This window comes from Talpa occidentalis, unplaced genomic scaffold (assembly GCF_014898055.3).
Source record: "Talpa occidentalis isolate TD23 unplaced genomic scaffold, MPIMG_talOcc4v2.1 talOcc4.5, whole genome shotgun sequence".
Classification (NCBI taxonomy): domain Eukaryota; kingdom Metazoa; phylum Chordata; class Mammalia; order Eulipotyphla; family Talpidae; genus Talpa; species Talpa occidentalis.
The window spans coordinates 98,311,355-98,362,151 of record NW_023604861.1 but is presented as its reverse complement, the minus strand read 5'-3'; the positions used below and the strand labels follow the sequence as shown (position 1 = coordinate 98,362,151).

General features: G+C 43.4%; 2 protein-coding genes and 1 pseudogene across 3 annotated transcripts; all 3 read left to right on the top strand.

Moving 5' to 3' along the window:
- The first annotated feature begins 730 nt into the window (after positions 1 to 730).
- Positions 731 to 8,521, top strand: LOC129146980 (zinc finger protein 514-like). Of its 2 annotated transcripts, none has more exons than XM_054701872.1 (5): positions 731 to 1,014; positions 2,415 to 2,470; positions 3,048 to 3,174; positions 3,530 to 3,625; positions 6,200 to 8,521. In XM_054701872.1, the coding sequence occupies exons 1-5, from the start codon at positions 996 to 998 to the stop codon at positions 6,877 to 6,879; spliced, it is 978 nt and encodes a 325-aa protein (XP_054557847.1). In that variant the 5' UTR covers positions 731 to 995; the 3' UTR covers positions 6,880 to 8,521. The 2 variants fall into 2 exon arrangements, with proteins under 2 accessions (XP_054557847.1, XP_054557848.1); XM_054701873.1 differs by lacking the exon at positions 6,200 to 8,521 and adding an exon at positions 4,492 to 5,150.
- A 3,993-nt stretch (positions 8,522 to 12,514) lies between these two features.
- On the top strand, positions 12,515 to 36,620 carry MRPS5 (mitochondrial ribosomal protein S5). Its single transcript, XM_037527847.2, has 12 exons — positions 12,515 to 12,581; positions 15,952 to 16,032; positions 20,943 to 21,080; positions 22,336 to 22,461; positions 24,064 to 24,297; positions 25,692 to 25,726; positions 27,186 to 27,276; positions 27,880 to 27,926; positions 29,995 to 30,052; positions 30,345 to 30,407; positions 33,561 to 33,697; positions 35,822 to 36,620. The coding sequence occupies exons 1-12, from the start codon at positions 12,524 to 12,526 to the stop codon at positions 36,044 to 36,046; spliced, it is 1,293 nt and encodes a 430-aa protein (XP_037383744.1). The 5' UTR covers positions 12,515 to 12,523; the 3' UTR covers positions 36,047 to 36,620.
- Positions 18,625 to 19,213, top strand: LOC119259210 (ras-related protein Rab-14-like; annotated as a pseudogene).
- Positions 36,621 to 50,797: the final 14,177 nt, after the last annotated feature.

The following is a 50,797-nucleotide window of genomic DNA, read 5'->3' as shown; positions in this document are numbered from 1 at the left end:
AAATCTTTTAAAAAAAGAGAGAGAGAGAGAGAGAGAAAGAAAAAAGAATAGCAGTCAGTAGCTAGGAGTGAGCCGTCAGTCAGTATCTCTTGGGTGCCATCTAAGAAGCACATGCCTGGAGGCTCCTGGAAACCCTTATTTGACAGATTCAGGGGTTCGATCCTGGCTTCTCTTTTTAACAAATTTCCAGGGACTTCAATCGGAAAGCCCCAAACCATCGTATGGGACCCAGATTTTAAAAATCGCACCTCAAGATGGTAGTTAGTTTCAGTTCTCAGACCATCAGGGTATAGGGTGAAACTCTACTCAGCTGGATGTTACCGCGAAGCAGCAGCCAATCTCGCCAGGACCCAGGCGCTGCTCTTTCGGCGCCGGAAGACCCGCCCCTGACGACTCCGCCACTGACCGGGAGGCCAATCTGCGCAGGCTCGCGAAGTGCCTGGGTGGGGATAGGGGTGGGTGGGGGCTGAAGCGGGTTGGGAGTGGGTGTCGCTGACTCTCGATAGTTTGGCAACCCGGGATCGCAAGACTGCGCTGGGCACCGCCCCTGAAGTCCTTGCAGAGGTGGGAGTGTCCCGCCACTGCCCGCCTGCGAGAGGCTGTGATCACCTGGAACTGGGGACAGAATAGCAGGGTCCGTCCGTGCCCCCTTAAGGCTCTCCAGGCGGAGGAGCGCTGGGCATCTGGGTGGCGGGAGTGGCCGCGGCCCTGCCTCCTGGCGGTGCTCGCTGCGGGCGTGGAGAGCGCGCGCTCCAGTGGGACAGAAGCCCCGCGCAGGGCACCCGCGCTCCCCGCCCGCGCGGGGCTCATGCATGGTATGACAACCCTGCTTTGGCCTTTCTGTGCGGCTGGACATCGCGACCAGAGGGGAATGCCCCTGTCACCCAGCTTGCTCCCCGCTTCCTGAACCCTCAGGAGGCCAGAAGACCTCAGGGTCTGTGCTGAAGGACTGAGATTTGGACCTAGTGAAAGGACGTCGCCCTTTAGCCCCAGCTATGGACTCGACAGCATCAGGTTTGCTCTCAAGTTTGCAAAGGGCCAGAATCCCTCCTGGGGAGTTAGTTGGGACTCTAGGAGGAAGAGGACCCTAGAGAGAGGCCTGGGGATCCCACTGGAGAGGCAGAGTCTGCAACTACCTTCCCTGGCCCAGGGGCATGAAGTCCCAGCATCCTGAGACCAAAGTGGAGGTGGAAGGGATGGCCAGGAGGACAGGTCCCAAAGACATGCCTTGCAAGAGGCGAGGGCGCAGGGCAGGAGAGGATCTCTTGCTGCTGTGGCAGGGGAAGAGCAAACACCTGTGAGGAGCAGGGCTTAGTGGGGATCCTTGGAGCCTTGCCACCCATGTCCTTTACCACTTCATTATGTAATAAGACTCTTCCAGCCCTTCTAGCCTCCTACCTAACCCCACCCCCTTGTTGTTGGGGACAGTGCAATCCAGGTGACCCAGGAAGTTTTAAGCTACTCTTTTCTAAGTTAGAATGTGCAGCTCTTCACCAAGCGGACATTTTAATTTGACTTTTCATTCTTCACAAAAGCCCAAGGTCACAGACCTGGCCACTGGCAGAACTGAGTCAAATCTTTGGGGCGCTCACACCTTCTCCTTCCCCCTTAGGTGCTTGCTACTCAGTGTGGTCTGTAGGCCAGCAGCCCTGGCAGCACCTGGAAGCTCTGGGAATGCAGATTCTTGGGCCCTTCCCCACATGCCCTGAGCCACAGTCCATGTAACAGGACCCTCAGGCATCCATTGCACATTGGGTTGAGAAGTGTCGGCTCCACTGTACTCTGCCACCTCCCACTTGTTTGCTTTGTTGTTGGCCTTAACCATGTCTCTGGCCCTGGTGGGAGTAGTTTTGTTTTCAAATGTCAAATATTTACAAGTCCTATAATAGAGGGTCTCTCAGAATATGCCACAGAGACATAAGGGTGCTTGAGAACAGGGAGGCCAGCTTCTCAGGAAGAACTGGACTAGGCTGTGTTGCCAAGGACAAGGGAAGGTGAATATTTTTCCCCTTGAAAGTTTTCTGCCTCTCCTTGTGGTTTACTGGGCCTTGTTTTGTACTGTTAACCTGTCTTATCCCTGCAGGCTGGACTTTAAGTTCCTTGAAGGTCTCTTCTGTGTTTATGCTTTCAAAAGCCTAGGAGAGGACCTACATTTGGAAATGCAGGGTTTACTGCCTAAGGGCGTGGCCACCTTGTGGTTAGACTTCAACTGCTTGCAGTTGGGGACAGATGGGGTGGCAGTGCAGGGGTGTTTGTCTGTGATGTGTGCAGTTAGAGGCTGCCCCTGAGCTCCCTCTGTCCCCAAAGCATGGAGGTGATTCTCATGGTTGTGTAGGGATCTCCAGCTGGGGGGCCTGGGAGCTATAAACACCATAAGGATTAGCCTAGTTCCCCCTTCTCTGTTCTTCTTCCAGGGACATGCCCAGGAGAAAAGGGAACAGCTAGTTTGTTGCTGCAAACCAGGCTCCAGGTGAGTTGGAATTCCCTGAATTTTCCTCCAATGCCTGAGCTGTGGCTATCTTTGCCTCTTTCTCTGGAGACTCTTTGTTCCTGAGGGGACCTGACCCCAACTCCTGCTGTGCAGGCTGCACCCATCAAGGTGGATGCTGGCTTCCCTGTCCTTGCCGTCTCCTCGCTGCTCTGTGCACACTTCTCATGTGCTCTGGGTTGTTTCTGTACTGGGCACTAGGATGAGCAGCAAGTAATAGGAGAGAGACCTGGCCTTGGAGGAGTGTTACGCCCACAGTGGTGAGGACACTCTGTTGCTCAGGATGAACCCCATTCACCCTAAGCATGTGTGTAATGGCAGATGAGGTGGCAGATGAGGTGGCACAGACCGGCCTTTCCATTGAATTTGGGGAGAAATTTCTGGAACACCTTAAAATAATACTTTGACATGAAAAAACAAAACAAAACTGGGAATTGTGACAGCTAGGAATTCTTAGAGTCTCTTCTTGCACAACCCCAGGTTCTTAGATATCCAAAATTTTTCTCCTCAAGGCATGAGTGTGTACCCTGAGGCTGCATCACTGTCTTTTGCCTTTCAGGACATGATGACATTTAAGGATGTGGCTGTCCAATTCACCCCATGGGAATGGGGGCAGTTGGACCTTGCACAGAAGGACCTGTACAGGGAGGTCATGCTGGAAAACTTCAAGAATCTGGCCTCCTTGGGTAAGTACAACTGCTCTAAAGCCCAAAGCCTGTGCACTAGGCCATACTTGTTTTCTTGGGTCTCAAAACTGAGATGCTTCTCTGCCAGTTGGCTCAGTTTTGTCTTTAGGTTCTGGATTCAGATATTCATATTCTCTTGGAGGCATGGAAATAAGAGTCCTTCTGTTCCTCATTTCTAGGGAAAGTCCTGCTCAGAGCATTTGGAATGAGAAATGTTATGATTCTGTACCTGATATTACTCATTACATATTCTTTGGAGCTAACCTAACCTATATTTCTCCCACCTAAAGACCAAGGTCCAGCGGCTTAGCTTCTAACATACATGGTCATTATCCTTTTCTTTCTGTACCATCAGGGCTTCCAGTAACCAAACCATATGTGATCTGCCAACTAGAGGAAGGGGAAGAGCCCTGTGTGTTAGAGGGGGAAATCTCAAAAGGTGCCCACTCAGGTGAGTGATATGAGTGAGATCTCAGTAATATCACAGGTAATAACAACCAGCACTGGTGGGAAATTGCTGTGAACCCTTGGGCTCTCTTTGAAAGGTGAAGTTGCTTGCCAGGAGCTCTTGCCTACTATTTTTAATATTCATAGGCTTTATAATTATCTTAGGCATTAGAATAAGAGATGTTCGTTTTCTTCTCTAGCATTTACTCTTCCTTTGGTACCCTTCTCCCTGCAGGTCCACTATATATCACACAGTCAGTGTTATCTGGGGCTTAAGTCATGAATGGTCAGGTGCTCCTATATCATCAGGATTCAGGGAGTTAGCAGATGATCAAACAGAAGAACAGTTGGGAAGCTTAGAAATTAAAGGGTTACAGACAAGGACAGATATGATATTAGGAAGAGGTGAGGAAAACTGCAAAATGATGAAACTGAACCGCAACAGAGGTGTTTCCAGGAACAAACACTATTTTAGTGTAGCATCTCTTTGATACTGTTTATTCCAGGAGACTTGAGAGTACCTGGAAGGGTCCACAAGGATCTCTGATCCAGAATTGGAGCAGAATTCTGGACTCAAAGCTCTCCTGACTGCCATGTGTAGCTGAAGCATAGTGGAGGCAGTTTTCAGTCTGTGCTTATTTCTTTCTCTGAGGCAGGGTTCAGAGCCTCAGGCCAGAGCTGAGGATCAGAAAGCAGCACTCAAGTCCTGAGAGCATTGTCTGGGCCTGTTCATAGGAGCCTGGAATAGAAGATAGTGAGATACTGATATTGTCTGTACTCTCATTTTCTTGGTTATCTTTTCTTCCTGAATAAGAAGGGTCAGAATCTAGATCTAGTCTTGTGATCAATATCTACAATATTGTGTTTCAGAATTTCTTGGGGAATTTGTGAAGCATTCAGATTGCAGGAGCCACACAAGACCTCTTGACTCAGCATCTGCCCTCTGGGAACACTGGTTAGACATTGCCAGTCATTTCCCTTTTCAGAAGTATCTTTATTGTATTGTATAATTTTCTGTTGTTGAAACAAATTTCCCAAACTTATGGCTTAAAGCATTACAAGTTGATTCTAGGTCAGAAGTCTGGTATGGGTCCACATGATTAAAACCAAGATTTCATCAGAGCTACATTCCTTTCTGGAGTATCAAGGGGCAAATCTGTTTCCTGGTCATTTGAGTAGCTGGCAGATCCAGTTCCTTTTAGTGAACAGTGAGGTCCTCATGATCCTGCCAGCTGCAATGGGAGAGGTGGCCCCAGCTTTTAGAGATGGCAACATTCCTTGTCTCGTGATGTCCTTCTTCCACTTTCATGCATAAAATTGGTTGAGTTCTCACACATTATGTCTTTCTGACCCCGCCAAAAATATTCTTTGATTTGAAGGATTAGTGTGATTAGATGGGGCCCATCTGAATAATCCAGCATAATTTCCTCATCTAAAGTGTTGTGCTGTTAATCACATCTGCATAGACCCTTTTTCCATGCCAAGGTAGCATATTTATAGGTTCTGGGATTTGAACAGTGGTATTGTAGGGAAGAATTATTTTGCCTATCGGTTTATCTCTTGTTCTATATTATATATAGTAATATAATACATATTATATGTGTATGTATATAATACACAATAATGTGTGGTGTAGACTGATGTGCTGATACAAGATTTGTAGAGGCCATCTACCTACCCTCCTCTTGTTTTTTCAATCTTTGCTCTTATTTTGTGTTCTGGAATCCAAACATCATTCTTTCAAGTTTTCCCAATCACCTACTTGTTGCTTTTTAACCCCAAAATCTTTTCAGACATTTGCCATTCTTAATGAAACTGTATATTTCTTTTAGATATTATTTTTTTTAATATTTATTTATGCATACAAGAATTGGGGTACAGGCCAGAGGTGTGGAGGGTGAGAGAATTCACCAGAGACAGAGTGGGACACAGAACAGGCATATCTACTGAAATACACTGCTGAGGGGAGCAGTGGGCAAGGCAGGAAAGCTCTGCTGTGCCATGTGGATCAGCTCCCTTATCTGGGATCGAACTCATGGCCACAGTGGCTGACAATAGCTTGATAGTGCTGAGAATTTAACCCCTGCTCCACCAGGAAGACCCCTTCTCTCAGCTTTATCGGTTGCGTCTTAATCCCTTGCACCACCAGGGAGGCCCCTTAGATATTATTTTAAAGCTTAATTCTTTTACATCCATTATAGGACTTCATTATCTTTCATTATATAGAATAGGTAATGTTGAATGTTCACCTCAGCACCCCTACCATCACTGGGAAAGAAGGCTTTAAGTCATGGAGTCAATGCTAAGTAGAAAATTTCCAGAGAAATATTTTTTCCAGGTATCATCAATGGAAAAACACATTAGTGATGGTACAAGTCCCTTCAAACAACAACAATAACCTGTGGTTGTGTTGTTTACTAGTTAGAAATGGATCTGAAAAGATGGCAAAGACATCTGAAAAGAAATACCACTTACTCATGAGTCTACAAGCATGCTTAGGAGGATAATGAATGGAGGGAATTTGGAAGAAGTTTAGATTTAAGATCTGTCACTATTAACCAGCACAGTGTTCCCACAGGTGAAGGATCCTATAAATGTGATACAGAATTCAGACAGACTTCAGGGAGAAGTAATTGTCAAAAAATCCATCCAGGGAAGAAGTCATGTAAGTGTAATGAATGTGGGAAGTCCTTTCATTTCCAATCAGAACTTAGGCGCCATCAGAGATGTCATACTGGAGAAAAGCCCTATGAATGCAGGGAATGTGGAAGAGCCTTTGGTCATATTTCATCCCTTATTAAACATCAGAGAACTCATACTGGAGAAAAGCCCTATGAATGCAGTGAATGTGGGAGAACCTTCAGCCAGAGTTCATCTCTTGTTCTACATTATAGATTTCATACTGGAGAGAGACCCTACAAATGTAATGAATGTGGAAGAGCCTTTGGGCATACTTCATCCCTTATTAAACACCAGAGAATTCATACTGGAGAAAAGCCCTATGAATGCAGGGAATGTGGGAGAAACTTCAGCCAGAGTTCATCTCTCATTGTACATTATAGATTTCATACTGGAGAGAGACCCTACAAATGTAATAAATGTGGGCGAGCCTTCAGCCAGAGTTCATCTCTCACTCAACATTATAGATTTCATACAGGAGAAAAGCCCTACAAATGTAACGAATGTGGGAGAGGCTTTGCTCATACTGCATCCCTTCTTAAACATCAGAAAAGTCATGCTGGAAAAAATGCTTTGTGAACTTAGCAAATACAGGAAGGCTTTTTGCTGGAGAATATATATTGAGGAGAGATCCTATATTATAATGTATGTGGGAAGACTAGGTTAGAGGACACATCTTGCTCAACATCAGAAGGTATATACTAAGGAGAAGCGTTGTCAATGTCAAAAGAGAGAAGAGCTTACCTTACACCTTCTCCCTTACAGAACACTAGTAATTCATTTAGTGAGAAGCAAGTGAATGTAATGAATGGAAAAGTTTTATTTTGAGTGCACACATTATCCAATAGCTGAGAGTTTATAATAGGCATCAGAGAATTCATCCTTCAGGAAATTTTTGTGGATTTGGTAATGTGGGAGAACCCCCTGCCAAATCTCTTCCCTTTATTAATATCTGTGAAATTATTTCTACTAGTCAGAAATGGTGGCGATGAAATGCACGTGGGAAAGTCTTCATAGATGTCCATCCATTTCTACATCAGAGAATTTGTACTGGAGTGATTCTTGAAATTTAACAAAACTGGAACACCCATTAATATAGTTTAGACCTCAACATTCAATAAGGCTTCACCCCAGTGAGGAAAGTTGCTTTGCAGACCTGACATTATGAATCTAGAGCAGAAAGGAAACTGAGAAATCACCTGGCCAGGTGATTTTCACCAGATGTGCTTACATTTACAACTGAAGTATGTTCTTCCTCCCTATCCTGTTATTGAGGGAATGGGGTGATCTTGTATGGGTAAAGAGAAGGCGGCCAAGACTGGCAGAGCAACATCCATGATCTAGCCCAGCCATTTTTAGAGCTAAGGAAAGCTATCTTCAGTTAAATTCCATGTCCTGACCTGCAGCCTAATTGGGCTTCCTTCCTCCTGGCTCACAGCCATAGCTGGGGACTTGAGAGACTGAAGGCCTTCTCTGTATAAAACCCCATGAACTTCTTTCTCTGTAACATGTCTTACCTTTCCCTAAGACAGTTTGAGCAAAAAACAATTTTTATCAGATCTTTATGCTACTAGATTTGGATTTTTAAAAATAAAATGAAAAATTTTTGTACATTATAGTCACTAATATATGGGTATTAAACAAAAGCAAAACCTGAAAAACATTGTAAATGATATAGCCAGATGCCAGGGACACATATTGTTTAGTTCCAATATATGAAATGTACAGAAAAGGCAAATCTTAAGAGGCAAAGTAGGTTAGTAGCTGCCTAGAACTGGGAATAGCAAGTGTGGTAACAACTGGGAGTGACTTCAATGTTAGAAGAATCTTACTAGGGTGAAGGAAATATTCTAAAAGAGGATTGTGGCAAACTTACTAAAAATCATTGCATTGTGCACATAAATGGGTGAATTTTATGGTATGTAATACCTCTAATCAATTAAAAAATCCAATACAGTAAGTCCTCACTTAATGATTTCAGTATGTCCTTTTATTGAGCTTAAATTGAAATGATATGTAATGAAAGGAAATCCTCAAATAACTTAATTTCTATCTATGTCATATGGAATATTTTTTCTCATTAGTGTCATAAAGAAACATTAAACTCCATGTTTTTCAAGGAACTGCCATAAATAGGTATATAACCTACTGCTAAAATTATTTTCCTGTCTTCTCTATTATTTCAAAAGCCATTTGTGTGTCTTTGGTATCAGTTTTTATTTCCTGTAATTTTTATCTCTAAGCTTATTGTGTCTCGAGTTCATATGTTGGTTCTTTAGCTTATAAAGAGAAACAAGGACTATGAGTTGCAAGAACTGGAGGATTCTTGACTAAAGCGAATTAGCTTATACTAGAACATTGTTTCAAGTATTTAGAGTCTAGAGGAGGAAGCCAAGCCCAAAGTTCAGGGACCCAGTTTGCACTGGCTTCATGCAGACAGAAAGAAAAAGAAGTCAGCAAATGAAAAACAAAACAGTATGTTGACACAGGGGTTGGTATGACACTTTAGGCAGAAGTCATTCATTATCAGGGTCATCTATTCATTCCAAGGATGTTGATCCACCATATGTATTAAAGCTCAAATGCTTCTAGAGTATCTTGGAGAATCCTCAGTTTGAAGTCTTTTGGACTAGGCTGCCAGTAGTGTCAATTTTGATTTTCTTTTTTTAATTGTGAATTGTATACCCAAGAGTTGACTCCCTGGAATTAGACTGTTGAATTTGTTCATAAGTGTACCTGTAAGTTTCCATACAATGAGGATCAAGAACAATTTTTCTCTGATGCCTCTTGTAATAGACAAAATCTCATGGTTGAAGACATAAAGAGGCTGTTTAGAAAGATGTGGGAAGGAGGAAGACCTCCTTTGTAATAGGAATGGTTATAGTTTATTATTCCCTTGCAGTATTTTGTCTAGTCTTGGAAGTGAAGTCCCTAAATAAATGGGCCTTCCAAATACCATTTGTTAGGGGGATAATTGATTATACCCACGCGAGTGAACCTTTTGGTCATAAGTCTTCTGGGAGTACCTTCAGCCAGGGAGCTAAAAGGATTCTGACAGTTTTGCTAACTTTAAGTTATGGATACCATTGGTTCTTTCAGTCTTCTAGTTGTGGATGGTACGAGCATCATGGTTTTTGAGTATGGGGTGGTACCACATGGAATTCTGTTATAGTGGTTCTTGCAAAATGTATGCCTTGATCACTTTATATAAAAGTCAGTCTGTCTCAGGTTGGAAGCACAAAATCAAGCTGTTTTTAGTGACTGTGAGGACTGTAGCTTTTCAGCTTATATATATATATGCTTCAAACATACATATAACATCTAAAACATTAAAAGCTCATGAAGGGTAGAAATTGGATAAAATCCATCTAAAGGTGTCTGAGGACCCTTGTGGATTTGGTTCCTGACCATGTCTCACCTTAGAATTTTTGAAGAACTGTGTTGACACATGACCTAAAAATAACTTGATAAAACCTGCCTTTTTATACTTTATTTGCCAATATTAAGATATTAACCAATTTGTCTGCATTGTGATGGGTAGTTTCATAGAAAATTATTCCACTTGAAGTCATCTGGCGCCCCCAGGAGGTCATCATGGGGGCACCAGAGATCATCTGAGTAAAGGGTAGACATTTCACCTTTTTCAGAATGGGGGTGTTAAGTGCTGATAATTTATAATGGCCTCTTTGAATTCCTCGAGAGATTTATTACCTCTTGAGGGTTTAGTTAAGAACCTTATCTTGATTAAGGTTAATTATGTGGTATAATGATAGATGGAGAATTTTCTTTCACTTCCATGTTTTCCGTAGCATGAGCCTCAAACCTTATAGAAGTAGACATTAGAAGAACTGAATCCTTAAGTTCAAGTCAGTCTCACAGTGGGCCCAGTAGATCCCAGAATCCAGGCTGTGGTTATTTCCCCAGTATGGAATACATAACTGGGCTAAATATAATCAATAACTGACAGACTCTCCACACAACTCCATCACCTTAGGGTGAGTGCTGTTATAGTAAGAAAGGCCAAGAGGAAGCCATTAGAATCACTTCTACTTACCAAAATAATAAAACAAAAGCACTGTAATGACCCCAAGAGATTGCAGAGATGGGTTAAGGACTTGAAAGATGCTTCCTACTAAGTCTGTATAAAACATCCACTGGTCTCTGCTTAAGACAGATGCATCTTGGTGAATGACAGGTGGGGACCCCAATTGGCAGCAATTGTTTCAGATGTGGTTTAATTGCTGGGACAAATAAACACGTCTTCTGGGACCTGGTATGCAACTGTTGCTCTGGTTGCTGTTTTTTCTAATCCTGTTAGTAAAGACCATCTGAAGCAGTATGCTTTCAGATCCAAAGTCAGCAGTGTACCTTCAGGTCTTACCTCAGGGATATATACCAGCTCTCCAGCCCAGTGTCACAATCTTGGCTGAAGGGAAGTCGTATGCATTTCTCTTCCATAGGCCATCAGACTGGCATGGGCATCAGTTAGGCTGATTGGATCTCGTGAGCAGAATGTGGTAATTATTCTGGATACATTGGTAATATACTTATATCCCAGAAAGTAGAAAATAAATCCCTTAAAAATCCAAACCTTCCATGCTAGTGAAATTTATAAAGACCTGGTGTTTTGGACATGTCAAGATATATTTCCAAACAAAGAAAAGTTGTTGCATCTGGCCCCTTAAGAGGGATCACTAAGAAAGATGCACAATGCCTAATAGGCCTTTTCAGCCTTGGAGGCAACATACATCTTAGTCAAATGTGCCACGCTGACCTATTTACTGAATGACCAGATAGCTGATAGTTTTGGGTGGGTCTCAGAATAAAAGCAGACTCTCTCCCACCCAGGGTCCTGTGTAATGTGCACTGTCATTGGACCTTCTGATCAAGAAGTTTCTTAAAAAACTGTACATATAGTTACCATACAATTTAGCATCTCATTGGCATTTATCCCAGAGAAATGAAAACTTATGCTCACAAAAACTTGCACATAACACCCCAAAGTACTGAAAACAAGGACTTGAAAAGATAATGGTACCACCACGTTCAATGCAGCATTATCCAAAATTAGCCAAAAGGTAGAAGCAACCCCATTGTCCACAGATGAAGTAACAAAATGTGATGTGTACACACAATGGCATTTTATTTAGTCTTTAAAAAGGAAGGAAATTATGACATGCTCCACGTGGGCGAAACTTGAGGACATAATGCCAAGGGAAATATTGTATGATTTTACTTATATGAGAATATAATAGACTCCTATTAACAGATCCCAGGAGCTGGGGAGCTCCTGTTTAATAGGTATACAGTTTCAGTTTTGCCAGATGAAAAGAGTTGTGGAGCTTGATGGTGGTGATTGTAGCTCAACAATTTGAACATCCTCAGTGACAATCAACAGTCACTTTAAATACGGCTGAGATAGCCAATGTATGTATTTTACCGAGTTAAAATTTCAGGATAAAGTATGTGAATATTCACATCATTTTTATTTATAATAGCCCCACACTGGAAACTAAGTATTTTACAATGTGTGAATGGTTAAGCAAAAAGGAAAATACAAACAAACAAAAAACTTAAATGGACATCTGCGTGAAAAGAAACAATCTCAAAAGTTCGCATATTGTCTGATCTCGCTTTTTCCATGATGAAATTTTCAAAATAACAAAATTAGATGGAGAACACATTGTCAAGGGATAGAAGCTGGAGTTGGATTTGAACAACTTCTCTATACTGTTTTATTCGTCACTGATCTTCACTTGGACCCTTGCGGTGTTCGTCGTCCGAGCTCCGCGCTGGTGGTTGAGAGGGTCCCTGCTGGCGACGCGAAGCAGTCACCCGCCCAAGAGGGCGCCGCTTTGATTGTCTGGACCGTGCGGTCCCCTCCCGGCAGAAGGTAGAGGGCAGCCGGCAGCCCCGCCCACCCCAGGCGCCAGCCCGAGCCACGCCCATCCAGCGCCAGCCCAAGCCCCGCCCACCCCAGCCTCCAGCCCAAGCCCCGCCCTTGGGTCCTAGCGAGAGGACCCCCGTGTTGCTGTCCGCGGCCACGCCGGACTTCTCTTACTCTCTCCGGGGGTACGAGCCCTCTCCCACCCCGGCCTGCGCTGCGGCGCGGCTCCCTGGCCTCGGGAATTTAGCCGCGGGCCGAGGCGCGCCGTTCCACGAGGCGCTGTCGCGGCAGGCGGTGCGGCAGGCTGCCCCGAGGCCGGCGCTCGTGAGCCCCACCATGGCGGCGGCGGTGCGCGCCGCGGGCTGTCTGTCTGCGCTGTGCGGCGTGCCGGCGGGTGAGAGCCGGGAACCCCGGTGCAGGGGCTCTGACCGGGCGGATGCAGGGGTTCGCCCGGGACCTATAGACGCTTGGGTGGAAAGTAGCGAGAACTAGCGGCGCGTGGGCTCCGCGATCGCACTCGGGCCTGTACGGACCCGCTGTGTGACCTTGGGTACTTCCTTGCCCTCTCTGGGTGGGGGCGCACGGTGAAGTGAGGGGGCTGGTCGCCGGCCAGGGTCACTTCCAGTTCACCAAGCCGCTCGCGCGTGCTCGGCCGTGTGGGCCGGGGAACTAGCAAGCGAGCGTCACCTTCTTGCGGGCGCGATCCGTAGTTCATTCGGTGATGTCAGTGAGGGGGTTCGAGGCGGGTGGCGGCCCCCGAGGCAACCTGGGGGAGGATAGGATTAGTGTCAGTCATTGTGTTTTTCGGGCTGCTCAGTGCCTTTGGATCATGCTCAGCGAAATAAGCCAGAAAGAAAAAGAAAAATATCCGATAGTCTCACTCATAGCAGGAATTTAGAAAACCCAAATAAGGGACCAGGAAAAAGACTAATTATAATAAAGTAAAAATCAAAATCATCAAGCAACTATAAACCAGAGACACACTACGGCGGGGTGGGGGAGAAGGGAGTAGGATCAAAACAAGGGGGGTAGGAATTGTATGGGGACTATGGCCAAGATGAAAATGCATGCATTGTGCAAAAATGAAAAATGATGTACAAATATATAAAATTGAAATAATAAATAAATATTTAAAAAAGGGGGGGATGTATAGGACTTTAGTAACTTTGCAGTTATTTTCTTCCCACCTCTTGGTGTGTTGGAGCCTGAGGATGGGCAGTGTGCTGTCATCCTGTGTGAGGTGTTTGCCTCTAAGGGACGGTTACATGATTGACTTTGCCTTTTCTGTAAATTCTGTTCTGCTGTGAGTCCACAGTCCAGCATTCGTAATGCTGAAATCCGAAGACCTCTAAAGCCCGACAAATTCTTTATTTCTCATTTTGATAGGAAACTTGACCCGAAATCATTTAGGGGAAAATATGGCATAAACGTTTTTTCTACTTTTATCTGTTATTACCACCTTTTTCAAGGTTCCATTCAGATAACGCCTAGCTTTTGTTTTGTACCTTTCTTTCATGAGCTTTTATTGTATGCCAAGAAATATTTTACCCTGTTTTTGTTTTTTCCCTCACTTCATCTTCACAATGCTTTATTATTCCTGTTTTACAGATGAGGAAATTACAGCATGCAAATGTGCCAAACAAGTTCAAGGTTAGACTAGCTAGGAAGACATCAGGTATATAGCCTGACTCCAGAGCTTGTTTATTTTTCTTTTTCTGGCATGTAACTTTTATTTTTGTAACAGCTTTATTTGTTAACACACTGTACAATTCACCCTTTAAAAATATTCAAAAATTTTATAGTATATTTACAGACCTTTGCAGTTATCACTACAGTCAAGTTTAGAACATTTTCATCATGTAAACAAAGCATTGGCCCTTCAGCTATCAAACCCCCAGCTTCCCACTATCTCCAACCCTAGCCAATGACTCATCTACTTTCTACCTCTGTAGTTTGCATGTTAGGGAAATTTCATATAAACAGTCTTATATGGTTTTTTGGGACAGGCTTCTTTCATTCAGCATAAGGTATTCAGCATTCTTCCTTTGCATATATAGCATGTGTCATCAGTATCTCATTTTTAAGACTGAATATTCTGGTATGTGTATGTAATCACATTTTGTGTATCCATTTGTCAGTTGATGAAAATTTGATTTGTTTCTACCTTTTGGCTGTTATGCCTAATGTTGCTGTAGACATTTGTATACAGAGTTTTGTGTGTACATACTTTTTTTTTATCAATTATGTTATGCCTGGGAATGGAAATGCTGTTTAAAATGGTAATTCCATGTTTAACTTTTTTAATGAACTCTAGACTGTTTTCTGAAGTAGCTGTACCGTTTTACATTGGCCACCAGCAGTGCACGAAGATTCGTAATTTCTCCACCTTCTGGCTACCACATTTGTTATTATCTGTCCTTTTGATCTTAGTCATCTAGTGGATGTGAAGCAGTGTCACTTGTGATTTTGATTTGCATTTCCCTGATGGCTACTGAGCATCTCTTGTGTCCTTATTGGCTATTTGTATATGCTCTTTGGAAAAATATTTTCTATTTAATATTTTGCCCGTTGTGAAATTGTGTAGTCTATTTATTAATGAATTTTATGGGTTCTTTATTCAGTCTTGATATAAATACCTTCAGGTAGATGATTTGCAAACACTTTTTGCCATGTGTTTGTTGTCTTTTTACTTTCTTGATGTCTCAAAGGACAAAATTTTAATTTTGATGGTCTGCTTTATCTACTTTTTGTTTTTCTTGCTTATGTTTTTAGTGTCATATCTATGAAAACGTGGCCAAATTCATAGTTGTGATGATTGGCCTGAAGTTATTCAAAGAGTTTTGTGTTTTTTCTCTTACCTTAGGTGTTATCCATTTGGAATTAATTTTTACATATGGTGTGAAAAGGGGCTCAATTCCCATCTTTTGCATGTGAATCTTCAGTTGCCTCAGCACCATTTGTTGAAAGATTATTCTTTCTCTACTGCTGTGTCTTGTCATTCTTTTCAAAAATCCATTGCTGGCAAAAGCTGTCAGAGTCTGTTCCAAAACTCTGTAGCATATGGTACCTATGGTGCTTTCGGCCTGGTGCTTCAGGGCTTCAGGGGAGGGAGAGAGCAGAGTGCTGAAGGAGCACCCTGGGAATCAAGGAAGCTTCCCCAAGAGGTCATGTTGCAGATAAATCTGGAGAAAGCATCAGAGATACAAAAGGATGAAAGAGTAGAGTCAGTTTAAGACTGACTACAATGTGGCACGGGCAGAGAGAGGCAGGGTGGAGGGAGAGGAGAGAGGAGAGACGAGATGATGTGGTTGGTTGGGATCATAGCCGGAAGCTATGCTAAAGAGTTTTGTTTTGTTCTGCAGGCAATAAGGTGCCAAAGTATTGACAGATCAGAACTGACCTCAACAGTCCTGTTAATTTAGCAAGGCCTGTCTGACAGCAGATGTTGAGTGTGGGGGGACAGACTGGAAGCAGCGGGACCTCTCTAGAGACTGGTGTTATCGTGTGGCTAAGGGATGTGGGGCCTGAACAAAGGAGAGGCAGACAGGTAGACTGATTTTTAAAGGAAAATTTAGAATGTGGTAACTGGTTGGATGTAAGAATGAAGAGATATGATGTCACCTCCTTAGGCAGGTGGTCACGGAGTCCAGAAATTACACATTTACTTGGTTCTTTTATTTTTAGATCTTGATATTTTTGGGGTGTTAAAAATACTCCTTTTTTTGATAAAAACATATCTTTAAAAACTTGGTTTTTATTTACAGGACATTTATGGTCCAGGCAGCTTTACCTACACTCCTTTCCAGCAGCTTCTGTTTTGGGGTTGAAACCTGTTCTCAACAATGGTGAGATTCATTTATCTACCTACCTTTCTTTATAAGATCTAATATTTTTTAAAAATGTAAATTAACCAAGTACATTCCTTATAATGGGAATAAATAGCATCTGAAGAATATTCCTCAACTTTTTTATGATTATAATTGTTATATTTCAAGGCTTTAAAAAACAATAGGTCAAATGCTCTGTGATTTCCCTTGTGGTACACAAAGACAGAAAACAAAGGAATGCAGTAAATAAAGCAATAATAAACTTTTTACTGTAAGGCCAAGTTAGTAGCTATCAGAAGGGACAGGGGAAGTGAGAAAAGGGCAAATCAGATAAAAGGGATCAATTATATGGTGAAGGATGGACTCTTCGTGGTGAATGTGATGTCCTGTGTACAGATGTTGGTGTGTAATGATGCACACCTGAAACCTATATAATGTAAATCAATGTTACTTCAATATGAAATTTAAGAGGGCCTCCCCAGTGGCGCAGCGGTTGAGCGCTGGGTTGCGAAGCTGCCCGCAGCCTCTGCAGCGCCGGTTCGATCCCCGGCTGCTCCCCGGCCACCGTAGGAGGGTCCCGCATGGCTCGCAGACCTCTCCTGCCGCCCGCTGCTCCCCTCAGCAGTGTACTTCGGTCCTTCTGCCTGCTCTGCTCCCCGCTCTGGCTCTGGTGAATTCTCTCACCCTCCCGCACTTCTCACTGTACCCAGTGCATGTATAAACAAAAACAAACAAATAAATAAATAAAACATGCCTCTATTAAAAAAAATATATATATATATGAAATTTAAGATATAAACGAATAACCCTTTATTAATTAAAAAAAGTAACAGCTAAGAGTCACTGAGTAATTTGTGTGTCAGGCTGCAAACATGTCCTGCTTATTCCTCACACCAGCTTTTCTGAGTTGCTGTTCCCATTTTACAGATGATGACATGAGTCTGTGAGGAGCTAAGTGACTTACTCAAGGTCACACAGCCGGTCCACGGCAGGACTGGGTCCTGAGCTATATGGATACAGTGATGCCTCCTGGCAACACAGGGTCTTTGTAGAAGCCTCTGCTCCACTAGACATAGTGCAGGGCCCTTTCTTCAGTCACTCTCCAGAAAGGAAGGAAGCCATATTGTGCTGTGGTCAGTTAAGTCCCACCTTTTCCACATGGACTCTGGTTATGGCAAATTAAAACCTCATTGTGTCCTGGAGTGTCTGGAAATGGTGTGTGCTGCTGGGCATTTACTTCATTCTCACTCCCTTTATCTTGTTAACCCCGCCTGGCTATGCCTTTACACTTTGCTTGAGTAGTCCTGCTGAGGAGTCTGTCCCCTTTGTTTATTCATGTCTTGTTTGGGTCATTCATTTATTCATCCACTACTTCCTGTGCCCTTAACTGTGGGCCAGGCAGTGTCCCTGCCCTGAGCTGATGTGGAGAAGGCTTCTGTGAGGAAGGCCAAGAGGAGCACTCCTGGCTGAGGGGATGAGCCTACAGAAAGCCCTGTAGGGGAGGGCGCTGATGTTGGAGTGACTGCACAGTGCCTTGCTCCCCCACTTTCTACCTTGACAACCCTGGGCAAATGACACACAGACTCTCAGTTTCCTCATCTCTAAAGTGGGGGTGGTAGTCCCTGCTTTGAAGATTGTTGTATTATTTCTTAAAATACCATATTTCCAAGGAAGATTGAAAGGTTTGTGTCTTAAAGCTCGTTTCCTTGCTATCCCTTCCATCTTCCAGTGACACTTTCAGTGTGTTCAACTTTCTTCTGCTTATACTTTTAAGTAGACTGTGTATATTCTTTCCTCTGGTAACACTGAGCAGTTAAGCTCACGCTATTGGCTCTGCTTTTTCCCAGCATAGTTATAATACAGTTTGATCAAATGTACAGACAGTGTTTTCATTATTAAGGTTGTAGATTTATTCTTCACAGCAGAGCTAGGCAGTATTCTAACATTACCTCACCTTTCTCCTACACTTTCTTTTCCCTGGAATTAATTGCTTTGTTTTTTAAAACTTGCATCATTTTCTTAGTACCTATATGTATATTTTTCTAGAAGCTGCAACAAAGTAGTCAGAAACACAGCAATACTTTTTCTGAAATCTTCCAAACACATCAGTAACTATGTAAATTAGAAGGAAGAAATTCATGGTGAAACTGCGAAACATTGAAATGAAACATTTGAGAACAGACTCATTGACATGGTCTACACAGGGGACTTCCTACACTTGACCTTCTCCAGGGTGATTGCTTCTTGGCTTGGGGACTTCACAGTCTGAAGTTAATAAGTATTAAAAAAGGAACAAATTGATAATTGTTGTCAGGTGATAATTTGTAACTGGCGGTGAGAATGTAACAGCATTTGCTGCTACTGACTCATGTTGGAAAAATCAAAATCCAGCGCTGCCACCTTGGACCTTTCTGAAGAAGATCCCTAGAGAGCCGCAGGCGCCTGCACTTCCTCGGCCAGTGCTCTATGGGTCAGTCCACTCCCTGCTTAGGGCCTCAGCTGAAGCACCTTCCTCTGCTGCTGCACCCCCCTCCTGCTCCTCTTATGTATCTGACCCCCACAATGCTGCCAGATCACCAGCAACCCCCAGTATCACCAGGGTGAACTGCATCATACAACTACTCTTACATCTTTCAATGTGTTTATTATTGGGGACATGGGAGTAGGAAAAGTCTTGCTTCATCAGTGCACAGAAAAAATTTTTTGGCTGTTTGTCTTCACACAGTTGATGTTGAATTAGGCACGAGAGTAATTGAAGTCGGTGGCCAAAAAATCAAACTGCAGTTTGGGGCACAGCACGTCAGGCTGTCACAGGAAGCTACTACAGAGGAGCTGTGAGAGCACTTGGGTGTGTGGTATCACTAGAAGTACATAGAACCACGTTAGCAGCCAGTTGACACATGCAAGGAATCTCACTGTCCAGGAAATAAAGCTGATTTGGAGGCACAAAGAGATGTTACATATGAGGAAGCCAAACAGTTTGCCAGAGAAAATGACTTTGTTCCTTGAAGCAAGTGTAAAAACGGGAGAGACATAGAAGACACATCCCTTCAGACTGACAGAAAATCTATCAGAATATTTGGGATCGAAGCCTGGACCTGAAGGCTGCCAAGTCTGGTGTACCACACAAATCTTATGCTCTACAGGGAGGCCAGCCGGTTGTGGACCCCAACCCTAGAGGGAAGGCTGTGGCTGTTAGTGACCTTTCACCTCTGTCTGTTGTAGGCGGTACTTTTTACTGCCTCATTGTCTTCTGTACATCTGACTGGGTTTAATAAAAGAGAAAAAAACAACTCTTGGAACAACAGTTTAACACAGTACTAAGCTGCTAAACAACTAGATGTAATCAGGTTATCAAGGGCACATAGAATAATAAATCTCTCCTGCATGGTAAATCTAGACTTTCATCCCCCTTGACCAATACATGACTTGAACTGAGCACTGATGCTGGACTTCCCGCCCTCTTTTTGGCAAAACTTTGTCTTCTGTATGGTTTAATTGGATAGTTGAAGCCTTTTGCCCCATTTTTACCTAACTGAGTATGTCTGTTGTCCCCAATAGGTTTATTGCTGCGAAGTGACCTCTGATGGTAGAAAAGGGGATCTGTGACTGCTTTTGTTTTGATTTTGTTGGATAAATTCTCTGTTGTGTGGGCAGCATTTTTCTTGAGAAGTTTGTCTTAGGCTTGCACAGGGAAATATCCATTTTATCTTTTCTTTTGTGCTTGATAGCTTTATTTTTTTAAACTGTTTTACCCATTTCTTTTTAGCAGTAAGTAAATATATTCAAAATTTGAAGGAACAGAATTAACAGTACATTCTGTGTATATTATTTATTTTTTTAAAGATTTATTTTTACTTATTTATGCATACAAAAACTGGGGTGTAGACTAGAGTTGCGGGGGGTGAGAGGATCTACCAGAGACAGAGTGGGGAACAGAACAGGCAGATCTACTGAAATACACTGCTGAGGGGAGCACTGGGTGAGACAGGAGAGGTCTCCTGCACCATGTGGGTTAGCTCCCTGGTGGGGTATCGAACTGATGCTGCAGTGGCTGGAGATGGCTTGATAGCGCTGAGACTTTAACCCCTGCATCACCAGGGAGACCCTGTGTATGTTATTTTAATGAAGAAAATAAATTGATTCTGGCATTGGAGCAGTATAAAATACCAAAATAAATAAATAAATAAAAAGCAAACAGTGCAAGCAAACTAGAAGCAGCAATGTATTTAAAGAGATGATTTAAAGTCAATGTCTCCTTTTGGCAATTTGTCCTTTTTAGGCTAAATATGTTATAGCTATGAGTAGCATTTTGGTCATTTGATAAATGTTTAAGATTTGTAAATGTGATGGTAATGAGTTTTTTACTTAAAATATATCAGAGATTGTAAAACTAAGCGTTCAAAATTAAATTATGTTCAAGTCAACATTCTGCGGAAGATTGAGGTTACATGATAAACTAATGTGTTTTTTTAAATGGGATTTGGAATGCCCACTGAAGTCCTGAATTTATTAAAAATGAAAGCTAACACTTTGTATTTACGTTTTATTGAATAAGTCATTGAGTCAGTAGGTCCATTGCTCTACATCTTGCTCTGCTAACCAGGTTATGCCCAGGTCTTCTGGATGGTACATTGTCCAACTGTAGCAGCAGAGGGCGCCATTAACCCAGAATATCCTGAGCTTGAGGTGGTAATTGCAGCTTGGCATCCCTGTGTGGGTGAACTGCTGTAAACAGGATGAGCATTTCATTACCTGCCCAAAGTTTTGTTTTATGTTTTTAAGAAAGACTGTTCTCAAAATGATTTATACAAGTACCACCTTTTAGTGACCTCTTTCTATTAGCAATGACTGAATTTTTTGGTGCTAGCAGTGTTTTTCCATGGCCTTGAAACATCTGACTGTAGTTTTATTCCATCTGCCTGCAGGCCCGTTGTCATCACCGGGAATCGGAGACCACCGTTGTTTCACCAGCTTGGCCCGCGCACTTCAGACGCAGTGCTGGATTTCTTCTCCCAGTAACCTCATGGGCCAGCAGTGCAGAGCCTATAGTTTCTTCACCAAATGTACGTAGGATGACCACAAATTTCCCATTTCATGGAATAGGAAAATAAGCAGTGCTTTTATGTTTTCATTTTTCTTCTTTCCTTAAATGATCAATACTTTTATGACTATTTATGAAGGTCAGCTATAATAATGTGTACATTTTTAAAAACAGGATATTATATAGCTATACAGCATTTAAATGTATTATAAATCCAAAACATTTTTCTGTTTTTATGTTATCTACCCAGAGGATCAAGGTCAGGCCCTTGAGGAAGCAAGCAGGTAGAACTTTTAAACCCTAAGGGGCTCATAAGAGAAGAAGAATGAAGATACCTATGAATCTTCTAGAATGTGTTTAGTATTTCAGGCCTTTATATCTATCTTAGGTTTCTGACGAGTCCATTTGTTGGCTCTGATTCTTTATTAAATAAATTGTTAATGGGACAGAATCTCTGTGATTATGAAATTGCTTGGTACTGTGAAAGACTGGAAGTCCTTAGAAGGATGGTATTTAAATCTAATACATGATATAACTATAATAATGAATGAAAATTGGTAATTGTCAAAAGTAAGAAATCTGAATATTCCAAAGGGAATATTACAAGTACAAAAGGGAAAATCCTGATTGAAATGTGTAATGGAAAAAGATTTTAGTATCCTAGAAATTCACTAATGGAAAACGTCAGCAATGTCAGAGTCTACACATGAAGTGAAGACAAGCATGACTTAAATACGTGCATACACAGATGAGTACTGTCAGATCCCTGCTCACTCAGTCTTCCCTGTGGGTTGATTGGACTTTCATTAGAATTGAAGGTGTTTTGGGCATCTCGTTGTGAAGATGCTTAAGGCATTTACCGAAGATTAGAGCAAATGATTCAAATGACTTATGGGTTTAGACTGAAATGTTGATTCTTGTTTGGTTTAAACAACATGTATTTAGGAAGAAGAGTTATTGGTTAGCTCAGTGCTTACAGTGAGGCAAAAGGGGAAAGAGACCTGTAACAGTTAATAAAATGCCTAGCAAACAGCCTGCTGGTAAGTAACTGGAATTTAAATGATAACCATCTTTCAGAGAGGAAGGCCATGTTCTTTAAAAGTAGAAGAGTCATGTCTACACTTTTCCAAATGTGAGCATGTGATATGTACAAAGAATGATTTAATTTTACGTTCATTACCACAGTGATACAAATGAAGCTGGACTTTTTTATTCAGGAGACCATAATAAATAATTGCTTGAAAATTTAAAAAAATCCAAATCCTGTTTTATTACAGTGACAGCAGATGAGCTGTGGAAAGGTGCTTTAGCAGAGACCGGTGCTGGAGCAAGAAAAGGAAGGGGCAAAAGAACTAAGAAAAAGAGAAGAAAGGATTTGAACAGGGGTCAGATCATTGGAGAAGGTAAACTTATTTATAAAAAAAAGTCAATGTGATTTTTAAGGCTTTCCTCCCCGCCACCCCTCCAAAATTTGGGTAGAAAGTTTGCAAACTAGAAGAATCAGAACATTTTTCATGAATATTTGGATCTGCCACCACCAAGTGGCTTACCTATTGCCCCGGGGCTCTGGGGAAGGAAAATCCTTCAAATGCTCTGAGGGGCATCTGCTGTGACAGTCTCTGTTCTCAACAAACTCACGCTTCAGTAATAGATATAGTAAATAGAAAGTTAGTGAACTTTATCTGCAGAGGGCCAGGTAGTAAATATTTTCAGCTTTGGAAGCCACTTTGTTTCTGGTATAGCTACTCAACTCTGCTTCTGCTGCGCAAAACCAGTCATTGACAATACCTAATCAATGGGCAGAGCTGGGCTCCAGTAAAACCATATTCACCAAAAAATGAGTTGTGGGCTATAGATGACCGTCGAAATTTAGTTTGCCACCTCTGGGATGCATGCTTATTTATACTTGTGTTTTTTGAAGAGTGAAAATAGTGGAGTGTACTTAAATGGACTTTCTGTGTTGTGGTTGCTGACATATCCCTTTGTTGCTAAGAGCCATCTAGCATGTCTGCTTGAATGTTTTTTTCCATGAATTAGCTTCATTTTATTTTAATCTTTTTTTTTTAAAAGATTTATTTATTTATGCATACAAGAACTGGGGTACAGGCCAGAGGTGTGGAGGATGAGAGGATTCACCAGAGACAGAGTGGGGAACAGAACAGGCAGACTGACTGAAATATACTGCTGAGGGGAGCAGTGGGCAAATTAGGAGAGGTCTGCTGCACCATGTGGGTGGCTCCCTTGCTGGGGATTTAACTCGTGCTGCAGTGGCTGCAAATAGCTTCATAGGTTGTGTCTTAACCCCTTGCACCACCAGGAAGACCCTTATTTTAATCTTTTAACTCTCATATGTGTAGGCCTCAATAAAAAATTCAAAGACTGTCGAGAAACCTAAAGTCCCCTTTGATGCCCTTTCTGGTCCCCCCAATTCCTGTTGCCTCCCCCAACAATACCACTGATCTCATTTTGGTTCGTTTCCTCCTGACATTTAAAAATGCTTTTATGTACTTAAATACCCTAAAAGAAATGTGTTTTCTTTTTAAACTAAATTGTTTCTTATGCTACCTACTGTCTTATAAGATTTACTGTTTTTCACTTAGTAATATGTTTTGGAAATTATTCCACATCATCTCTTATAGAGCTACCTCATTCTTTTGATTCAGTACAGAATATTTCATGGATCGGATATGCCACAGTTCATGTAAACATTCCGATACTGTTGGACATTTAGATTGTTTCCAATTTCCTTGCCTTTACAAATAACACTTCAGTGGACGTCCTTGTCAAGCACACACGTTTTGAATCTGATGAGAGTGTGTCTACAGATAATACCATGAAGTGGAATTACTAGCTGTTAGTAGTGCCAAGTGATTGCCAAGTGACTTGGCAATGTTAAAGCTCGTACCAGCAGTGTCATCATATATTTACCCATCATCTGACATTTTAACACTCAAGAAATGAGTGCTTTTTACATGTTCTTATTTTGTATGTTTTTAAATCTTCAGGGCGTCATGGCTTCCTATGGCCTGGGTTGAATGTCCCTCTTATGAGAAATGGAGCCATGCAGACCATTTCCCGGAGAAGCAAGGAAGAGCAAGAGAAGGTGGAGGCTGATATAATTCAGCAGAGAGAAGAGTGGGACCGGAAAAGGAAGATGAAGGTTAAACGAGAACGAGGATGGAGTGGACACACATGGGGGGGCGTCAGTCTTGGCCCCCCTGACCCTGGTCCCGATGGAGGTAGCAGAGTCCTGGGTTTTACTGACCTTTCTAACAAAGAGGGTCCTTGTAGTTCTAGAATCCTTTAATAGATTGTAACTACTTGTCTGTTTAGATTGCTTGTTTTCAAGAAAGTATTTGAACATCTTTGAAATAATATCACATTATTATTCAGTTGTATTTTATGGAACAACCGAAGCCCATAACCAAGAAGTACTCTACAAACAGGATACAAAGCACTGGGTTCTGGCATTTTTAATATGTGGTTTCTCATGAGCACCTTAAATGTGGTGTGCATTACTGATCTGTGTATAAGCAATTTATAGACTGCATTTTCTCAAGCATAGTTCATGGGGCACCTGTGGAGCAACCTGGCCTGGGAGTACTGTTTCATTGACAAAAGATAAACCAGGTAGTTGTCATTAAGCCTCATAAAAGCACACATAAAGTAAAAATTGGTAACAGGTCATATTAGAAAGCAAAACCCCACCCCCTGAATATGTAAAGAAGTAAAAATCATCGGAACAATTTGTCCTTGTCAATGAGTAGATGAAAAAATATTGGAGAATTTGGCGGCTTTCTTACATGAGAATTAAAGAGGAGAGGTTGAAATGGATAGACTCAGGTGAACATGCTTAGAACTTTTAGATAATGCTTCACTTGGGAGGATGAGGATATGAAAGGGAGAAGAAATAAGTGGACCCAGGTTCAGAGTATAGATAAATGGATTAATGGGCAGAAGAAAGGGTGGGGTACAGATGGAGGTGAGTCCATATTGTTGGTAGAGGAAATGTGTGTGGGCATTGTGGAGCATGGCACCAGGAGAGCACAGTGTTTGAACTGGCTGCTGTGGTGAGTAGAGAAAGAGCTAACTGAAAGGACATAAAAGTCTACCAGGTAGCAGGGTGAACTTAATTGAGTTGGACACTGAATTTTCAATGACCCAGGTGTGTACTATGATTTAACTTTGTTCTAGCGATACCCAGAAGGCCCAGAGGAGCTAGACTGCTGTGATTGGTTCAGGCCTAGATAGTGTGGTAGGGAGAGAAAAGGGTGAGGGAGTTGAGGACATCACAAAGTCTACTGGACATGATGGGCTCTGGTGTCATGGTGTCACTCCTATGAAGACCCAGAGGAGTGACAGGGAAGGAGAAAATGGTGATCAAGAGTCTGGAGGTGCCAGGGAGCTCCAAGGAGCGCCGCCTTGGAGTTGTTGAGTGCAAGCTGGAGGGGCAGGAGGATGCAGTCAGGGAGATGGTGGGAATAGTCTCTGGTGATGGTGAAAGACCAGGTTTATCCCCAGAAGTTCTGAGATTCTTTCTCTTAAAAGTCCGTGATGGTACCTGTATTGAAAATTGCATTTATACACTAATAACATTGACACATTTATCTGTATCCCTCTTTGCTCCTTACAGAAACATATGAGGATTTTGATACCAGGATACTTGAGGTAAGTATGCTGAATGAAATAGTTGGTTCAATATTTAGAGAGGTTGGCATGGGTGGAGTAAAGACAGGTTAAGAGGAACTGTGACGAAAGCCTTTGATGCATGGCTTTTCCTGAGACAGCTGATTTGGGTAAGGAAATAATGGAACTTTAATTTTAGCTACTTGATCTTGACTCTCCTGACTGCTGCCCTTCTTGGGGGATACCAATTGAGGTGTCCTGACAAGGGATCTTGAGTGGTATGTTGATAACAGACTTTGGAGATTACATTTAAATTTCTTCCTTCCTAAAGCCAAAGTAGATTTAGCAAGCCACCCTTCAGTTATAAACAGCTGTATTTGGCACACAATTCAATTCCTTGCGGCAGGAATTGAAAGCTTGGGTTGCAGTGAATGTCCAGCTCCTGGGGGGAGAAGTGATCTAGTGGCTGCTGCTTGCAGGTTCTTGAAACCACAACTTCTATTAAGTAAATTTCAGTCACTCTCCTCCCAGGGCAACTCCCCTTGGAGCCAGTGGCATATCTGGTGTTAAATACCCGTGGAATAATCTCTGCTTGGGCTCCTTGTGGTTGAACATGTACATTATTTCTTCAATATCAATTGTGAGATAGAATTTGAAGTTTAAAATTAATGTTTATAAGTATTTTTTATCTTTGGCCTGGTTTGAATGTCCCTCATGAGAAATAGAGCCATGCAGACCATTTCCCAGAGAAGCAAGGAATAGCAAGAGAAGGTGGAGGCTGATATGATTCAGCAAAAGAAGGATTAACTTTTGGAAGTTAATTCCTCTGAAGAATTCTTATATATTGGGTATTTCCTGTAAGATTATTCATGGCAGTGGACTAGCACTTCCTTTTCCTTCCATCTCATTTTATGGGAAAAGGGCTGCCATGTAAGCAGTTTAGTTCAGTTTCATTGTTCCTGGTCATTTAACTATGCCCTCCCAAAATGTAGGTTTTCCTGTAGTTCCTAATAAGCATTTGCTATGCAACTATTTGGTATTTCCAAATATTTTCTTCTCAGTTGAGCATAATCCTTAGTATAGAGATCCAGGCTCCACTAATTATTTCTGTATCATTTCTAAGAGGCACAGTTTTCTGTATTTTAAAAATCTCTGAATTGGGCTATGTTTTGTGTAGTTACTTATGTTAAAGTTTAACCAACTCTTTTTTATCACATTACACTCACTAAACTAGGGTATACTGAGCTGCGTAGTTTCACATTCCTTTAAAGTGATCTCAATCAGACCTCTCAAGAACCCTGTGAAATAAGGGAGAGAAAGTCTTCCCATTCTACACCTAAAGAAACAGTCTAGAGAGCTGTTTCCTTTCAGAAAGTCTGCTGTTGATGAGGGCACTAATATGCCTTCCTGCCACGTGTGCCTATGTGTGAAGCGGCCACTCCAGTTCCTTGCTCCAGGATTTCCCCAAGGGGTGATAGTTATGAAACATTTTGTCTTTTAGGTAAGAAATGTTTTCAATATGACCGCAAAAGAGGGAAGAAAGAAATCAGTCCGTGTCCTGGTTGCCGTGGGCAATGGCAGAGGCGCTGCAGGTGAATATGCCTGCGGGGCAGTGGGAGCCAGGGCGGGGCTGTGGAGTCCAGGGCTTCCTGCTGCTAGCCACCCTTCTGCTGATTTAGCCTTTTTGTGGTTTGGGCTCACAAAACTTGTGACAAACCCAAGAAATCCCTTAGAAGGGAAAGAAAGAATAGTTCCCCCCTCTAACTGTCTTTTCCTGTGAGAAAAATGATTTTTTTTTTGTTATTTATGAGGAAACATTGGTTTCCGACATAGGTGCATGCCTGAGATGCATGTCACATACCACACCCTCCACCCAGACTCGCATAGTCCTCACCATCGTCCATGTGCCTCCTCCCTATATGTTTAGTTTTATCTAGAGAGTCATGGAAGGTTAATGTCTACTCTTGGATTTCAGAAATGCATTCAAATGTAGTACTTCCAAAGTACCTCAAACACATCAAGCAAATCCCCGTAGCCTTAAGCTTTGTCATTCTGTTTTGGATAGCAAGTTTCCTGTGGACAGAAGAAAAATGAGATGCTGTCGAATACTATAGAAGCTGAAACTTGAAATATGGTGAAAAATATTATATGTCAGTTTGTGCCCCTTTGTGTAATTTTGCTTTTTTCTTTTAAAGGTTTTGCCATTGGGAAAGCCACAGAACGGATGGACGCTTTTAGGAAAGTATGTACATTTTTCCTTTGTTGAGAGTAAAGGATCAATAGGTTATATGCTAGACACCATGGGAACCACAAAACATTTTATTTTTTATTTATTTATTTATTTTTTTTTAATCTTTTTTTTTTTTTAATTTTTTAAGTTTTATATTTATTTATTTATTTTATTTATACAAGCACTGGGTACAGTCAGAAGCGCGGGAGGGTGAGAGAATTCACCAGAGCCAGAGCAGGGAGCAGAGCAGGCAGACTGACGAAATACACTGCTGAGGGGAGCAGCGGGCGGCAGGAGAGGTCTGCGCACCATTTGGGACCCCCTTCCGGTGGCCGGGGAGCAGACGGGGATTGAACTGGCGCTGCAGAGGCTACAGGCAGCTTCGCAACCCAGCGCTCAACCGCTGCGCCACCGGGGAGGCCCTTTTTTTTTTTTAATAATAAATTTTATTTTTATATTCCCCATACAGTTGCACAATTGCAACCCCCTTATTTCGACCCCAATCCCTCCCTTCCCTCCCCTCCCGCCCTCTACCCCCCATAGAGTGTCTCTGGTTCCTAGTTTTTTGTTGATTTTGATTTTCACTTTCTTATAGTTATTCATTTTCCTGGTCCCTTATTTAAGTTTTCTAGATTCCTGCTATGAGTGAGACCATCCGGTATTTTTCTTTTTCTTTCTGGCTTATTTCGCTGAGCATGATCCCTTCCAGTGCCATCCATGTTGCTGCAAATTGCATGTGTTTATCTTTTTTGAATGCTGAGTAATATTCCATGGTATATATGTACCACATCTTCTTGATCCAGTCATCTATTTTTGGGCATTTGGGTTGTTTCTAAAGCTTAGCTATTGTAAACAGTGCTGCTATAAACATAGGGGTACAGGTGCTCTTTGGGATTGATGTTTCTGTGTCCTTTGGGTAAATACCTAGGAGTGGAATTGCTGGATCATATGGAAGCTCTATGTTTAGTAGGTCCAGAAATCTCCACACAGCTCTCCATAGTGGTTGGACCAGTTTGCATTCCCACCAACAGTGCAGGAGAGTTCCTTTTTCTCCACACCCTTGCCAACATTTGTTGTTGCTAGTTTTTTTAATATGTGCCATTCTCACTGGTGTAAGATGGTATCTCATGGTAGTTTTGATTTGCATTTCCCTGATTACAAGTGATGTTGAACATTTTTTCATATGCCTGTTGGCCATTTGCATTTCTTCTTCAGAGAAGTTTCTTTTTAGCTCTTCTGCCCATTTTTTGACTGGATTATTTTCTTTGTTGTTGTTGAGTCTCATCAGCTCTTTGCAGATTTTTGTGATCAGTCCTTTATCATTAGTGTTGTGTGCAAAAATGTTCTCCCAGTTGGTGGGCACAAAACATTTTAAATAATAAAATAGAGAACCGGGGGCCTCCCCGGTGGCGCAGTGGTTTTACAGTTGAGCGGTCGAGCGCTGGGCTACAAGGCTGCCCGCAGCCTCTGCAGCGCCGGTTTGATCCCTGGCCCCTGGCGAGGGTCCCACATAGCGTGCAGACCTCTCCTGCCGCCCACTGCACCCCTCAGCAGTGTACTTTGGTCCTTCTGCCTGTTCTGCTCCCCGCTCTGGCTCTGGTGAGTTCGCTCACCCTCCCGCGCTTCTGACTGTACCCAGTGCTTGTGTAAATAAATAAACAAATCTTTAAAAAAAAGAAAAAATTAAAAAAAAATAAAAATAAGAACCATCCCATAAGCCTTGCGGTCAAAGATTACTTATGTCACCAGAAGCAGCTTCATCAATACCTATATTTTTTGGCATCATTTTTGTCAGATTTCTGATTGCTTACCAGAGTTCTGAGCACACTCGGAAAGTTTGAAAACACTGGCAGAAAATTCAAAACTACTAAGGAATTAGTGTTAAGTATTTCAGGTGTGGTAATGTTATTTTGGTTATGATATTGCAAATTTAATCCTTAGCTTTTAGAAGACTACTGAAGTTTTTGTTAAAGTTTGAAGCTTTTCATAATAAAATAGCTTGTGAAAGGTATTTTTTGAAATCCTTGAGAAAACATAAATCCCAACAATAGAGTTAAGAAAAGTATTTTTCTTCTTACAGGCAAAGAACAAAGCAGTTCACTATTTGCATTACATAGAACGATACGAAGACCATACAAGTGAGTGGTGAGCTTTCTTTTAAAATTTGCAGGATTTTGTTTCAGTATGTTTGGCAGTGTGTCTCTGAGTATCTTTGTGATACTCTGCTTGTTACTACTTTCTTATCAATGAATGTGTAAAATGTCGAAACAAACTTTCTCTCCTGAGAAGGTTGTAAGGAGTGAAATCAGACTTTGCCACACATCCTTGGTGTATGTGGGCTTCTTGGGAGGTATTAGTTGCTTTGTGATATTTGCAAGGACCTTAAAGCACACACCTAATCCTTCTTATGTTTATATTTTTACCCTCCAGTATTCCATGACATTTCTTTAACGTTTAAAAGGACACATATCAAGATGAAGAAACAACCCAGAGGTAACTAAAAAACTCTGATAATTTGTTGAAGATAAAGTAGACAAATTATAATTATTCTATCTTGTCCTCTATTTTGGCTCAACTTTATTTGAACTTACTTTGAAAACACCAAAATGGAAAGGCCCAAGTTAAATTTAAGAAGACAGAGGCTCTCGGGGAAGTAAAAGCAAGGAAGTCTATCTACCCAGTTTCCTCTGAGTACAAGCATGCTCTAGAATTAACTTCAGGTTACTTGGTCACAGCACATTGTGAACAGAAAAAAACAGCCCAGTGAGTGAGTGAGTTTGGAAGGATATTAGTTCTTCCTAGACAATTCATTAACTCTCTCAGCTGGTTCTGCTCTGATAGCTTATTCAGCTCCAGTAACTTACTGTCATTGTCAAGTACTGACTGAATAACCTCTGGGAGCTGGTTGTTGACCTGCACTCTGGAATGCAGAGTGGAATACAGTGGCTTTATATAATTTGATATATCTTAGAAAGTTAGGCTCAGGAATAAAAGCAATATATTAAAAATTTTTATGGCAAAGTTTCCAGTACAATTCTGCTAGAGCTATGGCTTAGAAGTAAATCAAGAAAAAAGAATCAAATGTAGTAATCATAATAAATCATATACTTGATAAAAAATATTTTGTTATTAGAAGCAGCATTGATTTGAACACTTAAAACATCAAGGTTCAGACCTGCCCAGTCACTGTTGCTGTTGAGCTCTGAAATGGTACTACTCAGATGTGCTGTAGGTGTCAAATACATACCAGATTTCAAAGTCTTAGTATGGGAGGGAAATATATATATATTTATATATAACCCTAAAAATATTATTGTACTGATTATATTTTGAAATAACACGTTGGACATGCTCGTAAAATATGTCACTAGAATCAATCATATCTTCAAAACTTCATCTGTGAGAAAGTTTTAAGTTGTATCTAAGGCTTGCATATTTCTGAATAACCTTTGAAAAATTGCTACGATTTTAATTGCACAAGTTACCTTTTTGTAATCTTCCCTGTTTTCTAATGAAAGCTGCCTTTTTCAGATTTCTGATTGTTAAATGCATTCCTTACCTATGCATTGGGGTTAAATATTCTGATTTTGAAGTTAAAGCAGTACAATACATTACAGACATCATTTCCTGAAAGATGTGCCTGTGCAGCATTTTTTCCCATGAGGAGCTATGAAAGGTGTTATTCTAAAAAGAACATTGAGCAGGAAAACTGGATTAAGGGAAGTCAGAAAGATGCTGTGTGTGTTTTTGAACATTGCAGTCTTAGTGCACTACTGTGCAGTGTGCAGCTCCCAGAGGGGCTAAGAATGCAGCCTTCCCAGACTTGTTTAACCGTGGCCGCTTCTACCTTGGTCACAGGATAGTATTTAGTTTCTCACAGAGCACTGCAGTGCATTTCCCATAAAACACACACACACACCCCTTTAAATTTCATTACACATGTACTTTTTGGGCACAGTGCCTGCCTGAAAATCTTCACAATCAATGTATAGTCAAAAACCGTAAGACTGTGACCCCTACTACATGGATGTCTGTACATGTGCAAAGCACAGGCTACTCTCTGGAGTGTCTTGTGTGCTTCGGGTGCTGTGCAGAGTAACTGCCTTCTCTGGGAGTTCACCGCCAGCTCTGCTAAGTAGTTATCACAGGGAGGGGGTGTCAGAGTTTTCCAGTGAGCAGTGACAGGGTACAATCTGCCTCCCAGACCCTTCCAAAGATCTGCCTTGCACCCCCCTTGCAGGTGCCCCTCTCTCCACATGTGCATGTATCAGCAGACATCTGTGTGTGCATGTGTTGTTCACACGTGGACACACATTCTTTGGATGTATGACGGCAGCCAAAGAACAGCAAATGACCTGTTTAACTGTTCTCTAAAATGCCTGGTTCTTGAATGAGCTGGCATAGCCAGGTCATAGTGAATTAGTTGACTTCATCAAGTAGAAGGGACAGTTCTGGGTGACACTGCTATGTACTTATATCTAAAAACAGTTTTTACATGAATATATTACCATAAAAAATTAGAAACTAGAAAGCCAATAGTGTTTAGCTTCTGGGTAGATGTTCTGTCTTGGAGCAGGTTGGTGTGTGCTGAGTTTTATGTCTGGCTAATCAAAGTGTTAGGGTTTAAACTTGGGACTTTTGTCTCTCCCTCAGTGCTACCTGCATTTGCCAATTACTGATCTAAACTCTAGGCAGAATACAAACAGTATCCTAGCTTCCCATTCTACTTCAGGGGAAACGTCAGATAAGCAGGTTCTGCCAAGTGCCTGAAAGTAGCAATCAGGCTACTGGAAGGCAGCAGGGGACAGAAGAGGGATGCTGCCTCTGAAAGCATGGCCTAAGAAAGCCTCTGAGGAGGATGCATTGGAGGGAGACTTTGAAAGTGAGAAGGAGCCATGCAAGGAGGGTAGGCCAAGAAAACACCTGGAGCACAGTCCCTGAGGTGGAAAGTCAGCCCCGGGGATGGTGGTGTCTTTAGATGAGATTTTTGAGAGGTGTGGTCAAGGAGGGCTTTGTAGAATATGGAATTCTTCATTTTATTCCAGTGGGAAGTACAGGGCTTTTAATGGGCAGTGATGTATTTGGTGTTTTGAAAGCTCTTCCTGGAGAAGGGATGACTGGTTAGACCACAGTATGGCCCGTGGCTAAAGAGGAGACCATCCAATGTTGAGAGGTCAGCAAGGAGGTGAGAAGGATGGGCCAATTTTTAGGAGAAAATCCAGGATACAGTACATAACTGAAACCAAAAGAGGGTTTTTTCCCAGGAGGAGGAAGTAGACATCCCTGCTTAGGACCACTGAGCAGTCGGGGAGGTGAGAGTACATGTGTCCTCTGTCCTCGGTCAGCATGGATGTGGGCACTGAGTGCTTCCAGGCATCTGTTAATCTCATAACAATCCTGTATTTTTGCCCACGTGTTCAAGAAATTTATATGTCCATTATTTCTTTAACCATTAAACTTTCAATTTAAATAAGTGCCACCATGAAAGTCAAGTAAGTTGTCAAAGGCACCCTGGGAGTTGGCGAGACCAGAATGCAGCCAGGGTCTCCTGACCCTGAATCAGTTGTGTGAAGCCAGAGGGTGACCGACCATCTGCATTGCAGCTGAGTAGGTTGGTGTTTGACCAGTTTTTTTCCCCTTTTCTAGGCTACGGCCTCCGCTGTCACCGGGCCATCATCACCATCTGCCGGCTCATTGGCATCAAAGACTTGTACGCCAAGGTCTCGGGGTCCATCAATATGCTCAACCTCACCCGGGGCCTCTTCTATGGGCTCTCCAGCCAGGTAATCCTTCCCCAAGCCTTGAGACAGAAGTTCTAGTCTGTATGTCAGCTGTGTGCCTCAAGACCATGATGTCTTACGGGCCTTCTGGAGTTACTCTCCTGGAGTCACCTCAGGATTCAGGGATTCTTTGTTATTTATGGCTTCTGCAGGCGAGCTAATTCAATTGAAGAGTTAGTAAATGAAAAATCACTTTTAAAAATACTTCATTAGCTTTTGAAGTTTCCAAATTAAGTATTCCTAAAAGCCAGTAGTTACAACCTGTGTCTTAAAAGGATACATGCTTGTTCTAAAACTCCTCTAAAGTAAAAAGAGAAATTTCATTTCCTAATTTAGTACTTTCAACTGGGACTAGAGTCAAGTCCCTAAGGTGTCTCCACTCTGGAGAACTATCTTGTGCAGAAGCAGTTTTCACGTTATCTGCCCAGGTAGTTCAGACAGATACCTTGAGTTAGTAGGAACTATGGACATTAATATGCCAGGTTATTTCTCTGCACGATGGGGGCCCTGGCTGCTGCTCAGCTTGTCCTTTTCAGTCTCAATGGGATGGCTCCCTGGTGGGATGGGTTCCTGTCACTCCACTCTCCACCAGGGAAGAGGGCCTGTGAGTGCACATCCATCCTACCTCAGCCTGCCCCTGGCTGCTGATAGACATGAGCAGAGCTGGACAAGCAGAGGACAGCTGGTTTTGAGGCTCCATTTATAAGATTTGACCTCCATTGTTGAGGATTTTTATAGACTTCCCAGCATTTTGAGAATGCGGTTTTTTTGAAAAAATGTGTTGGTTGTTTTTGAAGAAAATGTTCCATGGAATGATTTTACATCTCTCTGTTTAAAGTAAGAAATTAAAGAAAAAGTTTTGGTTAAAAGATCTTTTTTGAACAGGAGTGTGTGTGTGTGTGTGTGTACTACCTAAAACATCTTTCAAAAGCACTTCTAAATCCATTTGCAATGTTAGAGTTTTAACTGATGTAACAAAAACATTGGTTTTAGACGTCATATTTATAATCAAGTAGACTTGCTCTTTTATGATATTTTCATTTTTAGGCTAGTATTTTGAATCTTCTGATGTAATTACCATGTATCAACTATTCTAAATGACATTAACAGTAAAAAAGTGGTGTTATTTAATGTACCACTCAAAAAGAAAATCAGGCCATCAAGTTAAGCAACATGCCATTGATTATAATACACACCAATTTAAATCAATTTGTTTTTATGAAACAACTCATCTTTATTCTAGTTTCCAATAGTATAGTACAAGGTGGTCATCAAGTCTGGAAACAAAGATTGTTTCATATCAGGTATTTTAATGTACTATCAATAAAGCATAGAGTAGATTTATTTGCCGAGGTACAGACGTTCATGACCAACTAATGGAGTGAACCCCTTGGCCCTCTCATCAAGTAGTTAGAGCTTGTGGCCAGCCTTGTTTTTCAGTGCCACCCTTCCAGCTCCAACTATTTTGAACTAAATCTCAATACCATTTTATTTTATTCATAAATATTTCAATATTTATCTAAAAGATAAGGATTAAACAATACCCCATAACACTATTATCATGCCTAAAAATTACCAGTAATTCAGAATCACCAGATATCCAGTCAGTGTGCATAGAAATGTCTCCACCTGTCAGATTGAAAAAGATTTTTTTATACAACTTATTTGAATGATATTGCAGAAAAGCTCAATAAATTATAAGTTTTACTATGTCTTTTAAGTCATTTGTAATCTCCAGGTTCTTCTTTTTTGCCCTTACAAATTTTTTTGTTCAAGTAAACAGGTTGTTTTCTTCCCCGGTCTGGTGCTGACCAAATACCTGGGGATCTTTAACATCTTCTCTTTCTGCATGATCTAGGTGCTTGGTGAGGCCCAAGTTGGGAGTGTTTAGAAGGCAAGACCAGAGGTCAAGGCCCTTATTCCAGGGCTGATAGGGTGATGGCACTGAGGTGTCACTATACTTTAGCCACAAAGTACATTACCTGGAAGCCACTGAAATGCTATTTGAGTCCCCTGAGTGATAGTGTGTTCACTGCCGACTTCTCTCTGGCTCATGGAAGTTCCTGCTCTAAGTTACAGCGGTACCTCATAGATCTAACCTGGTGTTCTCAATTTGGTCCTGCTCAGGAAACCCATCAGAAGCGGGCTGATAAGAAGAGTCTCCATGTTGTGGAATTCCGGAAGGAATGTGGCCCTCTGCCCATCGTGGTTGCCTCCCCACAGGGGGCCTTGAGAGAAGATCCAGAGCCGGAATATGATGTTCCAGACATCAAACTGGACTGGGAAGAAATGAAGGCTTCACAGGGAATGAAGCGCTCTGTGTGGGCAGGTCTAAAAAGACCTGCCACCTAGGCTGCCCTTTGGCCTTACGTAGCCGCATGTCTGATACCGTCCACCACCTCGAGGAGACTCCATCCTGCATTGGAATGCCACTTTTTTTTTTTTTTTTTTTAAGAAAAAGCCAACCGTCTTTATTTATAAATAAATAATTGTGACTTTAATTTCTTGAGCACATGGTATATACCTGTCACTGTGATCAGAACTTTTTTACATGCCCTAGTTTAAGACTATTTTAAGTATTTATTTAAACTAGCAAAAGTGAATGGATTAGGAAGACAGGGCTTATAGTCAGACCCAAGAAAAAGCAATATTTGAAATAATTGCTATAATTCTAGTTAATTTACATTAACTGATTCATTCAAAATGAATATTAGCTTCATTTTACAGAGCAGTTAAGTATTTAGTTATAGTCACACAGCTAGAAAGTAGAGAAAAATGGGCAAACTGTTGTTTCTGAGTCTGAAATTCTCTTTGTATAGTTGATTAGTGGTTGCCTGGGTATTGCATTATACATATACCACTTACCTCCAGTCTGCTGGTGTCTCTTTAAGTCCCTCTAACTTCTCTTATTTGTTTTAAAATTTCCTCCACTTACATTGAAAACCATATTAGACAATGTTGTAGTTTTTGCTTCAATCATCAAACAGTATAGAAAAATCAAAATGAAAAAAATACTTTGTATTTATACCTGTTTTTGTTCTTTGAAATGTTCTTTCTTCTTTCCTAACATGCCAAGTCTCTCTCATCACTTTGAGTAGGGAAAGACCCATTTCTCCTGTGTTTCCTCTTTATTCTCAACCTACTACCACAATCCAAACACTTCTGATACCAGATGTGTGGGAGTTTTCTCTCACCAAACAATTATCTGCAATGTTAGCTGGATGTCCTATAATTTAGCTCAATTCTGATGCTTTCTACATGAAGATGACACCACATCACACAGATTAAGGCTCAGTTCTACAAGACTGCCCCCCTGCACTGTAGATGCCAGTGCAAGGCCGAAAAGCCCAAGCTTCTAATTATGACTCGGTCTTTTTGGTAACAGCCCCCATTGGGCAGCCCACTAAGAGTCACCTCGGTAGAAAAAAAGATAATGTTATCACCGAGGAAATTTAGGAACAAGTCGAAGGCCAAATATTAGAACAAAATATGCTTATAGTTCTCATTCCTTAGGACATTAGAGGAGTTTTAGGAGTTCTGTGCCAGCAACCAAAGACAGATAGCAATATATATGTTTTCTATCTTACGTATTTCCTTTGCACTTAAAGAATGTGATTTTTTTAGGGTATGTCTATTGGTAACAAATTTGCATCATTCTCCTTTATCTGATGATTTATTTTCCTTTAATTCCTGGAGAATAATTTCCCCAGATAAAGAATTCAAGGTTGACAGTTCTTTCAGCCCTTGAAAAATGTGCCACTTCCTTCTGGCTTCTTGAATTGTTTTCTCCTTGCAGACAGATACTGTTTTTCTAGAGCTTTCTTTGTTTATGGCATGTCTTGGTATGAATTTCTATTTATTTGGTTTTGCTTAGCTTCTTGAGTCTGGATTTAACTGTTTTTTGCTAAACTAGGGAAATTTTCTCCTGTTATTTCATCTTGGCAATTCAGTGGTTGTTGATACATTCACCAAGTTGTGCAACCATTACTACAATTAAGACTTCATCACCTCAGTACAAAATTATGCCCATTAGTGTTCACTCCCCACTACCCTCTAATGCCAGCCTATGCTAACCACTGATCTACTCTCCATAGATTTACCTATTTCATATAGGTGGGATGATATAATATATGGCCTTGTGAGACTTCTTTCACTTAGCATAGTTTTCTCAAGGTTCACCTATATAGCATACATCAGCGCTTCATGTTATTCTCTAGTACTTCATTGTATGGCCAGACTATATTTTTATTTATCCATTCATCAATTGATAGACATCTGAATTAGGTCTGCTTTTTAACTTATGAATAATGCTGCTCTGAGCAGTTGTGTACAAGCCACTGTGCCGGCATATGTTTTCTGTCAGAGATATATGTAGGAGTGAAATTGCTAGGTCATATAGCAATTCTGCTTAAGTTTTGAAGAGCCAAAACCCACAGACACAGCAGTGATAAACAAGCATAAAAAGATACTTACCAACCATTAGAGAAATGCAAATTACACTCCCATTAGAGTGTTCAAATTTTTTTTTAAGGATTTATTTATTTATACAAGAACCAGGGTACAGGCCAGATGCGTGGGAGAGTGAGCGGATTCACCAGAGACAGAGTGGGGAACAGAACAGGCAGACTGACGAAATACATTGCTGAGGGGAGCAGCGGGTGAGACGAGAGGTCTGCTGTGCCATGTGGAACCCTCGCTGGCTGGCCGGGATTGAACCGGTGCTGCAGAGGCTGTGGACAGCTTCACAGCACAGCGCTCAACTTCCTGTGCCACCAGGGGAGGCCCTAGAATGTTCAAATTTTTAAATCAGCATTTGTGGGTGAAAATATGAGACAAGTGAAACTCTGATACTTTTCTAGTGGCAATGTGAATGATCCACCCCCTTTGGAAAAGAATTTGGAAGTTCCTTACAATGTTAAAAGATAACTTGCCTTAGGAAGGCCATTCCCTTCCTATGTATGTATTCAAGAGAAGCAAAAGGATCTGCCTTTACCAACACTTACATATAAATGTCCATAGCAGTTTAATTTGTAATAGGCAAAAACTGGAAATAATGCAAAGGCATATCAACAGGTGAACATATGTACCAAAAGTGGTGTGTGTATGTGAAGACTGCTGCTCAGCAGTGAAAAGGAATGGACTATGATGCAGACAAAGATGAATCTCAAAATAATTATGTTGTGTGAAAGGAGCCAGACAAAAATGAGCACATACTGTATGATCCATTGTACAAATTCTACAAAAAATGCAAACTAATCTACTGTAATAGAAAGCAGATCAGTGGTTACTTGCAACAGGACAGGGTGGTAGGGTTGACAGGAAGAACAAATGGACATAAAGGACCTTTGGGGGCATATAGATCTGTTCATTATTTTGGTTGTGATGATTTCAGAGTATACATATGTCAAAAGGTAGCAAAGTGAACACGTTAAACATGTGCTGTTAATTATTAAAACTTAAAATGTTCTAGTTGCAACCACCAGGGGCAGATACCATTCCCCAAATAGTCCCTGTTCTGTCTATTGAATGAAATAGTGCCTGCTACAGTGTAGAAACCGATGATCCTAGTGGACACCCTCTCTTCTTAATGAAATATTTTGCAGTTAGAAATGCTTGCCTGCTACATAGGTAAATCATTCCACTTTGTATGCTAGGTGTAGCATCCCCATGGGCAACATCATTTGCACTACAAAGACTGCCTGGAATCACATTTGCTTCTTTTCCTGTCATGAGGGTTTTTCAAACTTCCAGCCACAGATCACCACATTCAAACCAAGCCCAAGGTGTAAGTCAGGGCTATGGGACAGCTTCAGGAAATACGTGGATCTGATAACTAGGTCGAAAGTCCATCATCTTGCTAGGCTATCAGTCAAATTGCTTAACCACTCTGTCCACTGCTACTCCCCCACCCCATGCCACCAGCTTTCTAACATGAGGAGCAAGCTCTTCAGGACATGAGTGTTGCATATAAACTCCACACTGCCCACCATTGCTGCACAGCGCCCATCTCAGAGAGAGGGGCTTACGCAGAGGAACCCTTCCTGGGCTGCGGGGGACAAATAGCAGCTCAAGGCAGTGGCACCTTCTGAGTCAGCTCGACTGCTTCTCTCCCCAGTTCAGTGTCATGCTACTAAGCGGCTCATCGCAGAGAAAAGACCATGCTTGCCAGCACATGGGAAGTGGAGCCAGAGCAGAAGGCGCCTCACTGAGCTTGCCTGGCAGCAATGAACCCTTCTCATGCTGTGCCACGCAGATGCACCCCTGCCTTTTTCTTGGTGCAAAATCAGTGATTCTAGACCCTCAGAGACTTGCTCATTTTCTTGATCTTGAGCTCCTTATTTTCACTAAGAACATTTTTTTTTTGCTTAAATTTATGTCCCATGACTTTAACTTTTTTTTTAATAATGAGCAAGGTAGTGGTGGACACTTACGGAGTACTCAGCTGGTGCTAGACAGAATTATAATCTAACTTGCTTTAAGGTGATGCAGCTAATAGGAGGTACAGAGTCTGGGCACAGAGGCAGGCTGGACTACAGCCCAGCTGGCCTCAGTAGAGCTGGAGAAGTTCATCAGGGAATCTTTTTGGCAGTGAAAGAGAGAGGCCCAATTCAGAGAGTTGAGGGGAGGTCAATGGCTTTTGCAGACCTTTGGAAAGAAAGCTCCTGGAAACCCTGAGAAGTGAAGGGGTTTTTGCGTAAGGCCTTAAGGGATGAGTAGGAGTGTGTGTGTGGATGCAAGGTGGCCCCTGGGCAAAGGGACTCCTGGGCACTCTCACAGGCAACTTCAGGAACTTGGCTAGCTCAGAACCCTAACAGGAAGCTCTGTGGGGGTGAAGCAGGACCCCAACCATTTTGGGTCACATTGCAACTAGCAGCTCCTAGCAGCTTGGTATAAGTAGGTGGGTTGGGACTCCCCTCAGCCCCAGCATGCCCACTCCCTGGGGCCCAGCAGAATGGGCTGCTACAGTCCAGGAGCCCTGCGGAGCCTAAGGTCTAGGTGCCCAGGCTGCTGCAGGTGGGCGGAGTCCCCAGAATGTCCTTCCTTGGCTCCCTAAGCTGTGGGAAAACATTTCTGTGGTGATCTCTGAGTTCCAGGAAGGCATGGGGGTGGGAGCAGGGCCAGCACTTGTGTTTGGGTTACCCTTGGCACCAGCTCCAGCCTCAGGCACTCTGCCTCCCGGCACACGGTCAGCCGGAGGTCACCTCCTCTTGGCTGCGCAATGGGACTCAGTGTGCAGGAAGGACTGCTCTTTTTTGCCAGGCAGTTCCCACCCTCTGGAAAGTCGGAGCTGCTGGCAATTTAAGAAGTTAACTACGCCCTCCCTCTGGTGCCTTGTGTGGTGTTCTTTGAAGTGGGGACTGGGTCAGGAAGTCCTGCTCCCTATTTCCTCTGCTAACACCAGCTTTTGCCCCAAGGAGGTCAGGCAAATGGAAAGCAGAGTAGCCCAAGTGTTGGGGGCACCCACCCTGCCAGGGTGAGTGGCACAGAATAGTTGATTGGCATCAAGGGGATAACTTGGTGGGAAGAGGCACAGAATTCTGATGACTGTGGTTGTTAAACAGCATCTTAAATAGAAAAAGCCCATGAACTTCAATGAAGCACAAAGTGGGGGGCTGGGATTGACTAGCATTGGAAGGCTCTAGAAGGTTCTTTCTTTGATGCATGGCCAAAGAGAGAACTTATAGATTATGGAGCAGAAAGAAAAAAAAAATCTTTTAGATTGTTCAAATTATGAGAAGCTGGATTCAATCTCTGCCATGTATTCAATGAACAAATAATAAAACAACAGCTGTGTGACCTGGCTTACTCTGGCTTCCTGGAGTCTCAGTTTACCACTTCCATGGGAGTGGACCAAAGGGTCACTAGCTGGGGCTGAGATCACTACCTCAGGCTCACAGGACACAGATCTTGGTATTCACTGCGCACAGTTTGGGGTTTCCTTGCTCCGGAGAATGACACATTTATCGGACACCCTCTTGTGTCTGCCCGAGCCAGCAGCTGTAAGCCCTTAATTTAAGGTTCATCTGTGGATGGTAATTCCTTAGAGAGAAAGCCGCCCTTGCCTCTTGGGGGTCACTAGTCAGCCACACAGCAGGGTTGTATTATTTTTGTATTATTTTGTATTATTTTGTCTCATCCCTGGAGATCAGTTCAATTCATGTGTAGTAAACATAAAAGAGGATTTTTCTCTTTAAGAATGTTGCAGATACAACAGACAGATCAGTGTCAGATTTTCGTCTTACAAAGGTAGCTGAGGCTGCAGAGGTAGTTCTGTCCCCAGACCCATGGGGAGTCAGCATACAAAGACACTGTGCAGGGGGAAGACAGCTTTCAAGGTGCTGCGTTAAGGTGCTGACACAGACAGGCTTTTACAACATTTGGGGGTGGAGGTACTCGGAGCACAAATGGCAAAACTTCTGACAATGGGCAGGAGAGCACAGTTCTGAGTTCAGTTATGCAAGTTTAAGCAAAACAGGATGTTGGTAGGCATAGGCAAGAACAAAATGGCCCCTGAAGTTTCTTTGCGACAGTGGGAGTGATTATTTCTCAGAATCTCTGCATTTACTCAGTACCAGATAGAATTTCCCAGTGAATGGGGCCTGGGAACAGGCTGTGAGGAAAGGGGCTTCAGAAGAGCTCAGGAAAATAGTGTTTTACTTCACGTGCATGCCTCCGAGGGCCTAGATGACGGCATTGTCAGGCCTGTTAGTGCCCTTGGGGTTCACAGGAACAAAGTCTGATCTCCTCTGAGTAGGTAGCCACAAAGGACACTCACCAGGTTGCCCCAATCTATAGTTTGCTTGCCCCTAGGGAAGGGCCATGAGGTTGGGATTAAGGACTCTTTCACAGTGTCTTCATGGGCTGTATAGAAGTCTTTGAGGACATTAACACATAGACCCACTCATCGCTGGGTTGACTGAGAAGTCCCCTAAAAATCTAAATTTCTGTCTGAGTGAAGGGGCAAGAATCCATTTGGATGGCGGCTGTGGCACCTTCCTCCCACCAGCACCCCAGCTGTCCCATGCTCTAACAGCTCACTCCATCCCCAGTCTCCTCTGTCATGCAGCCCTCACTGTCACCGACTGGGATGACTCAAGTCCTGGAGAGCACCCCAGCCAGCTGGTCGCTGAGGGGATGGGGGTGCCGGATGCTGCTGACCCGTGGCCAGGGCAGCAGCCACCCAGCTGCTCATTAACTCAGAGACCTCTCCCTAGCACTTCCAGGTCTTTCCTGGATCAAGATCCCTGTTCAAAATCTGAAAAGTAAATATCGCAGATTGGCACCCTACCCACGAAATACATAATAATAGGTGATTTTTTAGTAACTGTTGATAGAGAAAAATAAAACCAGTATAGAAAGCTGCTGAGTTCAATAGTGCATTTAAAAAAAAAACATTTTTTAAGATTTATTTATATATGCATATAAGAACTGGGGTACAGGCCAGAGGTGCAGGGGGTGAGAGGATTCACCAGAGTCAGAGTGGGGAGCAGAGCAGGCAGACTGACTGAAATACACTGCTCAGGGGAGCAACGGGTGAGACAGGAGAGGTCTGCTCTCCCATGTGCTCCCTGGCCGGCCGGGGATCGAACTCATGCTGCAGTGGCTGCAAATAGCTTCATAGTCCTGTACTTAACCCCTTGCACCACCAGAGAGGCCCCTCAACAGTGCTTTTAAAGATGCTGTATGGCAGGTATCACAAACACATCTATACAGATATTTGAAAAATAACAATAAAGAACATAGAGGTGCTTGGATCATGGGAGGACACTCAGATCCAGTCCCAGAGCCCTTGGGACCACACGTTTATGAAATCAAGGTTCTCCAGATTCCAGGGAGAGCTGGCCTCGACACTGTGCACAGAGACACACAGCCTCCTCCTTCGCCGTGGCATGAGAGAGTCAGGCATACGGTCTGTGGGATCTCCCAGAGCCTCCATGATCCTCCCCCCTGCCCAGATCTCAATGATTATAAGACTGAGGCCAGACTTTCCAGTATCTCCTGAGTCAGAGTTTCCCAAGCCTGAATGTTCACAAGAACACTCTAAATAGCTTCTTAAAAATGCAGATTCCTGTATCCACCCCAGGGCAACCGAATCCAGATTTCCAGGGCTTGGGCTCAGAGCTGTATTTTTTTAAAACTTACTCAGGCGAAGCAGTACATGAAAAGTACACTGTATCAACCACACATCAGCATCCCAAAAGCCAAAGTCCCAAATAAATTATGATGCACATAAAGAACATTACAGTGTTACTACGTTGGATGCTGCTGAAATGAGGAATTCGTCTACTTTCTGGGTAAAGATTTACTTTGGTTCCTTTCATCTTTGGGAGGTCAGTTTCTTTGGTCTTCCAAGCGATGGAGACCAGCTAATGGGCTGTTCAGTCCCAGCTGTCTATCAAGAGTGCAGTTTCTCCTGTACCTGACTGAATGTCCTAGAATTGGTGACTCTCTTGATTCCAGACATGGACTTAGAGGGTTTGACTGTAACCTATAGCTGGGATGTAGGACATCACCAGGTGGGTATGAGAGTCTTCTGAGCACTTGTTGGAGTCCCTTAAAGCAGGGATCACAGGTCTGGATCATAGCATGACTTGGCTCCTTCCTCCTTCAGGACCTGCTATGTGCAAGCCCAATTAATCTCTGCTAATTAATATGCAAGCCAATCTCCAAAGACTGATAAGGAAAGTGTGGAGGCCTACTTGACATTGCTACCTGAGGTTATTTTCTAGTAAAGGTGCTCACAGATACTGATGAAGCTTACCTGAGGACATGAACCCTGGCTTATTCTGTCTGCTCCTTTAAGGAGAAATTGTTACAAATGAGGTTTGTTGTCCAGAATAACAGCTTCTGGATGGGCTCCACAATAGTCTGTCCAGGTGATTTACCAGGGTAACGGCTTAAAATGTTTGGATCTCTCTAAGAGAGACCAGGAAAAACTGACACAAGTCACACCCATTCTTGATAAAATCTTGGCAAACCCAGAGAAGGGAACTTCCTTCATGTGATATATAGTACTGACCAGAGTCATTTCAATGATCAAACCTTAGAAACATTCTTTCTATTCAGAGATAGAAGAGGACATGCATGCCTCCTCTTTCACCTTTCAATTCTGTCCTGGTGGTTGACCCCGCATAGAAAGACCAGAGGAGACAGTCAGGAACAAAGCCATCTTCACTTACAGGGGGCCTGATTTCCACCTCAATAGTCTAAGAGGATCAGTGAACAGACTCAGAGGGAATACAAGGGAGGATCAAGGTGGCCAGATATAAGTGATGCCATAGATAATCATCAGGTGGCCAGTCCCCCTGAATGACCGGTGAGAAAAAGATAAAAAGTGATTCCAGCCAGGACAGAAACACAAATTATAAGGAGCAACAGGAAAATACTAACAAAATGTTCAAGATCTTTAAGAGGACAACAATAACCTCTTATTGAGGGGTGGAAACATCTTGATTAAATGGCAGCATGGCGTTCATGGGTGGGAAAACTCAGCAGGCAGTTGTATACATAGATCTGGAGCATGGGAGAGAGGCCGTGATAAATGAACTTGGGAATCATTGGTTTGGGTCTGAGCGATTTTTCCAGGGGAAGATGTGGACACAGTGGAAGAGAGAAAGCTGTCTCAGAGGGAGCAAAAGGTCACAATCCAGAGAAGTGAGAGACCAGGAGAGTGTGGGGTCTCTTAGCCCAGTAAGGAAGTAGTTCAAGGAGATGCTCAGTGGTATCAAGTGTGGGAAGTGCTTGGGGAAGACAAGGGTTGACTGAGCTTCACTGCATTTGGCAAGGAGGAGTTGATGGGAGGAGCAGTTTTCTGTAGAATTGTGAAATCAGAAGCCAGATGGTAGTGAATTGAGAATACAAAGGGGTTTTGGGGGGTGATAAATATGGCAGATTAAACACTTTAGTGCCTTCTTGAAGTTGCACTGAAATGATAGTGAAGAGTTTTTAAAAGGCATAAACCTGTAAGGATAGGAATAACAGTAGAAAAAGCAACACACTTTTGGAATCTGGAAATCAGAAGGTAACTGGTTTTCAGATTTAAAAATTTCCTGAATCCTGAGGAAGCAGTTGGGATAGACTAGAACTAAACTAGCCTCGAACAGAATCCTCAAAGGGCTCCAAATGGCTGACACCACCGAGCTCTAGAGGAGAGGCTGAAGGAGGACTCTGCAGTAAGCACGTTCGGAGGACCTGTTTAATAAGGACTAAGCACCTGTGGGCTTGTTCTCCCAGCCCCATAGGTAGAACATTTTCATTGGGAGAGAAGTTTCAGAGAAGGAAAGAGCAGGGTCTTAGAGCCTGAAACACAGCCTTCCTTGCGGATTCCAAGAAGCTCCCCCTGAAATGCAAGCATCTTCCGAAGCAGTAGCCCCTTTAAGCTCCATTGGTAAGGACAGTGTCCAGCCAGACCTAGGCACTGGGGGAGGCGGGAGATAAGAGGTCAGGGGAGCCAGTGGGCTGCACTGCTCCAGGCCTGGCTCAGCCACTAGAGGTGGCCTCAGCTGGGACTATTCAGTGTCGACAGCCTCTTTCTCAGCCGTAAGTGTGCAAATGGTAATGGCGCCGCTTAGTAGGATTGTCACGTGGTGACCAAAGAGAATGTGTGGGGCGCGCTCAACTTCAGTCACTGAGAAAGCATGCTGACCACTGGGGATCCTCGTGTATAACACAGAGGGCAGCAAAGCAGGGCAGAAATGGGCCCAACGCTGACCACACAGACACTTTCTCTATCCCGCTCTCTCTCTTCCCCTCCTTCCTGCATAGCGAGGCCAGAAGGGTTGGGGAACTGTGCCAGGGCACCCCCAAAGAGTTCAGCATCCTTTGCCTATTAGCACCAGGGGTCAGAAAACTGGCTGGCCCAGCTAGCAGGGTGAAGGGCAGTGCAGCCCTATCTGAACATCTGGCCAACAAGGCTGACTCACTGGGCATGCTGTCGCGGTGTGCATTCCTGTCATTGTTTGCCCAAGGCAGGGCGCGGGCTGCGGCGGGAGGACCTCTCAAAAGTGAGAGATCCATGGAAATAGCCTGCCTGCCCATGGGCACTTGTCCTGCTGGTCCTTCCCTTCCTGGCCTGGGTGATAAGGATGAGTTGCAGAAGGGGCCCTAGTAACCTCTAAGGCCTCCCCTCTCTCCCTTGCCGGGGCTGGATCACTACCTGGGCTCTACCCAAGAAAACCCTCCCCAGCTTTACTGCCTGGCAAAGTCCCCCTCATCTCAGATACACCTCCCCAGAGAGTGGGCTCCTCATGGCTTTCCCCAGCCTCCCTCACATGGAACCTTCAATATGGCCTGCCAGTGTTGCCTGGCATGTCTGTGTCCCCGCTCCCTGAGGGACAGGGACTCTGTGACAGTGTGATATGGCACATGACGCAGGGCTCTGGAGCTGGAATCACACCCATTTGCTGTGTGATCTTGGTAAACCTCTCAACCTCTCTGTGCCTCAGATTCCTCATCTAAATGGTATCGATCACCTGTGGTTGTCATGAGGATTAAGAGAAGAAGAAAAGTATTTCAAGCATCACCCAGCACCCACTGTTTTTAGCAAGTGTCTTCCCTTTCCCATCTGGGGTGTCTGCCTTGGAGCAGACTCTCCTTGGTGAGTGTTGGCTGAAGGAAGCCCTGAAAGCTGAGGACTGTGTGCCTCAAACCCTTTGGGCTGCATCTCTTGAGCCTTGACCCATGTTAATCATGAAGGAAAATAGAGTCACAGCTAGGAGTGGGTATCTGCCTCCAGTTTCCAGCTCTTAGAGGTCACTGTGACTAAGTAGGATGAGACAGAACAAAGGCCACTGAATCATGCAAAGTGGGAAAAATGATTTTAAATCTGCCTTTCCACATTGCGTTCCTTTAAATGCTCCGGGCAGATGCCCACTGCGCAGGGACACTCAACAGGACCAGAGGTGCTTTGTCCCCTGAAAGGCCCCATTGTGACCCCCACTGACCAGAGTGATTCCCAGAACAAAAGGCCCTTGTGGGTGCCCTGCTGGCCTGCTAGCTCCCAAGGCTGGGGGTGCGAACCTTGGCTCTCGCCAGTCAGCATCTAGAGGCTTTAAATTCCCTATTTGCGCCTCTTCTGGGATTCTGATAAGTATTTTTTAGCTCCTGAAAACTAACTGTGCCTTCTCCAGGAGAAGGGCAGTTCCAGTGGGGCAGGGCACTGCCTCCCAGAGGAAGAAATATATTTGAATAAAGCCCCACAGGACTACCAGGAGTCCCCATGAGGCAGGGAGGTGCAGCTACTGTAGTCACAGACAAGGGTTTCCAGGATGTGCTGGTTGAACTTGACCCACAGCTGCCTTGGCTATCTGGCCTCCGAGATGTGCATCTCACCCCACACTTGTCCACAAGTAATCGTACGCTCCGTGGAGCGGCCCCCAAGGGCTGAGGAAGGCAGGAGGGTATGCACAGACTCACCAAGTCACTGACTGTCAAAGTGGTGCCAAAACACCCCCAACCACTGTCTCAACACTGCTACCCCCACCTCTTCGACCCCTGCCTTCTGGGACTGTGCTTGAAAGACCTGGTCACTGTCATCTCCTGAGAGGCTGAGGGACAGTCCTGCACTGAGTGGTCTGACAACCCTGGTGTGAAGGAGGAGGGATGCAGTCCTTTTCCCTTGGGCCCGTGTCCTGGAGGGAATGATACTTGGGTGGATCTCAATGGTTTGGTCTATTCTGCAAGTTCAGGTTTTCAGTCATGTCCTAGACATTGTCTTCTTTTTAATCCTCCTCAGACCTATGGTTAACTTTTTGTTCCATGAGCTTAAAAACACCCAGTTACTCACCTTCTTTACTAAGCATCAGCTCAACTGGGTGGGGCTTCGGCTTCCTGAAAGCTAGGCGTTGTCCTAACTTTGTGGCTGAGCAACCAGCCCTATCCACGAGATGGCTAAGTCCAGCATCTGGTGCAGACCCCGCTGGTGGTCTGGGACGGCTTCATCCCCTGCTTTCATCCCCTTCTGCAGGTTCTGCCCTCTGGCACCAGGGCCAAGGTCTAGTCTCACTGTCAGTTCCTGACAGGTGGAAGACAGACCCACATGAGGACAGGCCTGGCACCCAAGGGTGGTAAACCAGCACAGGGCTCCAGGACCAGAAGGAGCCACCTTAAATCCAGCTCCAGTGCATTTGAGTTGAATGAGTGTTTCCTCATCCATATAACAGTGGTAGTGGCTGCCTCCTGTGGCTGCTGGAGGCAGAGACTCTATATGTGCAAGGGGCTCAGGCAGTGCTTGGCCCAACAAGAGCTCCAAACATGACAGCAAGATGGTCACACGGATGTAAAGGTGGTCTTCTTGGCAGCCGTGTTTGAGTGCAGGTGCTATCTGACTGCATCAGGACCACCAAGCAAGCAACAGCTGAGGAATGTTCCATCTGCCCTTGGGGTGGCATCAAAAGATGCCCCAGGGGAGATGTCCCTGCCCAGGACTTCAGAGGCAGAGAGGAGGGGCAAGTCAGTCACAAGAAGTTTGGGGGCAGACACCATCTCCTATCTCGGGAGACCAATGGTCCCAGGACACAGTAGGTGCTCAGTCAAGGCCTATTCTCGTGGTCTGAGTACCTATTAACTCTCCCCAGCAGGCTTCTTAAGTGTCCCTACCCTGGGCATCATGAGTTTCCAGAGGAGCAGTGCCCCTAGGCTTGTGCATCTGCCAGCATTTGTACCTGTAAACACTTGTAAGAGCTGGATGCAGACAGCTAAGCAATGGATTGTGAGCCAGGAAACTGGGTAGGTTGGGGTAGGGGGAGAGGGAGCGTGGTCTTGTGAAAAGAAAAGCAAGACCAGGGAAGGGCATTTTAAAAAAAAAAAAAATTTTTAAGATTTTGTTTATTTATATAAGAGCTGGGGTACAGGCCAGAGGCACGGAAGGGTGAGAGGGTCACCAGAGACAGGGCAAGGAGCAGGACAGGCAGATGGATCATAAGCACTGCTGAGGGGAGCAGCGGGCGAGACAGGAGAGGTCTGCTGCGCCATGTGGGCTGCTCTCTGGCCGGCTGGGGATTGAACCCGCGCTGACCTGCGCTGCAGAGGCTGCAGACAGCTTCACAGCGCTGTGCTCCACCCACTGCGTCCCCAGGGAGGCTCAAGGGAGGGCATTTGCTGAGGTCAAATGTCAAATGAAACTGCACATTCTCAAAATGTGAAGGAATGAGAAAGTCATCAGAGAGAATTGTCTGTAAAGCCCTGGACTAATATGAGTAATATGGTTAGAGCAATTTGCAATTGAAAAAGGGCAAATAGAGAAAGGCCCTCAAAGTTTCTTTGAAGAGAGTGATTAAAATTTTGAAATCTTGAGAAAACTTTGGGAAATCCAGCTTAGCTTTTGGGTTGTTTTCTTTGATGTGTCAAAATAGTGACTGTTCGCTTCATGCTGTGGTGCTCTGGGATGCGATCACGCCATTTTGTTGGGAAAAAAAAAAATGAACCATTGAGAGAACATTTCATTAAACTCATGACAAACTTCCTATTCTTTCTTAACTTGTACTTTAATTTTTCAAGAGAAAGTCCCAATTAAACTAATTGATTATGAAGGTTTTTTTGACTTAAATTTTGTCTTCAGTGGACTCACCAAAAGTGGCCCCTTTCTGGCATAATTATCCTGGGCTGGTCATGGACTTCCTAAGAGTCTACTGAGACTCAACTTAGTCACAGGTTCTGCAGGCTGGAAGGGGATTAAATGTCAGTTAGTTCAACCTTCCTGGAGACATGAGTCTTGGCTCTCCGTGGCCGCTAGAAGTGGTCCAGCCTTGGCCAGCGCACCTCCACAGCTGGATGCTGATCGCTCTGTGAGGTGCCTGTTCTGGTGTCTGGAACATCGTTAACTTCTCTGAGCAAAGGGATAAGGAAGCACTTCATGCCGGGGAGCTAGCCTTCAGGATTCCTAACTCAGTATCCTCTTTCTCAGCCATCCCCTTACTTTCAACCCAGACAGCTCTTATGCCCTCACTGCACCTTTCACGCTGTGGGCTGTGCCCCTTCTCCCCTAGGGAGTGGCCCAGGGAAACCCCAAGCTGCCGATTATCCCCATCCCCAGTGGGAACGGCACTCAGTGCTCACTGCCCAGCTCATTTCTGATCAAATGCACAAAGAGTAAGACGTGTCTGC

Bases quoted from the DNA above. Each gene is read 5' to 3' on its own strand.
- LOC129146980 (XM_054701872.1), top strand. The intron at 2,471-3,047 runs GTGAGTTGGAAT...TTTGCCTTTCAG, and splicing joins TGCTGCAAACCAGGCTCCAG to GACATGATGACATTTAAGGA. The intron at 3,175-3,529 runs GTAAGTACAACT...CTGTACCATCAG, and splicing joins CAAGAATCTGGCCTCCTTGG to GGCTTCCAGTAACCAAACCA.
- MRPS5 (XM_037527847.2), top strand. From the start codon at position 12,524: ATGGCGGCGGCGGTGCGCGCCGCGGGCTGTCTGTCTGCGCTGTGCGGC. The intron at 22,462-24,063 runs GTAAACTTATTT...TTAAATCTTCAG, and splicing joins GGGTCAGATCATTGGAGAAG to GGCGTCATGGCTTCCTATGG. The intron at 33,698-35,821 runs GTAATCCTTCCC...GGTCCTGCTCAG, and splicing joins TCTATGGGCTCTCCAGCCAG to GAAACCCATCAGAAGCGGGC.